The 72089-nt window shown below is 33.2% G+C and overlaps 2 protein-coding genes and 1 pseudogene across 2 annotated transcripts; 2 read left to right on the top strand and 1 right to left on the bottom strand.

Moving 5' to 3' along the window:
* Positions 1 to 15665: 15665 nt before the first annotated feature.
* On the bottom strand, positions 15666 to 59943 carry LOC140054100 (phosphatidylinositol-binding clathrin assembly protein-like). The gene is made up of 25 exons (XM_072098969.1): positions 59830 to 59943; positions 57358 to 57436; positions 57031 to 57113; positions 55948 to 56111; positions 54406 to 54508; positions 53431 to 53470; positions 52069 to 52125; positions 46916 to 47027; positions 46620 to 46726; positions 45986 to 46027; positions 42021 to 42068; positions 39797 to 39873; positions 38591 to 38708; positions 38006 to 38231; positions 37060 to 37212; positions 35219 to 35335; positions 34542 to 34751; positions 33019 to 33111; positions 31169 to 31237; positions 29790 to 29952; positions 27297 to 27411; positions 23830 to 23859; positions 19690 to 19758; positions 18943 to 19026; positions 15666 to 18185 (listed from the first exon to the last, which is right to left on the bottom strand). Exons 4-25 carry the CDS (start codon positions 55964 to 55966, stop codon positions 18174 to 18176), a joined length of 2064 nt encoding a protein of 687 aa, XP_071955070.1. The 5' UTR covers positions 55967 to 56111; positions 57031 to 57113; positions 57358 to 57436; positions 59830 to 59943; the 3' UTR covers positions 15666 to 18173.
* On the top strand, positions 56596 to 56713 carry LOC140055786 (5S ribosomal RNA; annotated as a pseudogene).
* Positions 59944 to 65339: 5396 nt separating the features above from the next.
* LOC140054947 (paraneoplastic antigen Ma3 homolog) lies at positions 65340 to 68340 on the top strand (the record flags this gene model as incomplete). Its single annotated transcript, XM_072100089.1, has 2 exons — positions 65340 to 65685; positions 66573 to 68340. A coding segment is annotated over exon 2 (684 nt), but the record flags the coding sequence as incomplete, so codon positions are not given.
* Between the last annotated feature and the right edge of the window lie 3749 nt (positions 68341 to 72089).

Genomic DNA, 72089 nt, shown 5'->3' with positions numbered 1-72089 from the left:
ACGCATACAAAATGGAAGTGATTTCCGGCGATTAAAACCAGTCAAATCTTATAAAGTGCTACGTAACAATCGTATGTATACTATGCTACGAAAATGGAAGCGATGACTGGCGATTAAAACCTACCTAATCTGATAAAGTGCTACGTAACAATCGTATGTGATACTATGCAACGAAAATGGAGGCGATGTCCGCCTATCAAAACCAGTCAAATCTTATAAAGTGTGACGTAACAATCGTATGTATACTATGCAACGAAAATGGAAGCGATGTCCGGCGATTAAAACCAGTCAAATCTTATAAAGTGCGACGTAGCAATCGTATGTGATAATACGCATACAAAATTGAAGTTATGTACGGCGATCAAAACCATTCAAATCTTATAAAGTGCGACGTAGCAATCGTATGTGATAATACGCATACAAAATGGAAGTGATGTCCGGCGATCAAAACCATTCAAATCTTATAAAGTGTGACGTAACAATCGTATGTGATAATACGCATACAAAATGGAAGCGATGTCTGGCGATTAAAACCAGTCAAATCTTATAAAGTGTGACGTAACAATCGTATGTGATAATACGCATACAAAATGGAAGTGATGTCCGGCGATCAAAACCAGCCAAATCTTATAAAGTGCGACGTAACAATCGTATGTGATAATACGCATACAAAATGGAAGTTGTTTAAAACGTATCTGAAAAATGCATTTTAAAACATAATGGTATGGTAATCTACGATCTACATCCAACTTTTAAAATGGCTAAATACTATGTAAAATGTGTGTTTTATCACTATTATTTTAAGGTAAATGAAATCCAAAAGATTTATTATGTATTACAGTTGAATCCCCATGAATTCTACACTTCGATAAGGGTTTCCGTTTACACGGGAAGTACCGGTATGGTGTACCCTAAATAGAGTTGTCAGATGAAGGGGATTCTGCTGTAATTTTGTTTCTTTTCAATTTCAATTTTTTTCGTTTCTGTTGTATTTATATGGTGTTGATTTTTTTTTGTTTTGTAATACAGTTTCACGAACTTGTGTAAAAACAATCAATATTGATTGAACGAGTTGTACTGCACATCAGTCTCGTGTCTAAATAAAGTTTATATATATAAGCGATGTCCGTCGATTAAAACCAGCCTAATCTTAGAAAGTGTGACGTAACAATCGTATGTGATAATACGCATACAAAATGGAAGTGACGTCTGGCGATTAAAATCAGCCTAATCTTATAAAGTGTGACGTAACAATCGTATGTGATAATACGCATACAAAATGGAAGTGACGTCTGGCGATTAAAACCAGCCTAATCTTATAAAGTGTGACGTAACAATTGTATGTGGTAATACGCATACAAAATGGAAGCGATGTCCGGCGATTAAAATCCGCCTAATCTTATAAAGTGTGACGTAACAATCGTATGTGATAATACGCATACAAAATGGAAGTGACGTCTGGCGATTAAAACCAGCCTAATCTTATAAAGTGTGACGTAACAATTGTATGTGGTAATACGCATACAAAATGGAAGCGATGTCCGGCGATTAAAACCAGCCTAATCTTATAAAGTGTGACGTAACAATCGTATGTGATATTACGCATACAAAATGGAAGCGATGTCCGGCGATCAAAACCAGTCAAATCTTATAAAGTGCGACGTAACAATCGTATGTGATAATACGCATACAGAATGGAAGTGATGTCCGGCGATCAAAACCAGTCAAATCTTATAAAGTGCGACGTAACAATCGTATGTAATAATACGCATACAAAATGGAAGTGATGTCCGGCGATCAAAACAATACGCATACAAAATGGAAGTTATGTCCGGCGATTAAAACCAGTCAAATCTTATAAAGTGTGACGTAATAATCGTATGTGATAATACGCATACAAAATGGAAGCGATGTCCGGCGATTAAAACCAGTCAAATCTTATAACGTGTGACGTAACAATCGTATGTGATAATACGCATACAAAATGGAAGTGATGTCCGGCGATCAAAACCAGTCAAATCTTATAAAGTGTGACCTAACAATCGTATGTGATAATACGCATACAAAATGGAAGTGATGTCCAGCGATTAAAACCAGTCAAATCTTATAAAGTGTAACCTAACAATCGTATGTGATAATACGCATACAAAATGGAAGCAATGTCCGGCGATTAAAACCAGTCAAATCTTATAAAGTGTGACCTAACAATCGTATGTGATAATACGAAGTTGAAATTTGGAAAGGAAAATGTTAATTGTATTACTCTAACGAAAAGAGAGTGTTATATTTTAATAATAGTATCGTCGTGAGGTGGTTTCCCGAATGATCGTAAAATCAAAACGGTACTGGGTATGACCAACTAGCGTTCTTCTCACCAACTAGTCATCCAGTCATAGAAGTACTGATGTAGTAGCCTATCTGTACGGTGACCATAGAATGTGACCCGAGACATGACTAACTACGACTTTTAGTTGATAGAAGATTGAAAAAAATGTTGTTAAGAAGAGTTGTACTGTATGTGGATGTTTAATGAAATTATGTCAAGGAAAGGAAAATGTTAATTGTATTACCTTAACTTTAATATTATGTAAATTAGCTTCATAATAGTAGCCATTGTCTCCGTTTCTCTTGTAATATTAAAAGTTCTGTCTTTGCGAGCGTATAGGGAGCTATACGACGACCGACGACGAAATGATGTTATTTTATTCATTGTACCCATGCGGGGAAATTGGGACGTGTTTCCCCGCTCTCCACCTCTACACACATTATAATGGTTTGTAGGTCCAGGCGGCGATCGATGACACATCGATTGACCTGACCTAATTGGGTCGTTGCAAATCAAAGCTCCATATTGCTACGTATTGTGCACGCACTGAACAATCTACACGCGAAGTGACACACGTAAAATTCCAAAAACAATATCATCAGAGGGAACATGAAATCGAATGTGACAAGCGTCAGTCGATTTTCAACTCCAAACGCGGAGAATGCGGAACTTGCGGAGCCTCTGCGCCTATAAATTCGCTTGTTACTAACATTCGAACCATATGTTGGTTTAATTTACTAAAACAAAATATTTTAGGTAATCAACAATTTGTATGTGAAATTAAAATTGAAGCCTTATCTTTTGATAAAACAAATATTATCGTCTTAAATGTGAAGTTCGTTCCAATACTATATATTAAAAAGTAATAAGATGCTACGTGAGTGAACAGACGTGGATAGTTTGCTCCGTCTAATATATAAATAACTAGCAATTATACCCGCCCCAGGGCGGGTTTCAAAATTAGTTTACAGCCTTCTCAGTACATAACACCCGACGCCAGTATCTGTCTATACTCGCCAACCTCCACCCCTCTTCAATAACACCCCATACTCTTTCTTAAAAACAAATTCTTCCCAGTGATGGACAAATTCAATTCAACCTAAGCTTCGAATTGAGAGGAGTATGCATAGCTACGATGGGTCTAATAATGGTTAAATGGTACGTTGTAAATTGTGTAAATGAATAGGTGTCATATTGGATGATAATTAAAATATGTAATTTAGATACTGCGGTCCCCCAGCCTTCTTTCTCCTTTCACCACCCCAGCCACCATCAACAAACCTTAACTCCTCCCCTGGACAGTTCAAATTTAGTAACTTTTCCTAGTACAATCCAATCATATAGGCTACTTCATTACGCTAGTATTTTCGCTCCTCCTCCCCCTACTACACTACACCCCAGTACAAATTATGTTATTATCACTCCCAACCCATAATCCCTCAGTGGCAGTTTTCAAATGTAGTTTAAAACATTCCAAATACAGTTTCGGTCATGGTGATAGGCCTACATCCCCACCCCAAACTCCCATCTGCTTCCAGGGATGATTAAATACTTTAACATTTTCCAACCACAATTCTGGTGTAAGCAAAATCCCCTGAACCCAAACCCTATCTCCCAACCCCACTCTCCCACAATTGACGTTTTTTTCTTGGAGGATTGGTGATGTAGTTGAACACAGTAACAGTAAACATCATGTGTATGTTCACACAGGTATGGATGTCTGTAATGAGACAATCCAAGAGACCGATACATAGCTGGATATGGTTAAAGTACTTTGCTAAATGTGTAATTGAATAGGTGTCATATTGGTTAATGAATAAAATATGTATATCTATATCTATATTTCCCCAAACGCCTTGCTGAGGATAATTCAAATACTGTAAAACTTTTGTAGTATATATTTTACAATTCGATAGCCTACAACCCCGAGCCCTAGCAAAAATGTGACATCACAAACCACCACACCACCCACCTCTCCCACAAAAACCCCAGGAGTCGGGGGGAATTTTTTTTTAATGTAGTTTAAAACCTTCCGGGTACAATTGCCATCATTTTGATACCCCATACGTATGGTTACGTGCAGAAACAGAAATTTGTATAACGAACAAACATCGAAAGTGGGGGTTTTGACCACATTTTGGTCCCTAACATGGATCCTAGGTGGCGGATGATGTTGAAATATAGCTTAGAACATTCCCGGTACAATTGCGGTCATTTTGATACCCCATATGTAAGATTACGTGCAGTAACAAAAATTTGTATAACGAACAAACAAACAAACAAACAAACAGACAGACAGACAAACTCTCTCACTTATAATATAGATACATGCTACACTAATACAACGTTGGACAAATAAACCGTAAAAAAAACTGTAAGTGCATTTAACAAATTGAATCTGACTTTAATAGAGAAATCAAGCACTCAAAATGGGAAAAAAAAAAGCCAACAGACGTAGGCGCAAAATCACAGGAGTCGCCCCCGGTGCTTGAAGCAGCCGAGGCGCCCAGCACGGAAGCACTGAGGCGCGAAATCCAAAAAACATCAGACGTAGGCCAACAATCACTGGAGTCGCCCCCTGTGCTTGAAGCAGCCGATGCGACCAGCAGGAGGCGCGAAATCCAAAAAACATCAGACGTAGGCCAACAATCACTGGAGTCGCCCCCTGTGCTTGAAGCAGCCGATGCGACCAGCACGGAAGCACTGAGGCGCGAAATTCAACAATAGCAAGAGAATTGTTTGGTATACGTAACCAGCTGGACACGGTCCTAACAAATCAGAATACCATACTTGGAAGGATAGACAAAATTGAAAACAAACAAACTCAACTTGAAACATCAATTGAATTTGTTAGCAGTACGATATCAGAAATGGAAATCAAAATGAAAAATGTAACTACAGAGCTTAAAGGCGTATCACCTACTGTTGAAGCTGAAAAATCAAAGTGCTTATCGGTACAAAATCAACTGAACAAGCTTGAACGCTATTCAAGGTCTTTTAATTTGCGATTTGGTGGCTTACCGGAAGAAATCAATGAAAATACAGTCCAGAAAATCACAGACCTGATTGAAAATGAGTTATGCATTCCTAATGTTAAAATAGAAAATGCGCACCGGTCCGGTAAGCCGCGAGGACCTAACGACAAGCCCAGGCATATCATCGCCAAGTTCATATATCGTCCCCAGCGACATCAAGTTCTCTCCAAGTCGAAGTCATCACTAAAAAGCAGTAACATATATGTCATCGATGATCTCTGTGAGGCGGACCTAATTAAAAAACGAAGCCTGAAAGACACAATGGCCATAGCTTATAGAGAGGGGAAAAGGCCGTCCTTCAGAAATGGCAACTTGTACATAAACGGAAGTTGCAGGACAGTCAAACCTAACGTTATTATTATTATTTTATAACTAACATTATTTATTTAGTAGCTTTTTCTCCACATAATAATTTAAAAGATATTTTCTTTTATCACATTCGGTTAAACGTAGACGAGAGTAGACTCTGATACCATTGTTTATTAAATAACTGTTTTTTTTTACTTTTCCTTGCAGATTACAAATGCAACACTTTTTAAAAATTTACTCCATTAGAAGTTTGGAATTTTTAAATTTACATATTAAAGGCATATTACCTTTTTTTTCTATTTTCGTCGTTTATTTTTATTATATATGTATATGTATTTATTATTACTTGTTGTGCATGGCAATATACTTTTATGAATATATTATGTCCCTTGAGACAAAACGAACACTATATTTTCTAAAAACAATTTCTTATTAATATGATTTGTATTGTATGCAGAAACGCTCTCATGAGTGGCGATATTAATCTAAACAGATGTGCATTATGTAATGGGTACGCACATGCCCAATGTTTTTCCATAGAACCAGAATGGTACTGATCTATAAGTGTTCGTCCCTTATATGATACCAGAATAAGATCGTTTGGCACCTGGATTGTATCTCAGAATTGGAATGATATTTATAGCTGCATGTCTACACAGAGTAAAGTTGATGCTTTCTATTACAAACTGATCACTGCTATTAATAAGTTTTTCCCGTTGAAAAATATTAAAACGCACAATACTGATAAACCTTGGCTAACACAAAATATCAGAAATTCTATTTCTGAACGCCAAAAAGCGTTTAAATCCAATAACTTAACCCATTGGAAAGCTTGCAGAAACAAAGTCAAGAGGGAAATCATTAAATCTAAAGTAAAATTTAATGTAGATAGAGTTAGACACCTGCAAAAAACTGACCCAGGTAAATGGCACCAACAGGTCAGAGTTATGACAAACACTAAGAAAATTGATCTCAATATACCAGTTCCTTAAATCTCTCCATTGGATCATAAATCCATTGCTAATGTCATCAATGACTTGTTTACTAACATTAGTGCTCACATCCCTTTTCTAAATAAAACCCAACTCCCTGCATTCCTTCCCTCTGACAAACCTGCACCTAAACTTTATCCTTGGGATATTTATAAAAAATTAAGATCTATTAAAGAAAACAAGGCCTGTTAAATTATTTGCCATGGAGTTTTGTGAACCACTTTGTGATATACTCAACTGTTCTTTTTCTGAAGGCATTGTCCCTTCTCAGTGGAAAAAGGCAGTTGTAGTCCCTGTGCCCAAGGTTCAGCCTCCTACTATTGACAAACTCAGACCTATCTCCATTACTTCTGTGTTTGCCAAAGTAGCTGAGGAGTTTATCACTGACTGGATCTTACAAGATATAAGTTCAAAAATCGATGTTAACCAGTTTGGAAATGTTAAGGGTTTGTCTACTGCTCATTACCTGACCCACTTGGTGCATTATCTCTGTCAAGGTGCTGAGAATAAGCACAATGTTGGTACCATGGTTCTTACTGATTTCTCCAAGGCCTTTGATCTTATCGACCATACCATCATTGTTAATAAGATCATTGATATTGGTGTCAGGGGGGCTTTGGTACCATGGTTGTGTGATTTTCTTTTTATGCGTATGCAGTGTGTTAAATATAATGGTACCTAATCTAATTACTCTTACTTAAAAGCTGGTGTCCCACAGGGAACCAAGTTAGGCCCTTTATGTTTCCAGATCATGATCAACGATGCTGGTACAAATGCTAAAACTAAGTATCTGAAATATGTAGATGATCTTACATTTTGTGAAAATCGTAAGCTCTCATTGCCTGTTTTTTTACAAGATGATCCTAATTCTTTTTTCCGCTGGTGTAACAACAACTGTTTAGTGCTTAACCCCAAAAAATGTCAAGCCCTTAAGGTGTGTTTCAGTTCTACCCAACCTTCACACGTTGACATACACTTGGGAACTGATAAGCTCCAATATGTTAATAAAGCCAAGATCCTGGGAGTTTTTTTTTCAAGACAACCTTAAATGGGACTGTCATATTGATTCCATCATCACTAAAGCTTCCAGGAAACTTTTCTTTTTACGATCTCTAAAACGATTTGGTTTTAACATTGAAGAGCTTAAATTGACCTTTTGTGGTTACATTAGACCAGTTGTTGAGTATGCTGATGTTGTTTGGCATTCTGGCCTGTCTAGTAGATTAAGCGATTGTATTGAAAATGTTCAAAAGAGGGCTTGCCGTATTATGTTAGGCAATGATTACTTTTCTTACTCTGGTGCCCTTGATTTTCTTAAATTAGAGACTTTGGCTCAAAGAAGGGTGGAGCATTGTCGCAAGTTCGCTGAGTATCTCCCCAAAATTAAACAAACAGCTGATTTAATCCCACCGACCAGACATAGCTGTCATGGTAGGAATTTAAGAAATAAAAACAAAATTACCCAGCTAGCGTCTAAAACATCCAGATTTACCAATAGCCCTATACCCTACTTCATCAAATTACTAAATTCTTAATTTTCTCCCCTGCTCGCTTGCGACTGCTCTCCCCTTCTTTGTTGTTTTTTTTTTTCATTTTTTTTATATATATTTATATTTTTGATATGACATGTATTTTACACGCAATTTGGCTCTTAGCCACGAGTTGTAATTTTGGTCAATTTTTTGATATTTGAAATAAAAGTGAATAATAATAATAATAATAATACTGTACGTCATGTAATATTTCTCTACTTCCGTTTAATCATATACTCAATGATGATGAGTTTTTACATGAAATAAAACAATTTCACGTAAACCAATTTGTTGATTTTGATCATCTAAATTCATTAAGTATTAACCCTTTTGACGTAAATACATCCATTCCTTCTACATGTAGATATCATCTCAGCGATAACTTTAATAGTTCAATTGAAAATATTAATAACAATTTTAGTTTTATTCATTTTAATTCACGTAGCCTGGTAAAAAACTTTACTGAAATAACTGAATATCTTGAAACTCTTAATCACAAATTTAATATATTATGTTTCACTGAGACCTGGTTTAGTTCAAATACTGTACATACTTTATATAACATTCCTGGTTATACATTAATTTATTGTGATAGAGTAGATAAGAAAGGTGGTGGCGTCTGTCTTTATATTATGGATGATATTAATTTTAGAATGAGAGATGATTTGAGTTCTTTAATTAATAATGAAGCTGAAAATATCTGCATTGAAATAGAATTAAAACCAAAAAATTATATTTTCTCAGTAATATACCGACCACCAGAAAAATCCATAAAAACTTTTAATGAAAACATATCACTATTATTTGAAGTAATCAACACAGAAAAAAAAGTTTTTATGCTTGTGGAGATTTTAATATTGATTTGCTTAAATTCAGTTCCCATACACTAACATCAGATTTTTTAAATTGTATATATTCAGCTAATTTATTTCCCGTAATAGACAGACCCACCCGTCTCACCCGTACATCTGCTACGTTAATTATCTGGAGGACCAAACTTAAAGCCTTGGCTTAATGCGTCCTCCTCACACAATTGTTTTTATTAATTTATGTTACTGTTCTATTGTATTGTATTGTGTGAAACAATAAACTTGAACTTGAACTTGAAAACTTGATATACCTTTAAATTATTAAGAAAATGGACCGAGGAAAATTATCTACATTATGGAAATGTGGTAACATAGAGGACATATCTCACTTTATATTCAGTTGAGATGCATTGTAATGTATAAGAGAAGAACAAATAAAAACACAAGATTTAATTTAGCATAATGAGTTAGATGTGTGGGAAATATTCTGCACCAATAACAATAACGATAAAATGTTATATATTCTGGGAAATACAATAATACTTTAATGTGTTTTGACAAATTTATGAAACTAGATGGTACGCTCGCTTCGCTCGCGTACCATCTAGGTCGTGCCCACAGATGGTTCTCGAATACATAATAATTTCAGCGTTAAAAAACTGGCGATTTCAAATGTACGTACCGCAGGACAATAATACATGTCGTTTACAGGAACGAATAAATAAACACTGTGATTTATGTACTGAACTAAAATTAGCACCCTTGGAATTACTTCCGAAAGAGAAACTTGTCACAAAATGAGACCAATTGTTTAAGTCAAATTTAAACAAACTTAATTTGTGTTTTGTATGTAACATTAGGGTTGAGGGATGGGAAAGAGGATGGGTGCAAAGAGGAACAATTTTTAAATATATTCTTTATCCATGTAGTAACGAAATATTAATTGTTTTCATGTTTTACAAATAATATACCACTAAACACAGTAAAACATTGCGATGTAATACTTTGTTGAAACTATCACCGTCCTAGTCGATTGAAATAGTATAGTACATGTAACGATACATCACTACTACGTGTATAATATGTTTATATAATGTAAAACAATTTGTGAAAACCACACCTATTCGTGGCAAATCATAAATTCGAGTAATAAATATTAAATTATCTAACTCAACTTAATTAGTAGGCCTAATGGGTTTCAATTGTTTCTTAGAGCCAATTCATACTTAAGTTGGTTCCTAACCCTACCCACCAAAGTTGTTCTGCGTTTAGGGCATGTGATGCACCGTAGGCCTATCCTCTACTGGCTTTACAACGCTACTCATGCCAGTGGGGGAAGGGTGATGCTGTCACGTGGGTGGTTTAACTGCAATAATAAAGATTTGTACATAATATACGGCGACTGAAAACGCTAGCTCATTATCCGTTAAAAAATATCTATATCCAACCTCTGCAGCACAGATTGAAAAAAAAAATGGATCGAATTTCTGTTATGAGTGTACAGTACTTGCCTTTACGACGCCTGAGGGAATAGACACTTGTGGAACAGAGATTGGAATGTTCCATTCATTTCAAATCAATACATTTGCATAAACGTATATTAATTCTATCAAAATAGTATTTTTTTGAGAAAATCGGCCTGTCTTCAACATTATGATACTGTACTCGAGCTGTTCAACCGGTTTTCAGCTATTAAAAACAATTATCGTAGGAGGAGATAGGAAAATGCGAAGCCTCCTCGCATTTTTGTGGCGGGTATTTTTCAAGATAGACATCCATTAGACAGTGTATACCACGATCGGAAAACACCCCTATTTGGGGCAAATTGTTGAACCTAAATTCGTTTTAATCGTCAATAACTAATTATCTAACTTAATTTAATTAGTAAACAGGGTTACATCAGGCTGTTAAAATCAGTACCGAAAGTACGAACCAACTTTATATACCATCGAGTAAAAATTCTAAAAGTAAGGCGCGATTTACCGAATTTTGCCCTTACGTAAATTTATATATAGATGAGCTCGCAGACAGCTTATATATGCGGTATATAGTGTATGTTATATTTTCAGTTGTTGCTCCCCAACATGGGCAACTTTTTCAAGTTTAGTCGCGAATCGTTTCGGTTTGACGCTTGACGCGCGTGTAAAATGCTCAGTGTGAACCGGTCTTAAGTGTGTGGATACATCAAAAGGTGAACAAATTAGTGCAAAATATTAATTTATGAACAAATGGAAAAAAAACTCATGAAATTAAAATTTTACTATTTGTTCATTAAAAGGTAAACTATTGACAACATTAACTAAAGAATTTGATCACAGTACCGTATATAATAAAGCTAAAATATTTAGTTCGAAAAAATATTTTCATTTCATTTTCAATAAAACATTATAGAATAATAAATATTGTAAAATAAGGATGGTTAGACCTAGCCTCAAATTCAGAAAAGGTCATGAATTATTATAATGCCCTACTATATTATAATATCTATTACAAATGATAAATATTAAAAGAACGAATCATACCAGAATTTGAACCAACATCAGCACAACTAGAAAACGATAACTCCACCAATATTATTACCACTTTAAAGACAAACATCTTCTTACGCAATTCAGTACCGTGATGTGCGTAGTAAACTTTATCTCCCAAAGTCATCTCAACGTTTGACATAATATTGTTTCTTTTAGTATTGTTGCAAAAGAGTTTTAAATAATTTAGATAAATCAGTTCACCAGGTGTATGACTTTGGTTAGTAGTTGATATTAATATTTAATTGTTTTGTTCGAATAAGCAATTACATATATAGATTTAAGATAAACAGTAATGAATGTGAATTGACTATTGTACTATTGATTATTATCTAAGGTTTTTTAGAACAAAGGCTAAATGCAATTCAAATCAATTCACTTTTATTTCAGAACAAAGTCCATATCATAACACATAACAATATTCTAATAATTGAAGGTAACGTAATTGTTTAAGAATGTTTGCAAGAATTGAACATTCTAAATGAGAAAATGAATATAATGGGAATATATCAGGAGTATTAGTTAGACACTGGTAGTGTACTAACCCTTATTTACTTATGTATATGTATATGAAGAGAGGCACACACCAAACCAAAGAGAGAAAAAAAAAATTTATTTGCAACAACTTATAGAGCCATAATACACACTTTTGTCGAAAACTAAAAGGGTTCGAAATTTTGCCATTTTCTGAAAAAATTCCTGTACTAGTACAGGCCAAAATATCGACTACTGTATTTAAAATTCAATTATTATGCCATACTATTGCCATATATGCATATATAGTCCAGTAAAAATATGGTTGAACCTAGAACAAATTGCAACAGAATTTTTTTTTATTTTATTTGGTTGATATGGTGAACATGAACATCATATCCAAAGTTTACCAAAATCGGACATCGGGAAGTGGGTTAATTAGCATAAATTCAAAATGGCCGCCATTTGCTATTTTAAAGCCCCATATCTCCTTAACGGTTGGATTTAGACCACCTATATGCATTACGAGTAGATATAAATGTGATATTAAACATTCTAACTGGCATATTTAAATTTCCATAGGACGTACCTATGACGTCATATGGTAGTTGTGACGTCATAAATTATGTTATAAATGCTTAAATGACATTATACTATGCGAACAATTTAGAAACTGCAGAAAAACAAGTTTCCTAACATTCTCCTTGTTGAAATGAACATAATTTCCAAAGTTGACCAAAATCGGACGTCAAGAAGTGTGTTAATTAGCATAAATTAAAAATGGCCGCTATTTACTATATCATTTTGAAGCCCTATATCTCCTTAATGGTGGTTTTAGACCACCAAAGTGCATTGCGAGTAGATATAAATGTGACATTAAACTTCCCAATTAGCACATTTAAATTACCATATGACGTAAATATGACGTCATAAGGTAGTTGTGACGTCATATATTATGTTATAACTGCTTAAATGGCATTATCCCATGCTAAAAAATGTAGAAACTGCAGGAAAACAATTTTCTAACAATTTCCTGTTGAAATGAACATGATATCCTAAGTTCACCAAAATCAGACTTCAAGAGGGTCAATAATAGCATAAATTCAAAATACCATTTTGAAGCCCTGTATCTACTTAGCGGTTGGGTTTAGACAGCCTATGTGCATTACGAGTAGATATATATGTAAAAACCATTGAAATTTATCATTAAGTTTCCATTTACAAAATCTTATGAAAATAGATATTCTACAGAACCGTATGAAAGGTGATCATCAACTGTATTTCCGAAACTGATTTGTACTCAAGCGCACATCTTGTTTTGTGTTTTCTAAAACTACATCTTTTAGAACTTTATCTCTTTAAATTGGTAAAGGAATAAAAAAAATATTGTAATGAGGCGATTGATTGTGGGTCAGGCTATTCAAACCCATCATTCCCACAAACTCATCTCAATTGAAATGAAAATGATAAATGTCATACTGTAGTTTTCTGTATAGTCAGCATCTCCATTCTGCTCTTTCAAATTTGCTATTTCATTGCATCTGTTTGGTGTCGATCATTTATGAGACAACAACTGTTTATGATGTTTTATATAATGTTTATCTTTTGAATGCTGTTTCCAAGATTCAATGAGCATATAACAAGGACACTTCATCCTAGTGTTAACTAGGATGAAGAACCATCAGTTAAAAGATACACATCAACGGAATCCAAAAAGGGGTTGTTAAGGTAATACAGTAATTTTCAAACTTGCCACTACTAATTACAGTATTTTATTTTTCGACAAGACAGTATTCAACTTCCTTGACAAAAAATGTCAGAAAAATGGAATAGAAACTTTGAATGCAGATGGGGATCTATTAAATATCTTACTTTGCCATAATTAAAAAAAGCGATTGCGTTTTAAGACAGAAGAAGCAAAAAATAGTGGAATAATTGGTACTTAAAGAAAACATCTTAAGGAGCAAATTTGCAACATCTTTGTAATGCTCTGCACTTGCAAAGAAACAGGGGGATGCATTCTATTCTAAGCAAGAACTGTTTGGTCCAAAATTTAAAAAGACATCAGAAAAGCCAATGAAGTAGACTTGCTGTGCCTACATGTATGGTGGAAGTATTTTGACGGCGCCAACATTACATTTTCTATGTATGTACTTTGGATTGGAAACTTACTGTGATCCAACTCCATATTTAGGATGGGGTCGAATTATTAAATCCCAGACTCATTACTTAATTAAGAATCCTATTTCTTTAAATATTATATATGAGATATATGAGATATATATGCAGTTATAAAAAGTTGCAGTTGCAGAAAATTAACTGGAATGTTCTATTGCATGTTGTGAAGGGTGGCCGAATAACTTCTGATACCCATGATCTTAACCTGGATGTGGTAAATGTTCTACTATTTTCATGAGATTAAAATCATTTTTTCCTTTCGGTTTCTATATTTTCCCCTTAGAATAATGCCAATTGAGCATTATTGTGACAAAATACATGACGTCATATGTCTTATGACATCATAGGTACGTTATATGGCAATTTAAATATGCTAATTATAAAGTTTAATATCACATTTATATCTACTCTCAATGCACTTAGGTGGTCTAAAACCAAGCGTTAAGGAGATATGGAGCTTCAAAATGGTATGATAAATAGCGGCCATTTTGAATGTATGCTAATTAACCCACTTCCTGACGTCCGATTTTGGTAAACTTTGGAAATAATGTTCATTTTAACAAGGAGAATGTCAAGAAACATGTTTTCTTGCAGTCCCTAAATTGTTCGAATAGTATAATGTCATTTAAACAGTTATAACATAATATATGACGTCACAACTACCATATGACGTCATAAGTACGTCATATGGAAATTTAAATATGCTAATTAGAATGTTTAATATCACATTTATATCTACTCGTAATGCACTTAGGTGGTCTAAATCCAACCGTTAGAGAGATATGAGGCTTCAAAATAGCAAATGGCGGCCATTTTGAATTTATGCTAATTAACCCACTTCCCGATGTCCGATTTTGGTAAACTTTGGATATGATATTCATTTGAACCATATTTACCAGACAAAACAAAAACAAATTCTGTTGCAATTTGTTCTAGGTTCACCCTATTTTTGACTTATCTTTACTGGACTAATATTGCGTTATCATCTTATAGAGTCATAGTAACTAGTTATGTCAACAAATAAAAGGGTCCAAATTTGGTAATTTTTCGAAAACAGGGCTTTTTTCAAAAATGGCCAAAACATCGATTATTTGAAATTAAATTATTATGCAATAATGTTGCCATATGCACATATTATATTGCGTTATCATCATCTTTATAGAGTCATACTAACTGTAGGTATGTCAACAAATAAAAGCGTCGAAATTTTGTCATTTTTCGAAAATTTCCGTGTACTATAGTACAGGGATTTTTTAAAAAATAGCCAAAATATCGACTCTTTAAAATTCAATAATTATGCAATAATATTACTATATATGCGCATATGTTGCGTTATCATCATCTTAGAGTCATAGTAACCAAAAAAATCACCCAAAACATTGCGTTTTTTAATTTCATTTAATATGCTCTAATATTTCTATAAATGCATGTAATTTCCATACTTTCCAGACTTTTTCTAAAAACAGAAAAAGGTCGAAATCGTATACGATTCTGCGCATGTCACGTCACTGCAATGTCAAAATGGGTCGACATTTATTGCATGTCAATTTTTCGAAAATTGCTATACTATAGTAGATGGAATTTTTTATATATAACAATATTATGGCATAATTTAATTTTTTAATTTAATTTTTTTTTGTTTGTTGACATAATTGCTTATATGACTCCATAAGACAATGATACCTTAATATTATGTGCATATAGTACTATTATATTATCGTTTTTTTCCTTCCAAAGAGGCCTACCTAAAATGTTTAATTGCCAAATTTCGTCAAACAAAATGTAATATTCGTTTAAAAAATTGGACAATAACAATATAAGGCCTATACAGTTGAACATTCCGTAAGCGACCACCCTCGGGACCGGAAAAACTGGCCGCGTACGGCAGGTGACCACTTACGGGATATCCGATTATAACTCCGATATAACTTTGCTAGGTCTCAGGGCGATATCTGATATAATGACAAGTCAATCTGTAAGATTGTATTTAACTCTGATTGAGAAAAGAGTGAGTGAATTATACAGTTTTCGCAATACATATTGCGCACTTTAATGTAAATTATGCTAAACATACTGTCAAGGCTCTGTTTACACCCGGTCACCAATCACAGGCATAAATCAAATCCCCTCTTCACACGCATAAAATTACTGAAGTCATTTTACCGGTAACCCTGATTTGCAATACATACTAGGGCTGATCAAAATCGGTTTCCAATAATAACAACCAGATTCTGATTAGTCGACTATTGGTTTACACTAGAGGCACACAGCAAGCGAGTTAACCAATCGACAGTTCGAATAATCCATCGCTTGTGATTGGTCAAATCACTTACGTTGCGTTACGTCCTTGTGTTGCGCCTCGAGTGGGAACCAAGCATGAAAATTGAGATCGCCCTATAAGATCGATAATTTCTTACACAGACTGACACGATTAGTTAGCTCCCGATAACAACTCTCTAGTGTGAATCATGACTCCATACAAATTTCTAGCGTGAACCAGGTCTATAAAAACACCTAGTCTGTTCAATTGTCTTATTCAGATAAATCAGTAGCCATATGTCTACAAAAAATGAAGGCATAACAACAATGTTTGAACATATAGTCTATTGTATAAGTGGTACACATACTTGTATATAAACACGGATAGAGTTCAACATAGCATGCAATACTATTATACTAAACATGTTTATAGTCTTAGTACAGTAATATTATACATTTATAATTATATATTATTATAATAAACAAAAACATATAATAACAAAAATAAAAATATAGGACCAAAGGAAAAATTGATAATTTTCTTTATATATAAGTTTCATAAACAAATAATTGTTTGTAACCCGTCTATTGCTCGTTACAAAAAACTGTTAATTATTCTGCAATTATGAATCAGTTACTGAATTTACTAATTAATATGGGGTCACTTGGGGTCATATTGAGCACATGTGGTCAGTATTGCAGGTGGCAAAGTATTTGGTTCATGTTTTAAAAACAATGGCAGCAATTAAACAAGAAATATGAAGAATCAGAAATAAATAAAATAAAGATTTTCGGAATTACTTTAAAAAAAATGAAAATTTAATTCCTAAAATGTGTTTATACTATGACCATAACAAAAAAATAACAACTGTATGAGAGACGTTGGCTATTCCTTATATGATTTAATGTATATACATAAAGTATGAACCCCTTCTTTGGGACACCCCTATTTAGGGGACACCCCAAATTAAAGGGACACTTTCTTGGATCCTAACGTTGTCCCTTTAATATTGTAATTATACTATATTTCATTTGTTATGAAATACAAATTTATCAAATGTATGTATCTCTTTAATTTTAATTTCATTTTAATATGAAAAACAAATTAATTAAATAAATGCATTTATGTTTTAGTTTTACTCTTTCATTTATTATGAAATACATATTTGTTACATGTATTCATATTTCCATTTCACAATGTATCGTGTTAGCATCATAGTATAAACACACGAATAATTTGTTGATCTATAAACCAACATTTTATATAACAAAATTATATAATATACAATGTAATTCACATCTCCAGATAAAAAATATAAACTCACTTTCTACAGAATTACTAGCATGATCGACAAAAGGAGGATTTCTCTCAGATATTTAAACAACTCAATTACAATTTTAATTGTTCACATTAAATTAATTGTAACTCTATCTTTATAAAATGATTTAATATATGTTGTTTCAAGATATATTTCCTCCCCTGAAAATGTGTCAGGAAAACAATGATTTTGGGTGACAATTACAATTTTTATAATTCATTGGTAACAAATATTATTAACTAAAAACCATTTTGCTACATCCTGTAAATTATGATATTTCTGATATTTTGAATGTCGCAATGATTAAATATCTTTATATTTTCTTCTTTTTCAGATGAATATGTCTAGTTCTTAAAAGAGCTAACTTGTGTATATATATATATATATATATCTTTATTTATCACAGTTAGCTTCACAGACTTCCCTGCAAATATAAAAAAAATTATAGTAGAAATAAATTTATTTCTCACTTCATCAAAATTGAATCAAAGATTTTATACAAATCTACAGCATATAATAATTAGTAAATAATTGCTTAAGAAAAAATAAAATTGTCAATTTTAATAAGCTTTGAATTTGTTGTGCCTTACTGGACTGCGGAGTTTACTAGACTGAGGAGCTTACTGGACGGTGGCACTTTGTGGACTGTGGCGCTTACTTGTGTGGTGCGTACTGGACTGTTGCGCTTTCTGAACTGTGGCGCTTATTGGACTGTTGCGATTACTGAACTGCGGCGCTTACTGAACTGAGGCGCTTACTGGACTGCGGCGCTTACTAGACTATGGCGTTTACAAGACTGCGGTGCTTACTGGCATGACTGCTTACTTGTGTGGTGCGTACTGCACTGTGGCGCTTACTGGACTGTTGTGCTTACTGAACTGTGGCGCTTACTGGACTGTTGCGATTACTGAACTGTGGTGCTTACTGGACTGCGTCGCTTACTGGACTGCGGCGCTTACTGAACTGAGGCGCTTACTGGACTGTGCCGCTTACTGGACTGTGGCGCTTACTAGACTGTGGCGCTTACTAGACTGCGGCGCTTACTAGACTGTGGCGTTTACTAGACTGCAGCGCTTACTGGACTGCAGAGCTTTCTGGACTGCAGAGCTTACTGGACTGCGGCGCTTACTGGACTGTGGCGCTTACTTATGTAGTGCTCTGTGGGTGACTTCCGTACTTACAAATGGATCTGTATTTTGCTGTGTTGGTGGTCTATGTATTTGCTGTGCTCCTGCTGCATTGTATGCCATACCTGTTCTCATTCCCTAAAATAATGAAGTAATCAACACTTGTTATAGTGATTAGTTAGGTCCTGATTCACTATCACACATTTTCGCCCACACTGTTTTACATTCAATGTTGTGCCATATAATGTTACATTGTCACAAATAGTACCCTATAGGTCACATGGTCATGGGCAACCTATTACCTAAAAAACCAGCGTAAAGTATGCACAAATTATTATACCACATGTCATGAACTAGTCGTGAAATGCGTGTCATTTCCCACAATAACATGCACGGCTGCAACCATGGTGCGTATTATTGCACAATTCAGGAATATAAATGCAGGCGTAAATATTGATGTTTGGGCATGTATTTCATGCAATGTCCCGCAACTTTCTACAAAATGGCACATCATTGTAATGCACTCAATGCGGGGCAGTGCAGGACAAATATTTGTGTCAACATAACTTTAAAATCATGAACACTATTTGTATAAATTTATCTATTTTGTTATGTTGAATTGATTGGTATTGTCAAACTTTATTCAATAACAAACGAAGGGAGGCTTTTGAATCATTTTAACTTTATTGTACAAATACGTTTACATAACAAAAGGAATATAGGAAATAAGATATATATTAATTATTATTATTTTGTTATATCTACAAAACTGTGAATTTAGAAATTATTTAGGAGACATACCATTTGTTGATTAGGTGCCACAAACTGTCCAGAAAAAGCTCCTGATCTCCAATCAGCTGGCTGACCTCCCTGCAACAACAATGGAACGTACCAAATACGAGTAAACTAATTTTGATTAAAAAACAAACTGAAAGTAATTGTAACAATAGAAGCACTAGTAGAATATAAAGTAGTTTTTGTGGTAGATGACTTGTAATTTTATTTTACATGATGTTAAATGGTTTAGTAAACATTAAAATATTAATTTAAAAATAATTTTTAGTAATATTATCATTATATCATATTGCCTTATCTTATTCAGTACTGGATTTTCATCTACAAAATGTAAAAAACAAGCAATTGAATATGCTTGAATATTTCACTAAAATCATCTTTGAACTAATATTAACATCAATTTATTTATATTCAATATTACAAAGGAAAGATTAAAAGTACAGTAAAAAAAAAGGATTATTTTCAAGGCTTAACAAATTATTATATTCGATATAAAATTAATATGATCACACACAATAACTGAAAAAATGATTATTATTATTTATACACAATATGTGCAGATATTGCTGAGGAATGAGAATAGGTCCATTCCTTCCATGCACTAGAGGTAATAATTAAAGTAGTTTGCACAGCTGCAAAGAATCCATTTCTCAACAAGAGAGGCACACAAATAATACTATTTTAGAATGTTTTCACCCACCCATCCCTGTCACATCAAAGAAATTTAAATATTTGACAACTAAACACTTATAAACATTCTTAAAAGACCATTAGAAAAGAAATTAAAAAAAAAAAGAAAAATAAATTATATTAAAAAAAAATCATAATTATAGCACAAAAATAAACACACAATTTAATATATGTGCAGTTGATACAATATACCATACAATGTACTAGAAGTTAAAAAACACAAGGAAAAAATAGAAATTGTTGCAAATACAAAAAGGTTTAAAAGTGATATGCTAAAATCCTAAAATAAAACCCTTAATGCAAAATTGAACAATAATTTTGAATTATTATTAATATTAATATCATACACTTGGTTCCTACTTGGATGGAACGCAGGGACGTGAGCACAACATATGTAATTTGACCAATCACGACGCGATGGATCATCCTAACTGTCGCTTGTGATTGGTCAACTCACTCACATTCTTGCGTTACATCCTAGTAGAAATAGCTTTTAGGCCTAAACCTATACTTTATGATTATTATTTAGGCTTTTTTTACTCTATTATGTTATTACATTCCTAACTAACTACAAGATTTCTGACACGTTATCATTTGTAATGAAACTTTCTAAAGTTGATTTAATAATGTTTGGAAGATTTGATTCAACAAAACCTTTTAATGATAATATCTTTAAAAATATAGTCTGTTTTTGTTTTGTTTTAAATGGAATTGAATAACTTCATTAAAACTGTAATTTGTAAAATGGCCTAAAAAAAGTCTGATATTTTAAATCGTTATTTTTCATATTTTTCAGGGACAACACATCTTTAAATACAGTACAAAAAAATTGTAGCCTAAATTGCATTTTACATTTACACAAGTCGGTTGGGTAAAAATAAGAATTTTAATAATATAAATATTGTTTAATTTAGTTTTGTTATTGGTATTGACAAACTTTTCTTAATCGTTAATTCTCAACAGAGTTTATTCAATAACGAACGAAGGCTTTTGAATTATTATAATTATTCCATTGTTTATCTTAACATATCATAATTCATAATTATTATCCTAACAGTATCTTCATTGCAGTACTTTGATTAATATGAATTAACAAACACTTTCCTGGTAGCTGCATAAATTATTTATAGTTGCTTTTAGCGATATGATACACATCCGTTGCTGTGATAGCAATCAAAGCAAGCCACATCAAGATCTGAACTTTAAATTTCAAACAAAGTCTAGTAGTTTATTTGATCAAAATAAAACAACGTAAATTTGAAAATTAGATTCTCCAGACTGTAATTAAAGACACTAGCCCTATGTCTCTTTGACCTAATTTAAGGTTACACACTACACACATATATTATATGGACCTATTGCGATATTTCTTCATCTTTAAACGGTTAAAAATGTGAAAATAAGTCGATTCTAATCATTTTAGCGGCCGGTTATAAATCCCAACATGCATTGCGCACGGATTGATATTTTCATATTGTGATGTATGTACCCACTTCAACCGATCGCGTGAAAAATAGCCAAATAAAAGAACCGTAAATTATCAGCAAAAATATCAGGTCTTCTCCAATTTATTTTATCGAATTCTCTGCCAAAAAAGGAAAGACAATTAATTTAGCAACTGGACGTCAGGCTAGGCCTATAGCTAGCGAGCAATGTTCGTACATTACCGCTCTTTACCAGCTAGGCCTACAAAACTAAGCCTAACTAAGCTAGGCCTACACGTCTACACAAGAGAACTTACGACCCGAGCTACTTATAGGTAGTGCATTGTTTTTCTCTTTCTATCACAATTAACCGTAGAACGCACATTTAAGAAAAGAAATGACCTGGTTTAATGTTTTTAAAAATAATAGTTATATATTATTTTTAGAAAACGTCAAAAATTGCAGGTCTAGTTTCTTTAATAGAAACATCAAGAACAAAGTACTGGAAATACAAATCTAGAACCATAAACAGTTGTATAGATATGGTATACAGATATATTGTTTGATTTTTAACATTTTGTTATTAAAACCAGTTTTTGTTTCTTCTTTATACTGTGTGAACTCTTCAATCAAGGACTGTTCTCCAAGAGGGCACACAGTAGCCTACTCACAGTGGCTGTGATGTACTAGTACACCGGGTAGCCTACTCACAGTGGCTGAGTGTGAACTAGTACACCGGGGTGACCCCCTACTCGTCTCGAAAGATGTACTAAGTTCTTTAAAGTGTACACAAGCATTTTTGTGTACATTTGACCTACAGTTTACAGTCCTTAACCGCACAAGACGACGGGAAGAAATATATATTTAGTAAATGTAATGAAGGTTTAAAATATTTTCTGCTATTAATTTGATATGTAAGCCAATAAAAAGCCTGCATTAAACTATAGAGAATAGAACACTATTCAGTAATAGAGGGGTTTTTTTGGATGGGGGCAGAGGTCACCATGATATCATCTCTGAATGAAGGGGTCACATACATATATAACATATACTAAATGTCTTTGTTGATTTAGTAGCACTGATCTCAATGGAAGCGTATTACAAATAAAACATATTAAAATAATTATAGGCTAAAATATTATGTATTTTTTATATGATATTAGAATATATTATAAGATGACTAAAACTAATGTTATCAATATGTTTTTTGTAAATTCATATTCAACACCATTATGAAACATGTTAATATTATTAATAATCATTGATCACACTGTTATAAAGTATATTAAATGTTCATACAGTACAACCTGTATTAATATGACAACTCCAGGACCAAACAAAAGTTTACCCTTAATACGGCCGTCATGTTAGCACACATATCGCTTCTAGTTCATTTTAATGGGAAATTATCTCCTAAATAGGTGATGTTACAAAGATTATTTTAAGCGGTTAATGTTACCCTTTATGAGATAGGAGTTCAGTATGTTACACTTTATGAGATAGGAGTTCAATATGTTATACTTTATGAGATAAGAGTTCAGTATGTTACCCCTAATATGAGATAGGAGTTCAGTATGTTACCCTTTATGAGATAGGAGTTCAGTATGTTACCCCTAATATGAGATAGGAGTTCAGTATGTCACCCTAATATGAGATAGGAGTTCAGTATGTTACCCATTATGAGATAGGAGTTCAGTATGTTACCCATTATGAGATAGGAGTTCAGTATGTTACCAGTATGTTATACTTTATTGGATAGAGTGCTATACCAAAGCCAGTATAGTGAATTAATTATAAACCAACTACAATACCCAACCAGTTGTCATGATTAAACTACAGTAAATACATTGATGATGATGTGATGTTTTCTATTCTATCTGATTCCATTAATATGAATTCTTCACCGTGACGTTATCAAAACTAATAAATCTCGTACATCATGCATGCCGAAAAACGAAACATTATAATTTTTCAAAACCCGAAGATGAGTAAGAGGTCCGTATGAATAGTGTGCATATGTGTGTCTACTTACCAGCTTGGGTGGCTGAGACTGGATTCCCTCCTTTAAGAATGTCAAAGGTAAATAAAACAGGTTTACTTGTAAGTGGAACTCATGCAGAATTTTACAAAAAATAACTAACATATGTTTATACATAGTGATGGATAACAGATGTAAGGTATACTAAATTACAAGAAGAACATAAAGAAAAATAATAATATTGAAACATGCAGTTGTAAAGAGTTTATAGTACTGTACATACAAATATATATAATTTGTTGCTAAGTGCTAAGTTTAATGTCATGGTTTATTTTATGTTTTTCTATTTTTGTGCCTGTGTGATAATTTGAATTAAAATAAAAATAAATAAATAAAAACAAATGGTGCAAGTTGTACATAAAATTTCTAGTATGTTGCTACAAATTAAGAAATAATATATAATTTATTTTTTTGTTTAGCAATCATGTATTTGACTACTGTAATTAGTTGCATCCAATAATGTTTTCAGCTTTCTTCTGTGGTGGGGCCTTGTGGGATATACTAAGTTTATTCAAATGGTATAGTGTTTTTATATAATTACGGCGATACGGGTTATCCAAAAAAGATAATATTAGCATTTGTAATTAGCCAAATATGGTAATAATGTTCATAATTAAATCCTACTTAGAATTTCACTGAACATTATTTTACATAATTTCTAATTTTTGTGTAATGTAAAAATTATAATATTTACACGTTTATTTTAGAACCATCAAATATAACATGCTTATTGAGACAAAATGGCTATGAACCATGCTGTTTACAATTGATACTGACAATATTGATCAAATACATTATTTTAAATATTTAGGGTCACATTTATATTTGTACTTATACATTCTTATTCAAAATACCTAATGGATTAAGAGATAATTAGCATATTTTAGAGGCCATACTGGAATGACCTTTGACCTTGACCCCAAAGACAAATCAAATATATTATTCTGAATCTTTGGGGTCATGTTTATATTTGTGTTCAATACATTCTTACACCAAATTCTTTATGGTTTAAGAGATAATTGGGATCAAAGTTGTAAAATGGCAGCCATTTTGATTTTATGCAAATTAGGTAATTTATAATGGGCAGATCAGGGTAGATTTTGGATATGATAATATCTACATATAGTTGAGCATATTTCAGCAAAAAAACAAACTGTTGCAATTTGTTTGACTGAAAAGTCTATTTCCACTCATCTAATATAGGTGATAATATTAATAAGATGATGGAAATATATTGGAGAACAATGACAATATTGGTGATAATATTAATAAGATGATGACAATGCAAAACAATGTCAATGATGATATTTGATGATAATGACAATGATGATGATGCTGAAGATGATGATAATGGTGATGATGATTAAGATGACAAAGGCGACGATAAAGACGATGGTGATGGTGATAAAGACGATGGTGATGGTGATGATAACGATGATGATCGTGATGTTGGTGATGACAATGATGGTGATGATGACGGCAACAATGATGGTAAGGATGATGACAATACTGATGATGATATAAATGACACTGTCATTATATTAATGACAATAAAAATGTCATTAACGATATGACATGACCAAAATGCTTGATGATGGACCTAATGATGCGGTTATATAATAAATGGACTCCCCTATCTTCATATTCTCCCAAATTATCTACAAACATTGTCACACACTAGATTAAAGAGTAAATTAGTTTTCAAACCATAATATTACTGTACCTCCTGTGATAAGCATTGAAAATAGGAAGAAAACAACATCTTGAAAAAACATATTAACAATTCAATAGTACATGATGTTTGTCGACTGTGTATAATTACAGCCAATCAACTTTCTTTGACTTGTTTCAATCAACCAGCCAATCAACTCTCTATCTTTCACTTGTTTCAAAATTAACTGCCTTGTCTATTTAGCCAATCAACTGTCTACAATGTTATCAACCAATCAACAGTCTATGATTTTGTGTTTCAATCGGCCAATCAACTGTCTTTAACTTTGTCACACAATTAGCTCTTCATACTTTTGTCAACCAATCAACTGTTTACGATTTTGTCGGACAACCAACCAACCAATAACAATTCAATACAGTATGTACAGATACAAAACATTAATCGCCAATCTTAGAACATTGACTTTCATAAATGCTGTAAAACGCTTAACAGTAGTACTAAAATATTCATTGTCGCTAGTTGTACGTTTTCTATCAAGTACTGAATCTGGCATGCTAGATAATCGAACATGTTAATAATTAAAATCTATCTGTATAACCGATTATATGATTCTACAGTAGAATTCAATTACCTTTGAAAACAATCATAGTTGATAGATTTGTAAAACTGACGTTCAATTCTAATATTCTAGTATATTACTTTTTTTTTTTTAATTAAATCTCACTTAGATAAAGAAGACCAAAAAATTCTGAATTATAAGTGAAAATAGCCAGATACATTTGTATACATTTAAAAGAAAAATAATTTTAACCCAAATCATTATTTTTCGATAATTTTAAAAGATTATTGGTGTAATTTTATTTTGTATTCCTAGGATAAATAATTAAGGTTTCAGTTTATTTTATTTTCTCTTTTGTTATTTTTACATTTAGTAATGTATTAAAGTAGATCAGGTCTTTGTACAAGAACACCTTTGTGGTGATACAAGCATTTGCGTGTTAAAATAAAGTATTTATTATTATTACTAGAACTACTGTAGACTTGTGATTTAATACACCTCGTCTGTATAGACTAAGTTTGGCCTGATATTAAGTTGAGTTTATTTATTTATTTTTAATTATATCAATTACTTAATTTGTGATTACATTTTGTTAGATAAATATTTATACAAGTTTAAAAGTTACAAATTTCTGTAAATTTATACCATAAAATTACATAAAAATATATAAATTGGAGTTTTCATTGAGGGTTCTGTTTCTTGACTCAGAACTTAAGTCCTGTCCACACTATCAAAATTGATGTCACAAAAAATCCATATATGGACATGATGATGTCATATCACTACCATATTTAAAGGACAACTTTACCGAGGACCATATTTTTACAACGTATTAGGGAAGTACATATGATTTCAGAAAAATCACGAGATTAAGGATATCGCCGCACACGCTCGCCGTACAGACTTTGCCTGAAAAATCATTACGTAAATTTTGCAATGCACCTGTGACGTCACAGCAATTTACGGCGACGGCTGTACGGCGAGCGCGTTCAGCAATATCCTTAATTCGCGATGGTTCTGAAATCATATGTACATCCCTAATACGTTGTTAAAATATGGTCCTCGGGAAAGTTGTCCTTTAAGCATCACTACCATATTTGAGCACATTACACTTTTTTTGTCAAACTAGTTTGATAGTGTAGACAGAGCTTAAGATGATATTTTACTAGATTTTTAGAGTGAATCGGGTATTAAATATGAAATGATGTTTTCTTTTTATTTATATCTTACCATATATTGTTGTCCTTGTGGCCATGTCGTTGTTGACGTTGTCTGTTGTGGGGCCCAATTAGCGCCACCTGTCTTCATATTCTTGGAAGGGTTTTTGGTCCATTGGTGATCGGCTCTGAAAATTATCAGTAAACATTTATTGTCCCCCAAAAGCATGAAAAATGAAGATTAATCAATTCAGACTTTGAATAGGTTATTTTGTAGTTTTAATTAAGTTAATCACTTCAATTGGGAAAAAGAACTCAAAAAATAATGTTTTCACTTATAAAATGACAAAACAAACAGTTAAATTCAACCAAAAACCATTTGACTATTTTTTGCATTAAATTAAATTTTTTCTGGTAAATACATTTTGTTTATGATCCAATTTTTGGTCAAAGTGAATAACTAATATGTGACATTAAAATAATAATAATATTCTACAAAATATGTTAAAAAATTATATTTTTAGGGGGACATTATATCTTTAAATAAATTAGGACATGATGTTTTATTTTTTTTTAAAACATAGATAGAAATGATTACAATGAACCAGCCAATGAAACATCTTTAATTTTGCCAACCAATCAAACATCATTAATTTTGTCAACCATGCGTCTATCTTTCATCTATAACTTTTTTGAACAACTAGCCAATAAACTCTCTTAAGTTTTGTCCTCTATTTGGCTCTTTACACCTTATTCAACCAATCAATTGTCTATTTAAATTTTGTCCATCTTTCAATCAACTATCTTTTACTTGTTTCAAGCTACCAGCCAATCAACTGCCTATTATTAAGCCAACCAATCAACTGTCTACCATTTTGTCCAGCAACCAAATAACCAATCAGATTTAAATCTGTATGTACAAACTTTAATTGTCAATCTCAATTCTCAATTTCTTATCAACGTTGAGAAACGATTACCACTAAAATATTCATTATTAGTAATTCTTTATGTTTTCCGTGAAATAAGTCATGCGTCATAATGAAACTAACATTGGATAGATAGAAAGAAATATAGCATAAGTCCTTGTAGACACAAAGTACAGTGAGATTGCTTGGATAGGATGAGGAGGGGGTGTGGGAGAAGATGGGGAAGGGAAGTTATAATATTAAGTCCTTATAGACACAAAGTACAGTGAGATTGCTTGGATAGGATGAGGAGGGGGTGTGGGAGAAGATGGGGAAGAGAAGTTATAATATTAAGTCCTTGTAGACACAAAGTACAGTGAGATTGCTTGGATAGGATGAGGAGGGGGTGTGGGAGAAGATGGGGAAGAGAAGTTATAATATTAAGTCCTTGTAGACACAAAGTACAGTGAGATTGCTTGGATAGGATGAGGAGGGGGTGTGGGAGAAGATGGGGAAGAGAAGTTATAATATTAAGTCCTTGTAGACACAAAGTACAGTGAGATTGCTTGGATAGGATGAGGAGGGGGTGTGGGAGAAGATGGGGAAGAGAAGTTATAATATTAAGTCCTTGTAGACACAAAGTACAGTGAGATTGCTTGGATAGGATGAGGAGGGGGTGTGGGAGAAGATGGGGAAGAGAAGTTATAATATTAAGTCCTTGTAGACACAAAGTACAGTGAGATTGCTTGGATAGGATGAGGAGGGGGTGTGGGAGAAGATGGGGAAGAGAAGTTATAATATTAAGTCCTTGTAGACACAAAGTACAGTGAGATTGCTTGGATAGGATGAGGAGGGGGTGTGGGAGAAGATGGGGAAGAGAAGTTATAATATTAAGTCCTTGTAGACACAAAGTACAGTGAGATTGCTTGGATAGGATGAGGAGGGGGTGTGGGAGAAGATGGGGAAGAGAAGTTATAATATTAAGTCCTTGTAGACACAAAGTACAGTGAGATTGCTTGGATAGGATGAGGAGGGGGTGTGGGAGAAGATGGGGAAGAGAAGTTATAATATTAAGTCCTTGTAGACACAAAGTACAGTGAGATTGCTTGGATAGGATGAGGAGGGGGTGTGGGAGAAGATGGGGAAGAGAAGTTATAATATTAAGTCCTTATAGACACAAAGTACAGTGAGATTGCTTGGATAGGATGAGGAGGGGGTGTGGGAGAAGATGGGGAAGAGAAGTTATAATATTAAGTCCTTGTAGACACAAAGTACAGTGAGATTGCTTGGATAGGATGAGGAGGGGGTGTGGGAGAAGATGGGGAAGAGAAGTTATAATATACATACATACAATACATATTTATTTTATTTTATTTCTAATTTTACATTTTTTTAAATTCAAATTTTTTTGTGCATTATTTGATTTTGTTTATCTTTATAAATTCTAATTTTAATTTAATTGTTTACAATCAGTGAGAATTGTTATATGTTTATTTCTTGTCATATTGTTTTTTGTGAGGGTCCCTAATGATCAGCTTTGGACCACCCTTGTAAAATATTGTTGAAATAAAACAAAAATAAGTGTAGAGTATACACACATTTCTAAGAGGTAAGTAAATATCTGAATTTGAAATTAAGAGTCAAAGGTCATATATAATTACTTTTTCGGTGTTCCTCCTTTCATATTTAGATTAGTGGCTAGATGTGCCAATGTGCTATCAATATCCTTGCTTGTTCCATTTGAAACAAGATTTTCTGCGGGGGGTGTTGGTTCTATTCTCTTGTTCATCGGCTGCATAACCTCTCCGAGTAATTCAGCTCCGCCTGAAATTTATCAATATGAAATCATTTTTTATTTTGTTAATTATTATATTAGTTTTCTGACAGCATTCTACTTATTAAAACAAAGTGTTCGTAATAATAGTAATAATATTCATATATTAAACTTTAAACTGCAAGCAAACAGGTTTATCTTGGAAACAATAACAAGAGAGGGCAGCACATACATAGTACATTAGATTGAGACAAGGAGGATTAAAGATAATCATATACTATTATCTCTAATACACAACGTAAATTGATTTTGCATGCCTGGGAAATTAAACACGAGACAAGATCTTGAAATGGTTAGAAGGTTTTGACAATTATACTGCCCTCACACAGGCTTAACTTGGGTAAATCAAACAAGAGAGGGCAGCACATACATAGTAAATTTGAGATAGAGGATTAAAGATAATCATAATGTAATGATTTTGCATGCCTGGGAAATTAAACATGAGACAAGATCTTGAAATGGTTAGAAGGTTTTGACAATTATACTGCCCTCACACAGGCTTACCTTGGATAAATCAAACAAGAGAGGGCAGCACATGCATAGTACATTATTGTAAATAATCTCTAATGTAAATTGATTATGCAGGCCTGGCAAATTAATAACGCATGACATTCTTAATAGAACATTCTGAACACAATAAACACTAAATGAATTAAAAATGTTATTAACAATTGTTAAAATTCAACAAAATATAAGACAACATGGCAGAAATTAAAATTTGTATTGGATTCAATGTAAGAAATGATACATTTGTGTAAATACTTTATTTGTCACTCATGTCACACATAAAATAAACAATAAAATGTGACAAAAAAGATCAAAATCAATCAGCTTTTGCAACTCGAGTTTTGGCCTTTAAAGTAAAATGCAATTGTTTGGCAATACAGTAACATCATTAGTTTAAGTAATAATTTTTTGTTTAGAATGACCCGTTCTTTGAATTGCTTTAAAAAAAAAAATATCTCATTTTAAAGTTGAACTTGAATTAAAAAAAAAAATGTTAGTGAATGAAAAATTTGTATTAATAAATAATATGAACTATTATGAAACAAAAGGGCAGGGCTTCGATCTGTTTCTAGAATTTCGGAATGACCTTTTCCCCTTTGCTATATCCGTTCTTCAAGTTAGTATCCTAATTCTAGATTGTACCACTACTTCTAGATTGCACCCCTTCTTTGGGTATTAATACCCATTGCATGAACCTACCTGACGTTTTGGTAGATGCCGTACCAAAGGCTTGATCAAAGTTAGCCCCTACTTGAGTTTGCATGACCCCTAACAATGAATGGCAAAATGAAGGAAAAAATGCACAGTGATACAAAACAATAACAAGCATACGACACTTACTTGGGGTCAAAGGTCATCTGAAAAATGTTGGATACTCATGCTGGTTTGTAGGTTAATTTCTTATCAATTATAATGAAATGATTACTGCAGTAATTTGGTGTTTACTTCAGTAGTTATTTCATTATAACTAATTGGAAGTTGACGTTTAGAAATGTTTTTTCTTGGAATTATTTTGTACATAAAAATATTATGTTAATATATACAGTTATTGACGTGAGGGTTTGGTTCTACAGATTCCTAAGCATTCTATATTATAACAAAAATAGTAGAAACACAAGATGCCAGGGGTGATGCCACGGGCATTCCAGGGTGCCTTGCACACTGTCATTCCAGGGGAAATTCCAAGGTACCAGGGTGTCACGCACACTATCATCCCAGGGGAAATTTCAAGGTACCAGGGTGTCACGCACACTGTCATTCCAGAGGAAATTCCAAGGTACCAGGGTGTCACGCACACTGTTATCCCAGGGTAAATTCCAAGGTACCAGGGTGTCACGCACACTGTCATCCCAGGGTAAATTCCAAGGTACCAGGGTGTCACGCACACTATCATCCCAGGGGAAATTCCAAGGTACCAGGGTGTCACGCACACTGTCATCCCAGGGGAAATTTCAAGGTACCAGGGTGTCACGCACACTGTCATTCCAGAGGAAATTCCAAGGTACCAGGGTGTCACGCACACTGTCATCCCAGAGGAAATTTCAAGGTACCAGGGTGTCACGCACACTATCATCCCAGGGTAAATTCCAAGGTACCAGGGTGTCACGCACACTGTCATCCCAGGGGAAATTCCAAGGTACCTGGGTGTCACGCACACTGTCATGCCAGGGGAAATTCCAGAGGGTACCAGAATTTAAACACTGTCCTTAACATTTCTGGGAGATAACAATACCTGCCGAAATGTATCAACGCATTCCCGTTCCTTGCCATCAGGCAAATGGTCATCATGTCATGCGTATTACGGTCGATTCATGTATTTTGTGTTTCTATTATTATTTGGTACAAACTATTACAAATTAAGAGCAATGAGACAATTCTGAACTAAGCAATGATTTGATAACTCAAATACCTACCTGTATTATTGTTATTAAATTTGATTTGAATTATTTGAGTTTAAATAGAAACTTAAGCCTGTTTTACTTAAAATCAATAAGTTCACTGGCACATGGCATTGGCAGGACTAAATTTTCCGTTAATTTGTCAATATCAATTTAAATTGTAATTTTTAAAATCCTGATGTTGGAGACAGACGAAATATGTTGGATCTTTAACAGAGACATTTTGAAGTTTGTTCGTTACACACATTTTTACTTATGCGTGCATTTATACACAGGGGGTTATCAAAATGAACCGAATTGTATAATGATCATCAATTGCTAGATGGATCAACCTCATTAAATATATTAAAAATCTCTTGGGATGAGATGAAGGGGGTGGGATGAGAAAAATAAGATGTGACCATTTTGTGGATTAAAAAAAACTCAATTTCCCGCTTAAGAAATCATGATACTGTTCTGCATACTATGTCGATATTAAATTCAACCAATTGGAACATTTTATCAGCAGCATATTGACTTTAAAGAAACTAGGCTTTATAAAACATTAGTATTGATTAGTACCAAATTGTTATGTTAGTCTAAATACAAAGTGATAAATTGTTAAAAAAGCTAGACTTTTAATAGTTATTTGCAGCGTGCAACCTTTATTACCTGTTTGAATTGGCCTAGAACTATAAGCTGTTAAGCCTGGATCGATGAGGCTATTGGTTGAAGGTGAAGGAGAGTTAGTTGGTGGCAGCATGCCTGAAAATTATAATGACAAAGTAATAATTCTTCTTATTAAATATTGTATAGCAGCCTGTGAAAAATTAGCACCTTTGTTAATTAGCATTAAGCTGTGTTTACACTATCAAACTATGTGACAAAAAAATATGACGTGCCCATATATGGACATGATGATGTCAATTGTCATATCACTACCATATTTGAGCATATCACTACCATATTTGGGCACATCACACTTTTTTTGTCAAACTAGTTTGATAGTATAGACAGAGCTTAAGAGGAATTAAATCATTATTTAAATATATAATAATAATCTAATAAATAAAATATAATATGTATATTTTCATGATTATACAGTGTGTACGGGATAAAAATATATTAAAGTATACAGTAATTCATTAAAAAAAAAAATATAATTAAACTTTCGATTAAAATTAGATACTGTATATTTATACAAACACATATTTACATAAATAACTGAAATTGTAGGGAAAATATGGTAAATAAATACAACAAAGTCTTAACATGCGTTATCATTTGAACAGTTGATAGACAATTACCACCATGCTACATATTCATATCTAAACTTTGTGTAAGGTGTAAAAAAAAAGATTTTTTTTAAATAGAGTTTGTATTTATTTCAGATCCCCTTGCATGATTGTGCTTCTATTAGACAAAATGGATGGATCACCCTCATAAAAAAAAAAACATGATCTGTGTGTCCCAGGCAGGTAGAGAATTGTAGGGGTTAGGTTGTCAATAAGTTAAAGCTAGGTTTGAAAAAAATTAAGTACGTTCAGATATCCAGAGGAATTCTGGAGTGCCTATGGTGAAATTAGGCTTTTCAGCTATCCAGTTTGGGTGGTTTGAGAAGTTAAAATTGGGCCGAGTAGAACTCACTAATATTGGTGTTCTCCATAAAGTTGTGCATAGAAATCGAAAAATATTTGCATGACATTTGTGTACAGAATATTGAAGATATCCAAACAATTATATTTAAATTTTATTTATCTTCAACCGCTGTCTTTTTAAATTAATATATTCTCTTTCAATCATTCTGTCCGACTCATTTTATAACTAAACAGTACATCCACTTGAAATAAAGTACTGTGGAGAAAATTCAAAACAATGAGAAAAAAATAAAAGATATATCAAGAATTTAGACATTGAAAAAAAACCCATGGAAAATGGTAGTGGTTAATAGCTTCCAGACACAGTACATTCTAAATGCATACATCATCCAAACACAAGAGGGAGAAGTCACGACAAACATCCAAGCACAAGAGGGAGAAGTCATGACAAACATCCAAACACAAGAGGGAGGAGTCATGACAAACATCCAAACACAAGAGGGAGGAGTCATGACAAACATTCAAACACAAGAGGGAGGAGTCACAACAACATCCAAACACAGGAGGAATGGGTCATGACAGATGTCAAAAAAGTACCAGATCTTGTTTGGCGAGTAGGTGTTCCGCTAGGGGACACGGAGGGTGAACTGAAGAAAGCTTCCAGATCAGCGACGGCATTACCGCCAGATTCTAAGCCACCCTCTGGTTCTAGGATGCTTGGAGTCCAGCTGTGGCGTTCATAGCCACGTGACGGCGATCCTATGCTGGGTTTTGCTGTGTTAGTAAACGGGTTGGTTGGTGCCAAGCCTAGAGAATAGAAGCCTCATATCTAACAGGGCCATTTAGCTTCATCTTTTAACAATTGAATTATTTTTAGTTATAAAAATAATCATACATATTTACATTGTGAGATCACTAAAGAAGTTATTTTTGGGGTGGGACACAAACCTAATATCTCAAATAACAGGTGTGGAATCATACCTTCAGATCATTAAGGATCTAGGTCAAGATTATTACCTATATACTTTGAAATTTGGTCAACATAATTATATATATATATGGCCTTATATAGCAAAACACTATATGCTGACAATGTAAGAAACAAAATAACTGCATTTCTTATAATTTTGATCACAACATTAACATATGAACATTTAATTCAATAAAGTAAAAAAAAAAAAAATTACAAGTGCTTTAAATACGTTTAATGTGCGAAACATTGAAAGATTGAAAATACAAAAGAAAGAGCAAAGTAATAAACAGGTATGCTATACTTTGTGTATTATCACCGCCAAGAAAGCTATCAACGATGCTGGCAGGAGCAGATGCGCTATTTCCCACGTTGTCATCGAATGGCGAACGAGGGCGTGGTACTTTCAAAGCACGACCGACTATCCACAGAATCAAAACAAGTGAAGCATGTAAAGACAAAGTGTAAGTGTAAAGCCAAACAAGTGTCCGAATAAAGAGAACGAGAAAAAGAAAACATTACTAATAACAATGTATAGCTATGAAAAACATTTTCAGTATTTTAAAAAATGAAATAGTATTCATACATTGCAGTAACAATAAAATAACAAAAATAAAATATACAGTAATAGTAAAACACAATAATGAGGAGTTGCATAAACGTTATATAATCAGTAGCCAATCACAATTGATTTGCTAATTATCAACTCCTTTCATCCAGTTAGCAATATTTTTGACAACTGACAATATTTGGTTCAATCTAGTTTAGGTTGGCTTAAACTGGTTCAATCTAGTTTAGGTTGGTTTAAGCTGGTTCAATCTACTTTAGGTTTGCTTAAGATGGTTCAATCTAGTTTAGGTTGGCTTAAGCTGGTTCAATCTAGTTTAGGTTGGCTTAAGATGGTTCAATCTAGTTTAGGTTGGCTTAAGCTGGTTCAATCTAATTTAGGTTGGTTTAAGCTGGTTCAATATAGTTTAGGTTTGCTTAAGATGGTTCAATCTAGTTTAGGTTGGCTTAAGATGGTTCAATCTAGTTTAGGTTGGTTTAAGCTGGGTTCAATCTAGTTTAGGTTGGCTTAAGATGGTTCAATCTAGTTTAGGTTGGTTTAAGCTGGGTTCAATCTAGTTTAGGTTGGCTTAAGATGGTTCAATCTAGTTTAGGTTGGCTTAAGCTGGTTTAATCTAGTTTAGGTTGGCTTAAGATGGTTCAATCTAGTTTAGGTTGGTTTAAGCTGGTTCAATCTAGTTTAGGTTTGCTTAAGATGGTTCAATCTAGTTTAGGTTGGCTTAAGCTGGTTCAATCTAGTTTAGGTTGGCTTAAGATGGTTCAATCTAGTTTAGGTTGGCTTAAGCTGGTTCAATCTAGTTTAGGTTTGCTTAAGATGGTTCAATCTAGTTTAGGTTGGTTTAAGCTGGTTCAATCTAGTTTAGGTTGGCTTAAGATGGTTCAATCTAGTTTAGGTTGGCTTAAGCTGGTTCAATCTAGTTTAGGTTGGCTTAAGATGGTTCAATCTAGTTTAGGTTGGCTTAAGCTGGTTCAATCTAGTTTAGGTTGTTCAAGCTGGCTCAATCTAGTATTATATCCGGCGAAAAAAACAAAACAAGGCCGTTCTGCACACAAACTATGGTTTTGTTTTATACGCACACAGGCATTTAGGCACAACAAACCAGTCATTAAACTTTCGATGCATGAACGTACTGGAAATTGGAATGAACTATACTCATTAGATTAGTTTTCGTTACTCACAGAATTCAGTTTGATAAAATTCTTTAGGAATATATAGACATTTTTAAATCTGTTTATATATGCTGTTAATATATGAATATTTATGGTTGATGAGTATTGGAAATGGATTTATTAACCTACAGTTTAGCGTGATGCGCTTGGCACAAACCCGTTTAATTTTCTGTAATAATATTATTAAAGCAAAGTAAATGATTAAAGCCAGTCTACACTATCAAACTTTATGTGCCCATACATGGACATGATGATGTCATATCTACCATAATCGAGCACATCACACTTTTTTTGTGATACAAGTTTAATAGTGTAGACAGAGCCTAAGAATAAATGCGAGTGTATGTAAAGCGAAGCATTATCATGCAAGTATCATGTGATTACAAGCGCTGATCTGATTTGTCTTACCGTTCGGTGAGCTCCAAGGGGAGCCGCTCGGCATGCCAGGGTGCATCATTTGTGACTGCGCCTGCAATGTAGCCTGGACGACAGCCATTGGATTCGGTGTTAAGCCCATGAGATCTTCTGACGGTTTACTCGTCGGCTGTGGTTGTGATGAATCTAAAACATGAATGGCTGATTTTATGGATGATATTCATGACGTATGTAAAGCATTTGAAAGAGCACATGAGATTTGACTTGATAATTGGCAGAAGATTGAGCAGAAAAATAAAACATAAGCACTAAAGATTGAGATGACAATTATTTTGGTACTGGACCTGTGCCAGGATTTGAACCCCAGATTCTGGTAAGCAAGCATGTTCACCACTAAAGCATGTCACTATGAGAATGGTTGGAGCATGAAATTGAAATGTAAACATATTTTATTTCTTTCTGTCTCCTTAAGTTTTGGAAAAGATTGTGGAAAAAAAATGTCAATAACAAAAGAAAGGGATTTTTTGTCCGAAAGTCAAAATCACATTGTAGTTTCCTAGAATAGAATAACACACTGTGGGTACTGAACATGGTACACGCATATGTTGTTTTCGTTTTGTTTTTGATAATTGAAGTCAAAAAACAACCATCTCCTGGCCCTTTATTTTAGAAAATAGCGCTTATTGCCAATAATTAATATATTATAAGTTGATATATTATCTAGTGGCAGATCCAGGATTATGGAATAGGGGGAAGGGAGACCCCAGGGCCTAAAGATGGCAAATTTTAGGTGCCGAACTAAAATTAGTATCCTATCTTTTTCATTACAATTAGCAAAATTTAGAGGGCCCCCTCCACCACCTTGGATCAGCATATGCTTATTCACTGAGACAAATTGCCTTCTAAACTTTCTGCCATTTTTATTTACACACATTCACTTTTCTGGACCAGAAAATGTTAATATATTTCAAAGACTTACTCGTTGTGGCAACACTAAATAAATCTTGACTAGGAGGAGCGGTGACTGGAGCGGTCACAGCCTGTGGTGGCGCTGATGTATTTGTAAACGGAGAGGTCACAGCCTGCGGTGCTGATGTGTTTGTAAACGGAGAGGTCACAGCCTGTGGTGGCGCTGTGTTTGTAAACGGATTGTTACTTGTTGGTGCTGCACTCAACTCAGATACTGGAGGAGATGTATGGGTTTGCTGTGGATAATAGTTAATATTATGTTAATTAAAATATATCATAATAATAATTATATGATTTTTGTTTTCATTTTTTGTTCATATAGACCATTCCGTCATTTAACTCTCATTATACTCTCCATTTCACGAATACAAACATTTATTATGTTAATAATAAATAATAATAATTTATATAGCGCACATATCCACTAAAAGTGCTCAAGGTGCTAAAGATTTAAAGATTGTCCCCTGAAAAAACATTTTTAAAAAATAACTTATACACAAGTTGTTTTTTTGGTAAATTAACACTCATGACCATAACTTAGAATTTTAAGTCCAGGATGGGGCTTATGACCGCATCTCATTTGTGATGTTCTTACCATCTTCATGGATGCAAGCCTTAATTGTTCTTCTTCTAACGCTTGCTTCTTTTCTTCAGGATCAATGTTTGCTAGATTTGATGTGAATGCACTCACTGCTGTAGCAATAGTGGCTGGCCTACGAGAAAACAAGACGGATTCATTGCGATGGAACTTTAAGCTCTACACTATCAAACTAGTTTGACAAAAAAAGTGTGACGTGCCCAAATATGGTAGTGACATGCCCAAATCTGGTAGTGATATTACATCATCAGGTCCATATATGGGCACATCACATTTTCCTGCCATATAAAGTTTGATAGTGTGGACAGAGCTTTAGTAAAACAAGGGCAACTATTCTAATAAGGTCTACACAGGTTCCAACTTGGAACAATAAAATATTGGGATACTTAATACAAAACACTAAATCATAATTGATGGCGTCACCAAAAAATTGTTTTGCCTTTAGTTAACCTCGTAAACGGTTTGTAGTCTTTAACATGAGACAGGAGAAAATTTTGTCTGGCGGTTATTGAGAGACTGGGAGGTCTGTTTTGCATTATGACAAAGGTGCTATTTTATCTTAGTGTGAGTTATTCTAATAGGTGCTTTACGCTTTATACAAACTTGTCACTATATTCAAATAGGGTCTACATCCCCCCACCCCCCTCTTCCAAAAAAAAAATCTTGTAACAATGACAGGATCTTAAATGAACCAGAACACTGAGGTACCCCTATTCTTTCCATCTTTAAGTGGAGAGCCAGATTTGTACACTGTATCCCAACCTAATGTTTAGTCCTTATTCAATTTCAATTTATAAAGCTCTGTCTACACTATCAAACTTTATGTGACAAAAACATGTGATGTGCCCATATAAGGACATGATGGTGTCGTATCACCACCATATTTGAGCATATCATTACCATATTTGGACACATCACACTTTTTTTGTCAAACTAGTTTGATAGTGTAGACAGAGCTTAAGACAATTAAGAGCCTCAAAACTGTGCCTGTGCCATAATCAGCTTGGCCTCCAGCATACAACCTTATTTACTGTATGTTTGCTATTCGCATCATGTGGATGCTAATGATGATATACCAATTTATGTCGTTTTACAAAGCTTACTGTTCATTTAAATTAATACTGTCAAAACAAATACTGAAAACTAATGGTTGATTTATATCATTAATTACAGAGTATGCTTAGAATAGAGAACATTACTTACTTTACCCATTGCGTTTTTTTTCTAGACTCCATAGACTGAACATGTTGTTTTAACGCATCGAGAAGACTGCTTGGAGCCTAAGAATACAAAATGTGAAAATCAATATTTTAATTACACACAGATTTTTACCCGCAATATAAAAAGCTTTTACGAATATAATTATAAAATCTGCATAATCATGTGTTTAGAATATTTTTCTTTAAATGCAATTGAAGCATTTTTGTTGAAATTTAATTTGAAAATTGAATGTTATTGTGATTTTCTTCGTAATGAATCATTATTTACTATTGTGAGGTATAACAATGTTATAAATACACACAGATTGTTCTAGTATTCGGAGTTAAAATGAATTGAAGTCAAACAATCCAAAAATGCTTAATAAATTATAATAATGTACAAGTTTTACTTTTGTTATAATATAATGATTATTGTAATTAAATACTACCATTATTATATTATTATTATTATTTATATTATTGTTATTACAATAATCATAAACGCAGTACCCGCTGCTTTCTTGGGGATTGAATCCAACCATAGCTCGGTGGTATTCTAGAGGTACAGTATGAACGCTAGTGATTTTAAAGTTGTGGGTTAAGTCCTGCCCGAGAATTACATTTTTTCGCAAGTGTTCTCAATGAACAGCTAAAAGGTAGACTACTGTATAGCCTCTAGTTATTGCCTTTTTATGATTTTGTCCTCCAGTCAAAGTAAAGGATTGATTTCTTTTAACAAATAAACTTTTAAACTTATAATATGTGAAGTTATGGTTGGTTTATCATCAATTATCAATCTATTACTGTATATAGCAATTAGTAATATTACTTTTCTAAAGTATAGAACTAAATACATGCAAAATTATATAAATATTAACTAATATCAAAAAACTGAAAATAAAATAATATTTTAAATTAAGAATGTAAATATTGTTAGAGAATGATTGGTTAACATGTTGGTGAATATGTGACAACATTGAAATGGCACTGGCAGATATCGGACTTGCTAATTAGTATGAAAAGCAACCCATCTGACGAGCCCATCTGACGAGCCCATCTGACGAGCCTTTGTAATTTTATAAAGACTTATAATTGATTTCTAAAAACAAATTAATAAAAAATACACAATATTAAAAAAACAGATTAATCTGGTTTAATTATTCACACTTAATTTATGTTTTTTCCACATCCACCTAAAAAAACCAACAAAAAACTCCAATCCTGAATCTTTACTATTATTATTCCTTAAGCTCTGTCTACACTATCAAACTTTAGGTGACAACAGAATGATGTCACATGCCCATATGGACATGATCATGTCGTATCACTATCATATCTGGGTACATCACATAGTGTAGACAGAGCTTTAAACTAATCTTCAGACAATTTACACTCACAAAAATGAAAAATGCACATATAAAATTAAAGAAATGTTATTAACAAATTCCAAAATATCCCAATAAACACACAATCAGATTTTGATAAAATCTCAAAATGTTAATCAGAAATTATATTGTGCATGCATACCCAATCTATTCTAAATTATAATTCAGAAATTCTTTGAAAAATAAGTTAATTCTTGTTGATTAAAGATGATGTTTTGTGGTGATGACCGATTTAAACAAACCAATGGAACTATTATAAACATGATGAATGCTAGTGGCAACAATGACGACAACAATGAAAAAAATACACAGCCCAACATTTTTCTTAAAAGTATTTTTCATTTGAAATGACCGTCATTTTTTCAAATTTCCACTTGATCAAATCATATTTTAATTTATAAGAGGGTAAGGACAAAAGGTTAAAAATCGTAAAACACAAAGTTAAAACATAATTATAATTACCGAATTAAATAAAAGGGTTAGTTAAAAATAGTTTATGAAACCATTTTAAAAGTTATGTTAATTGGTATATTAGTAGTATTTTACCATGGCAACCAGTTAAAAAGGTTATACTGTATAAAAATAAAGATTTGAATTATAGTTTTGTTTTGGTTGTACCAGATAGAGAAGCAATCTAAAAGCCAAAGATATTTAAATTAATTTAACTAAAACAACGCAAAGAAATTGCATGTATTAAAAAAAACGGAAATATGATACAACGCAACAAAAAAAAACTTTATTAAAACTAATATTTTGTGCCGTAAATATTGAGTATATTGCATGTAACTATTAACATAAATTATCTATGGTGCATTTACAGTTGTATGAGAAATTATTCTCTACCTGTAGAAGATCGGTCAGCCATTGCAAACCACTTTCTAAGCTGAGAGCCTATTGGAAAAAGGTCAAATTTTATCAATGGAATACGTCATAGGGGAAGAAGCTAATTAAATAGACCTGATTTGTTGATTACATTGCATCAATTAGTATGCATGAATGATTTTTGAAGTTAACCTGATTCTCCGAAAGAAATATTACTACTAATTGTAGTGTACTGTACGTCAATCTATTAATTTGTTGACGTACAGTATGCTAAAATGATAAATCAAAACTGCTGGTTGTATTGATTTGAATTGATAATAGGATTGATCATGATGATAATTATAATGATGATAATCAATATGAAGATGATAATAATCAATATAACTGATAATAACACGATGATCATCAATATGTTAATAACAAATATGATTATTTAATGAAGACAATAATCAATGATGATTTAATATTTAAAACATGATAATAACAATATGATGATAATGATTCAAGATGATGATCAATATGATGATGATGATGATCAATATGATGATGATGATGATCAATATGATGATGATGATGATGATCAATATGATTATGATCAATATGATGATGATCAATATGATGATTGTAATCAACATGATGATGATGATGAATATGATTATGAATATGATGATGATCAATGTGATGAATATGATGATAATTACAATATGATGGTAATCAATATGATGATGATCAATATGATTATAATCAATATGATGATTGTAATCAATATAATGATAATCAATATGATGATGATTGTAAGCAATATGATGATTTGAAAGCAATATGATGATTTTTAATCAATATGATGATCAATATGATGATGATCAATACGATTATAATCAATATGATGATGATGATTGTAATAAATATGACAATAAAGATGATAATGGTAATCATGCCATGATGATCCTGAAGAGTAAATGCTACAGCAATAATTATCTCTCTCAAAAATTGTAAATACTGATAGTAAATACTATTAAAACAATTTTTTTAAACAAATTTAAATAACTTAAGATTATAATTTATCTTTGAAGGGAGACGGAGGAAGAAATTCCTTTTAAACATTTCTAATTTCTTACAAAATTTTACTCTCTCATAGAAAAGAATGTTTAACCTATGGATAAAAAAAATCTTAATTTATACAAGAAAAATATTTTTGATGCCTTTCTACCTGGTACAACCTTACAAAAACATTGAAAAGTTTTGTTCAAAAACAAGGTAACTCCTGTTGCAAACTACTGACAACAAAATATAAAAATCATCAAAACCGTAGGGCACTAATCAGTATGGAATAATTACAAAAAGTACTTAATTTGACCATATAGGTCTGACCAAATAAGGGCATGACCATCAATAACAATTATATGCAATAATGTGAATAACATTTGGAAATATAAGATTGAAAAATTTAAACAGATTTTAATTTCTGTGCTAAATAAACTTTGTTTTTTAAACAAATTTTTCACAATTGCTATAAATAATAAATATTTTTTTCTAGCTGAAATATGCAAAAAAATGTATGCGAGAATTATACATCTTGGAAATATAAATATATTATTATTACAACTTTGATTTTTTTGGTCAAATACTTTGGTATTTAATGAATGAAAAAAAGGTTTTATATCCGATATGGTAATTATCCCTTGTTTTTGCTCAAAAGTCTTTCCTGGCCAGATTTCTATAGTGAGTTTATAGCAAGGAAGAGTATGATAATACAATATTTACTCTTCCCTGGTTCATGTAGTAACCACATATAAATAATAAGAAAGGCAGCCAATGCATTAGTCAAGTCTTGAGCATTGCAAGCTAGGAATAGAGAAACTCACATTTTCAAAACTGATGGGAAGTTGCCTAAACTGGAATAAAATTTAAACAAAATATAACAGATAATAGTTTAGTTGCGACTTATTTTGTAAATTAATCTATTTAATACAATAACAAACACTGACAACTTCTTTACTACAGGTATGATTGAAATATAAATTTCAACCATAAAAAAAAAACAAAAACATATAAGAAAGAGTCTTGATACAAATTTCTTAATTAACTAAATCTACCAATTAACTAAATCTACCAATTAACGAAGTACTGTTAAGGTGAGACAGGTGGTTACTTCCCAGAGGTCGCTATCTTGATGTATAAGCTAAACCTTGGCTCCAGCAAACAATAAAATCTTTTAATACATCCATAGTATTTTTTAAGATTTGATTAAAGGATCATGTCAAAATCATTGTACTGCAGTTACTGCAGCAACTAAAATGAGTGTACTGCAATAACATTTGATCATACTTTGTTGTAATGTACAGTAAAAGTTTATAACGTCAGTTAATACTACTATAAACAGTGTGTATAATATAAATAATATTGCTAAAAATAAGGTTTAAAAAGTAAACAAGATGTGGTTTACTGCAGCAACTACAGTAGAATAACTTTGACATGGTCCCCAATGTATTGTACAACAGTAGGTGTACAATATTCTACTATGACTAAAGTTCATGTTTATGAAGTGAAACATTATTTTTTCACCACATAATAATAGTATCCTGGATTTATATAGCGCCTAATGTTGTGAAACGCTGAACATTATTACCCCCAGTCATTTTTTTGTGGATCAAACACGTATGGAAACATACTCCCATAATGCAGTTAGTAATCAGTGCGAAGTTGTATCTTGATCTAACTAAACCGGGTACCCATCTATACACCTGGGTGGAGAGACGCAAACGTAAGTAAAGTATCTTGCCTACAAGCAATGCGGCGAGAGTTGGATTCGAACCTCGGTCTTACGATCAGTAGTCCAACACTCTGCGCCACACGCCCTAGGTTTTGCTAAAGTGCCTCCCATTGCATTTGCATTTTAAAACATAATATTCAAAATGTCAACACATTAACTTGTAGATAGATAATCTCTTTAAATTGGAATATAGAAAAACAGATTTAGTCAATGTTTACTATTCAAAATTAGACCATTCCATTAATTAATAGGGGTGAATTTATTATCATTATATTAAATCTATCTAGCCACGACAATCAATGTATGTGATCATATTATTGCAACATAGGGTTTTTTGTTTTGACATTTGTACGTTATGGGTTCGTATTTTACTAATTGTTATAGTTAAACAGTCCAATATGCAATAAATAATAGTGGAGTTGTGGTTTGGTGGTTATGATGATTGGCTACCACTCCTAGAGTCCTGGGTTCAAGTCCTGTCACGTCAGGATAAAATTACAACTCCACTCCCAAAGACTTGTGATAAGACTTTGTTTATGTAGAGCATCTTGTGTATATGTTTGTCTTGTGAACCTCTGAGGGTCCCTAATGAGATAAGCAATTGCTGGACGGATCACCCACATTAAATATAGTCACAAAAAAAACTACTACTTTAAAAAGATGTATATTCTAAAAACACAAGTCTAAAATATGGTCCTTATAGTCTAAGCAATATGGAAATTAATAGTGAAAAACATAAAATTCTTCCACTGGCTTAATATAATTTAACTGAAAGAACCCAAGACGATTAATTTTCCTATAATCACTGTAGTCTATATCTAATTATTACTGGTTACAAATGAAGGTAAATGATTGGTTGACACAACCGAAGGCTATTTAATTGGACCCTGGACAGGTCAAAGGTCACAATTTAAGACTTTTGAGTAATAACAAGGAAAGCAGAATGTAAACAAAGCACTCACAATTGTTTAATTTACAATTTTACTAGCTAGTATCAGAATATTTTGTTAAATGTTAGTTTGTTTAATTTAAATTTGTTCGACATTTTGTTTTAACAATTTATTAGTGATAATTCTAGCACGGAAAATGTTAAAAGAAAAATACAACCAAAAATGAGAAAACACTAAAATGACAGTTTAACAGAATGAAGACCAAAAATGCACAAAACACTTAAAACAAACTTGAAATTATAAACACCGTGAGAAGTACTTACTTTTGCTAAGTCTGGAATTTCTCCTTTATCTATTCCCACTTGCTACAAAAAAAAAAAATCTAAAAGTATTAAACATTGTTTAAAGATGTATTTATCCCCCAAAAACATAAAAAAATAAAGATTAATAAAATCATATTTTGAATAGGCCATTTTGTAGTTGTAACGAAATGAATCAATTCCGAAAAAAAAAAAAACGAAAAAAATTATGTTTTCACTTCATAAAATGATCAAATAAACCAAAAACCCATTGGCTGGTAGCCAATTTCACAATTTTTTGCTTTAAATTACAGTTTTTCTCAGGTAAATAATATTTGTTGTGATCCAATTTTTGGTCAAAGTGGATAACTAATATGTGACATTAAAATGGCATATTCAACAAAAACATTTTTTTAAATTAATTTTTTCAGGATAATACATCTTTAAGGTGAGGTCAACTAGAGAATGTTCCATTTTCAACTTACAAACTACCAAATAATTATTATAACTGAATTTCATTTACCATGCAATGTGAGCATTTACACAAAGTAAATTGTACCAAAAGCATAATATATCTAAATCTTTAGTGCATTCTTTATTATAATTTTAATTTTCTGGAAAAAAAAAAAATTAATTTAAAAACAAAAAAAATATTTACCTCTGCTACTTTTAGAAATTCGGAAACTTTGTCCATTCTGATGAGAAATTTCTGATATAGGTCCAATGCAACTTTACAATCCTTTTTACACATTTCAAAAAATTTCTCTGCAAAACAAATGTAAAAATATGTTAATTCTTTCTCGGATTTCAGACTAATGTTTTCTTTTATCAATCCAGGTAAGATTAATAGACCTATTTCACCGGAATAATAGTTATGTTCTTAAGTTTTACAGACAAAATGCGTTGACATTTAGGATTTAAATTCTGTTATTTTCATCTTTCGGTTTGTCTTACCTAGAAGATTAATGATGCCATCGTTATAACAAGCAAACAATCGAATACAGTCTTTAAAAAGTAGCATGAAACAACCGGTAATAACGCCATTCGAAAGTTGAGATGAGTTTACCTGCAACAAAAAAAATGATAAAAACGTTACATATATTATCCTGAAAAAATTATTCTTTGGTTGAATATGCTATTTTGATGTCACATAATAGTCAACCACTTTGACCAAAAATTGGATAAAAAAAAAAAAATTATTTACCTGAAAAAATGCAATTTAAAGCAAAAATATTCAAATTGGCTGCCACTGCCAGCCAATGGGTTTTTGGTTGAATTTAACCATTTATTTTGTCATTTTATAGGTGAAAACATTTTTTTTTTCTATGGAAGTGATTAAATGTATTAAAACTACAAAACAACTTATTTAAAGATGTATTGTCCCCCTGAAAAAAAATTTTTTTTCAATATTTTTGTTGAATAGGCCATTTTAATTGCACATAAAAGTTATTCACTTTGACCTCAATTTGGATTGAAAAAAATAATTTTTTACACGGGAAAATCGCAATTTAATGCAAAAATTAACCAACCGGAAGCTATTTGTCTGGAAGACAAATGTGTTCCGGTTTAATTTAACCCTTGACCTGAGTTAGCTCATAAATATTCATATTGTATGGATACATCGTGTGGATGATGACGCTTTCCAAATCAACACAGCCAACAACGATAGCAATGCCATGCGTGCGAGAGAGTCGAGTAGTGATGCGAGACGAATCTTGAAGAAAACACGAAAACTATAGCTAGCAGAATGCTAAGTTAGAATTACAGTTGGTAACTTTGATGTCGAATCTTATTCATTTAGGTGAGTTTTTGTTTCGCTAACAGGAGAGGCCTAGCTAGGCCTAGGCCCGAATTTGCTGCTACTGTACTACTAGTCTACTACTACTAGGCTAGGCCTAGTACTACTAGCACTGACAGTCTCGAGTAGCCTAACTGCTGCCTACTTCTGTCTCTAGAAGTAGAGTGTAGTAGGCCTAGGCAGTACACTGCTAGCTAGGGCTACAGTAGACCACCACCAGAAGGGATGTATTTTTGTTTTAATCATGATGAATTGGTTTAATTTTTAAAGATTTCAACTATCTATTCGGCAGTGAAAATTAAAAAAAAAAGAAAATCTAAATATTGTTTTGGATGTTTTACTGATGCAATATTTTAAAAATATTTTCTGTATCAAATGCAATAGGTTCAAATTAAAGCCCCATTCCCTACGTTTTTTAGATCTAATTTAAGATCACAAACTATATTTAATGTAAAAATAATACTATATGGTCCTATTGCGATAACTTTTTTCGTCTTTAAACGGTTAAAAATGTGAAAAATAAATCGATTCTAATAATTATAGCGGCCCGCTATAAATCCCAAAATGCATTGCGCGCGGATTGATATTTTTGTTTTTACCTGTAATTCGCCCACTTTTCGATCGATCGTGAAGCCAAAACAAATGGAAGACTCCTAACTTTTAAGCGAAAATACCGGATTTTCCCCAATTTGTATCAACGGAGTCTGGCAAAAATAGAAAGACAATTAATGCAGCAACTATACAACGTCAGGCTAGGTATATAGCTAGCGTACGATGTTCGTACGTTATCGATGTTTACCAGCTAGGCCTACAAAACTAAGCCTAGCGAGGCTAGGCCTAAGACCGTCCACGAGAGGTCGATCGCCGCGAGCTACTTAGGTAGTGCATTGTTTCTCACTTTTTATCATAATTTACCATAAAACGTACATTTAAGACAAGGAATGACATGGTTTAATGTTTTTAAAGTGATATATATGTATTATTTTCCAAAAAACGTCCAAAATTGCAGGGAAGGGGTCTTTAAGATTCCGCAAATAAACATTTTATGCAGATATTTTGACACAAATTTCTTTTTTTTTTTAGGTTGATTGATTGAACAATAAGAGCAAGTAGTGAGAAACATAAAATGTATCGTACAGTGGCAACATTCACAATTTATTGAAACGTTTCTTACTATTAAAATGACACTTTGTAATGGATGTGAGCGATCTTAGAAGACTATAGCTGTCGTAATTACTGCCACAATCAACACATTGATAATTAGTAGACAAATTGACACAAAAAACAATACAGGAATTCAATAAGATATACTGTATATATATATTTTATTAACTCCTTTTGCACTGTAATATTTACAGTAAAATTATGAAGTGTAAGTAAATTTGAAGAATTTATCCTGTGTACTGTTGTAGTAGTTTTTTTTTATTTATTGAATGTTATGTTTACAAAATAATATACTGTACATATAATACAAAAAAATTATACAATATTTTACAAGCTGGACAAGAACATATTGGCCGAATGCAGCAGGAGAGTCAGAAATATTTTTCCTGCAATATCCAATCATATTCCAATACCGAGTCTATCATTGTTGTCTTTGGGTGACCTCTGTCCAGTCTTCATCAGCTCAACGTCTTTAAAAAAAGTAAAAGCAAAGTATGAAAATCTGGAAAAAATAGATCATGCATATTTATTGCAAAATTGGGCTAGTGAAATTGCTTACTTTGACATAGTCAAATAAGTATACTACCTTCTATGGTAATTAAAACACAGTCTATGAAGAGTACAATGTATAGGGCCTAGCTGGGCATCTTCTGCAGGGACCCGATTGTCACAGTCTGCTTGCTACTAGCCTAGTTATGCAGCAGCATGTATTAATTATTCTAGGCCTAGCCCTGAACTGAAAAAATCCCAGGCTAAGTTAATTAATTTACCTTCCTGTTATTATTGCGTTATATATATTATTATATTTAAAATAACCGTCTAGGCCTACATACCGACAAATTAACAGCTCAGCTTTACATATTTATACGATCAGCCATCCCAGGGAAACCCACAGTCGAGTCGCGTCGATCTTCTCTGGTGGTGTTGTTGTACCATACAACGTGCATCGTCCATTGTTAGATCAGATCTCTGCTGTGTGGATGCTCATTAACATATCATGCATATGTATGAGTTAGCTCTACCGGCCTAATTTCTGAGCCGATGAGTTCGAAAAAATGGTAAACTTATTTTGATTTTTTTATAAGCGAAATCAATATTTTTTTCGGTGGAAGTGAATAACTTTATGTTAACTACAAAACGGTCTATTCAAAATTTGATTTTTTTCGTCTTTATTTTTCATTTTTTGGGGGACAATACATCTTTAAAGTCTGATTAAATTATTCTTTAATTTTCATGTTTTTGAGGGACAATACATCTTTAATTTTAAAATGTATCTAGATGCATTTAACCATTATATGTTTGTAATGTTCATACACAAAGAGTGTGAATTACTCAAACCACTTTTTTAAAGCGAACATTCAAGCAAAACCCTGACATAACAGAACACATGACTCTGTAAAAGCACTATGATCCAATAATTACAGTACACTCAGATGTACTTCTGCTTTTTGCATTCAAAATGCTTGGTGTAGATGTTCGCCTTTCAGCCTTATAGTACTGGGTTCAAATCTTCAATGATCATTATGAAAATGCACTGTAGAAGGATGTTCATGGATCATAGCTCTCCATTGAGAAGGGCATGGGCAATTTTCGGTTTATCCTGGTAAGCTAGGCACAATATAGATTGTTGTTTTTCTTTCAATTAATAATTACCCTTCGCTATAAGTCTATTCAATTTCAATCTGTTATTTACTTTTACGATTCCAATAAATAAAGTAAGTAAAGTAAGTGGTAAAATAATCAAAACGCTATACATATCATGGTTCTCCTTTGAGAAGGGCATGGGCAATTTTTGGTTTATCCAGGTAAGCTAGGCACAATATAGATTGTTGTTTTTCTTTCCATGAATTACCATTTGCTATAGGCCTATTCAATTTTAATATGTTATTTACTTTTACGATTCTAATAAATAAAGTAAGTAAAGTAAGTGGTAAAATAATCAAAACGCTATACATATCATAGCTCTCTTTTGAGAAGGGCATGGGCAATTTTTGGTTTATCCAGGTAAGCTAGGCACAATATAGATTGTTATATAGTACAAGCAATAAAATAATCAAAACGCTATACAGTTTCTCTATTTCGACATACAGCATTCATACAAATGTCAACAACATTCTGTGTAACCTTAATAAATTACTTATTATGAATAAACGAGCATTAGACACTTTTAGTACTGATAATGCATAAATATCCTGTTGCTAGGATACAACTTTAATGTAGTACGCAAGGCTTTGGAATTGTTAAGGTCTACAGTATTTCAGACTTAAAGTGAGTAACAAAAAAAGTGGCTACCACTGTAGCTACCATCATGTTGCATTAAACAGGCCATTATTACATAACACAATGCATATTTAAATATACTGTAATAATGACAAACACAAATAATTGTATTTTCGAACACCTGGGAACACCTGATAGCATTTATCCGTTATCTGTACATATTTTACAGTACTGTGTATTTTACTTTGTGTTTTAACATTTTAATACTGATTTTATCTATTTTTATATTAAGTTGCCATGAGAAAAACAATAAAGTTATCTTGTATCTTGTATAATTATCACATTATTATTTTACTTTGACACAAAATTGGATCAAAACTATTTCTGATAAAACCTTAATCTACAGAAATATCGCCTTGAAAGAAGGGTGTTTGCTTTAAATAAAAATACAGCATTTTCCCTTAAAACAACTATTTTAAAAATTAAAAAAATGTGATGAATATGCCATTTTAATGTCACTAACAGTTATTCACTTTGACAAAAAACTAGATCAGAAAAAAAAATTATTTACCTGAAACAAATGTAATTTAAAAGCAAAAAGTACTTAAATTGTCTGTCATACAATGGTTTTTGGTTAAAATTAATTTAGTGAAAAAAAAAAAAGTGAAATATTTTTTTTCTATGGAAGTGAATAACTTCATTAAAACAGCAAATGGCATATTAAAAGTTTGATTTTATAAATCTTTATTTTGTCATGATTTTGGAGGACAGTACATTTTTAAAGTGAATATCTTTATTAAAACTACAAAATGGCCTATTCATAGTTTGATTTTTTTCATCTTTATTTTTTCATGTTTAGGGAGATAATACATCTATAATGTAAAATTTAGAAAAGAAAATTACAATAAATTATATTTGAACAGACCTCAAACTCCAGTAGACAGTCCAGCTGGTCCTGTAGTATGGGTAGTGTTTTCAACAGCTAAAAAATCAAAAAAAAATCTGTTACTCTTTTTTTATCATCAATTCACTTAACCTATGACCCTGTAGTGACCAATCAGCATTTAAATGACAAAACCTATACTAAAACCATGTCTAAATTTAATGGACCTCTATATAAATGTCTACAATGGTTTTATTATACAGTAGTGTATTGCCGTAGCAAACATATAAATCTGTGAAATTAATCTTATTTTAGCAAGGCTTAAGGTTACGGATTACCATCCTAGTGAGAAAAATCTGAGTATCGTATTTAAGGCTAAGGTAAACCAGAATGAATTTCAATTACCGAGTAACTTTATTACGATTTATTTCATTTCAATTCTATTGAAAACATAATCATTTAAATATTACATTTTCTGATAGCCGATTATGCTATATCTACAATTTGACCAGTATCAAAGAAACTCCTGTGATACAACATCACATGTGTTTAACCTAACCTTCCACGATATAGGCAGCACATGTGATACTCATGGGACACTGTATTACAGAATTTTTCTATGATACTGGTCAAATGTCATATGGAGATACAGCACTGTGTTTTCCGATTAGTAATTTTGTAGCAGGCCGATGTTTAATTAGTAAATTCAATAACACTGTTTGCAAAAAAGTAACACCTGTCATTAGCATAATCCCAGGGGGTTTTAGGTCTGATTCTGCTGCATAGCGCTAAATAAACCGTTTATTTAAAATGTAATTTTTATATTGACTGCATTTCTGCTAAATTTTTACTGCAAAATAACCGTTTAAATCAGTGGGTGGTCGTTGACAAAAATCATTAGAATTACCCAAAATGCAATTGGTCCTGGCAGTTAATTCAAACGTTACTGCAGTATAGTTGACTCATGGTAAGCAGCTTTCAATCAAATAACTGTTATTTTGTGTTGCAGCTCAAAATTGCGCAGTGATAACCAGTTAAATGTATCCTAACACCGAATTGAATGGGTGTTTTTAACCGGTTATTTTGCGCTGCCATCTAACCGGCTACCAAAAAATTGTCCAAGAAATTTGGGTTAATTTATTCACACCGTTTTTAAACGGGTTATTTTTATGCAGCAGAAACAGAACCTTAATTTCAATAGGTTTAATTGCTTGCTATCAATTTACATCAATGACCAGAAAAGTTTTTTTATTTTTTAAAGACTGATTTTATTAGTGATATACAGTAAACAAATTTTGCCAGGGACTGCAGCGGAATACCTGTAGCTTTAGATTTAGCTTTCTCGCGTAGTAACATAATGTTGATATGATCCCTTATGGTATACTACAATATAAAGTCATGTACCTTTTCTGTATGCATGGACCTCAACAATCCATCTTCTTTTCTATAAAAACAAATATGATAAAAATTGAATACAACATTAAATTTAAAACTACACATAAACAAAAATGGTAAGTAGAAATCTTGAGAATTAAACAGAAATAAACCTGGCTGCAACAGTGGAATCTGAAGAGGATACTGTGCAGTACCGTAGTTATTCACAGCTTGAGATATCATACAAATAAGCATCGCATTGTGTCTAAAGATAGGAATACGTATGAAGTGTCTGCTCAGCTTGCTATTTGCTTTCATTACAATCCACTCATTGATTAACTATTCCATTTCATCACTCATTTTCTACACAAATTCACAGCATTTTATTTTTCCTTCAGAAGATATGATAGCACTAACAGAGCCATGTTAAAATGAAAATGGTAGTACAGTCAACTCTCCCAATACCGGACACCCTTAGGCTGACCAAATATGTATGGTTTTCAAGTTAATTTTGTCAGGTTTCCAAGGGCGTGTCACGCAGTGTGTTGGACATTCTCATACTGATCGCGAGATCGAAGTTTGAATCCAACTCTCGCCGCATTGCTTGTATCCTTAAGCAAGATACTTATGTTTGCCTCTCTCCACCAAGGTGTATAAATGGGAAACCGGTTGGATCAAAACACAACTTTGCGCTGATTACTAGCTGCATTATGGGAGTATGTTTCCATACACGTTTGATAAAAAAAAAATGACTGGGGTAATAACTTTCAGCGCTTAGAGGTTTCACAACATTAGGCGCTACTGTATAAATCCAGAATATTATTATTAGGCCTAATCTAAATTTGCTTTTAATGGTAACAAAGAAAATGGGTTCTTTCAACAAAAGTCTGGTTTTGGGAAAGTTTGCAGTTTTTGGACAGCCCAGTATTAAAAGAGTTGACTGCACTGAAAATTGAATGGTCACAATCACCACTTTTTTTTCCGTCTTATTATTTTTATACTTACCCTCTTTTCACTCTACAAAAATCAAACGCGACCTGTCTGTAGGAGACCGCTTTCTGATTCACGTATTTAGCATATCTTCTGATATATGTAGACATTTCATATCCTATATAAAGCACGTAAAAATAATAACACAAAGACATATTATTAAGATATATAATAAAATCAATAATTATAAATAAAATGTAGGTAGATATGATGGATTTTCAAAATTATTTATTTAATTAAAGTATCCACAATTAACATACTGTAGTTTTAACATTATAAAAAAAACAATGAATAAGTATTGTATACTGTACAATATAAATACAGTTGTCATAATCAGTGTATGTAGTATAACACAATTATTCCCTGCATTGGCAATATAAATGAAATTGTTACTACAGTATAATAACAACCTTTCTTTTTTTGTGACCACTAAGATGTTAAGATATTTTTTGAGTTTAATTAAAAAATAATCTGAATCATCGACCAAGGGTTTTACATGAATACATTATTATTATACATTAATTTGTATGTTAATGTGTGTGTCATTTTCATAATTTATTTATAGATTCTTTTTAAAGCTCTGTCTACACTATCAAACTTTATGTGAAAGAAAAAATGTGATGTGCCCATACAGTACTGTATATGGACATGATGATGTCGTATCACTAATTATATTTAGGCATATCACTACTGTACCATATTAGGGCACATCACACCTTTTTTTTATCAAAATAGTTTGATAGTGTAGACAAAGCTTAAGGTTTATTCCTAGATCAAAGCCTTGTATGTATTTGTATTTTGTATGAAAGATATGCGAGGTAAACAAACTATTTGTATATGACTCACTTAATATTACATGACTTGTTTCATTGTTGATATCAATTACAAGTTATGAAGGGACCATATCAAAATGTCATTTTTAATTTCAATATGGATCATGTTTTACAATTATTGTTTTGTTATCAAAACTTCCCTCTAAGTAACATTATTAAATAAAAATATTTATGTAGTTTGTTTTGAGTTTTTAATTTAATAAAAATTACCGTATATCCTATGATATAATCCCAATCCCCTAGAAAATGAAATTTGGCCCACTTTGGGGTGGGGACTATACCCAGGGAATCCCTAATTCAGGGAAAAACTGATTATGAAGCATTTCTTTTTGTAAAAACTCATCTGAACTGGCTAGAGAGAGGCCTACAGTACATCCAGACCAAACGTCAATACTGAGACTATACCTGAGGATATGCCTGTTTGTGATATTAGACATAAAGTGGAGTAAGGTGCAGGCCTGGTCTTACAGTATGAAAATTGTAGATGTGCTACAAATTGCACTCCTTAATACGTTCAGGGGTGCTGTAGGTGTGCTGTTTGTATTTTGGTGTCGTTTACTAAATTTAAATTTAAGTACTACTGTAGGTGAGTGATCACACCGCTCGACTGGTATTTTAATCATGTAGACAATTCGTTAAATATTCGAACCTCGATACAATTTCTTTAATTCTAAAGATTCAGAAAAAAAACAATACATTTTCATTTTGTTTTCTTATTACCTACCTCGACATCCAATCTCCATTCCAAATCGTGATAATGGGAAAAGTCCATCGACATTTCCGACATGATTTCCCGGATTTCTTTCCGATTTTCCATGTACATCTGAAGCAATTCTTTTTTCAGTTCTTCAGAACTAGAATAGAGTCTTGAAAGTCGATTTCTGATACCTGTTACGAATGGAACATTTTTATTCACAAATATAAACTTATTTGTAAAGCATGCATTCAACTGTAGCAACATAATTAGATGACAATTTAACATTAATTAAATGTTTTTTAAGGAAGCATTATTTCTTATCCTCAACGTGTGCATGCATGACATTAATTATGGCATAAATTACGTAAGTTTGATCATACATGAAATGGGTTATGCCAATGGTTTTCTGCAAGTCAGTGTTTGTTTAGCTTTCCATTTTTTAAGCTCTGTCTACACTATTAAACTTTATGTGACAAAAAAGTGTGATGTGCCCATATATGGACATGATGATGTCATATGACTTCCATATTTGGGCACATCACACTTTTTGGTCAAACTAGTTTGATAGCGTAGACAAATCTCATTGATGTTATTGCTTTTTTTTATAGTAAGAGATATTTTTTTTAAGGGCTTAAATGCAAGTTAATATGGTAATAGGCAAGTTATCTTATATAGATATACGGCCTTACCACGTTGAAACACCGGTTCTCGTCAGATCACCAAAGTTAAGCAACATTGGGCCCGGTTAGAGTTTGGATGGGAGACCATCTGGGAATACCGGGTGCTGTATATAGAGCTGGGGTACCATTACTCATTAGGCATTTGAAATCAGCACTGCCGACTCTTATGGCAGCCCCTGCATCTAGTATCTGCCTCAGACATATTGGCTTATGCCTCTCCTCTGGTTAAGGTGGGCACTGGACATTCAGATCAATGCAAGACTAGTTGACATTGTCGTTTACGACAGAAGTCGGCCATAAAAGTTAGCTTTCAATTCTTAACATAGAAAATGTTCAATTTACAGGTTCCTCTACGACAATGATAGATATAAGAGTTTAAAGTGGGGAGGGGCACCAAGGGGTACAATACTGTACCTCTTAACACACTTACCATTAATTTAGAACTTTCTGTCAGTAAATACATAAGTCCCTGAACTCCATTCTGAACTGTGAGAGCATCAACTGATAGTTTTTCTGTAGTAAAGATTATTTCATTTTTTTTATATCATCATTCAGGCAAACACATTAGATATTTGAAGTATAATACATAATAGGTACTGTAATAAAACAAAGTAATATTTTCACTTTTAATCAAATGCATGAATTTATATAAAGCTCTGTCTACACTGTCAAAGTGTGATGTGGACAAATATGGTAGTGATATAGTATGGGCACATTACATAAAATAAAGTTCGATAGTGTAGATAGGGCAACTTACGAGCAGCTGATTGGTACAGTTTTGAATTTGAACCATTCTTGATAAAAATCCAGAGCAATCTGGCAGAACTTTTGTACCACTGAAAAAGTAAATTCGTTTTAAAAAAGCATGGTATCTGGCTGGGATTGATGCTTACCTTTTATTTAGTACTCAAGTTACTTTTAGTGACATTAAAGAGGCAGTGATTTAAAACTTACAATTTCAGTGGGTAGTAACAAAGTGCGAGGCAGCGAGGCACGCGAGGCAGGGAAGGCATGCGAGGCAAGTCAGAAATTTATGCGAGGCAGGCATCGTTTTACCATCATCAAAAAATGCGAGGCATCATTTTATCATTTCTCAAAATTGCAAGGCAGGAAATCACCGAAATTGAAGTAGCCTAGGCCTAGGCCCGCTAGGCTAGGCTAGTTTCCTTTTGCACCTGCCTTGTATTTTAACCAAGGCTTTATCCTGAATACCACAGCTTAGAATTAGTAGGCCTACTTTAATGAAGAAAAATCACATAAAAGTAACAATAAATCCATTAAATTGGTGATTTTACAGACGTTGTTTTTCTCACATTTCGCACACTCAATGTTCAATATTTTGGTTTCTATGGAACGCCAAAAGAGCAAAATTAATTAGAGGGCTAAAAACTCTGTGGAATCCATTTATATTTAACGCATTATTTGGTGAAAATCAAGTACAATTTCAATAGATTTTGTCACTGTCAGTAAGGAAAAATGTTACTGTTGATAATGTACACGGTTTCGTTAACCTTTTAAAGAATAAAATAGAAAAATTCATCATAATATCCTTAGTAGGATGTCCAAGGTCTAGACTAGGTAGTGATGTTGATTTAGGATCGATTATTATTCTTTGAAAACAGAACAGTATCAGCAGTAACATATTACAACATTTTTATTGACAAATTAACAAATATATTGAAATAAAACGTGTTTTTCACCAATAAATGCATGAGAAATTGACGCATTCCACTAAGTTTTAGTCCTCTATTATCGTCGCTCTTTTGGCGCTCCATAGAAACAAAAATATTGAACATTGAATAAGTGAAATTCGCGAACAGTGTGCGAGAAACACGCCTGTCAAATCATTGATTTAAGGATTTATTTGTTACTTTTTATGTGATTCTTTCATTAAAGTACTCATGAGGTATACTTCTAAGGTGTGGTATTCACACGATAAAGTTAGTTATCAAATTTGGAGTAAAAATACAAGCGAAGGAAACTAGCGCCAGGTTTATTAGTACGTACATGGACAACAATAAATAAAAATCGTTCGTAATATACCTAGCTTACTAAAACAGGAATAGTGTATCATTATTAAATATTACACCAATTATTATTTTATCAAAATTGATTAAATTATTTTCTACATAGGCCTCTTATCTAGGTTAGGGCTAAGCATATTAGCTAAAGTTTAATTTTAGGCCTAGTATTACAATTGTCGGACGTAAGTCTTTTTTCACACGCGCTCCAGAATTCTGTCGCAATTTTTTTCTTTGCGGCATGCTGTTATTGGATCGGCATATCAGTTACCTTTTATTCACCGCCAGTTATTGAACATGTCCTGGCAATCGCTGTTCACCTTTGCGAGAGAGGTACACGTGTTGTTCCTAGAGAATGGAATGTCAAAAATGTCTTTGGCACGCCGCTCAGAGAGAAGTCTGTGCGTTGCTGCTGAAACCACGTGCTATAGGAGGGAAATGCACCACAATCCTCTGAGCTGAGAGCTGAATCATTCCGCTACCTGCTAAATAGTAAAGAGGGATTTTCCATCTCTCGAGTCTACCGGATCTAGGCGCAGGGGTGTGACAAAATATTATTTTCACTCTGCTATGTTCGAGAGACATGTGAGTGAACACGCTCGAAATGCCAACAAACATTGCAGTCATTTGATGAGTGTGTCGCTATAACAATTATTGTTTATCGAAAGTTCAGATTTTTTAACCGTAGTTTGGGCACTTTCGTAAAAGTAAAATTTGACACGATATGACTTGAATGAAAAAACAATCGTTACATAAAAATAAACAATATGATGAGTGTATACACGAATCTATTTAGATACGCTTGTATCGATTGATTATTAGGCCTATAATATAGCATAATAATAGCACGTTAAGATATGCCTCGCACCTTTTTGAAATTGTAAACTATATGCCTCGCCTGCCTCGCACTTTTGGAAATGATAAAATGATGCCTCGCACAAATATTTGGCTTGCCTCGCGTGCCTCGCTGCCTCGCACTTTGTCAACACTCAATTTCAGTACTAAGTCCTAAATATAGCTCTACCTAGCTAGGCCTATAATTTAGTCTCGTAAGCCCAGCTTAATAGAGTTTAGCCAATCAATGAATGAGACCCTGGCTGGCCGGCTGCAGTGCTATGTTTGTATCTTCCTTCTATTCTAGTTTTAATTAGGCTAGCTAGAGAGTTCAGTTTTTAATACTAATAGAAAACTGAAGACTATTAACACACCATCTATTTCAACTTGGGTTAGAAAGCTAAGATGGTCCTTATGCTCATCTTCTAGCATCAAAAGCATTTTTATATTTAATTCCCAAAAAAAAACAGATCGTGGATGAAATTTATTGTTGTTTGTGGAGTATATCACGTGATACGACAAGTGTTCTGATCACCTGATCAAGACTTCTCCTTTTGCGTGTGACACACGCGCAGTAGTGTGGCAGTTTATTCAAACTGTATACTTCCACCATCACCTTCCCACCACCAAAGAACCCTTTACACAAAGGAAATAAAAGTAGTAGAGTAAGTAAAGGCTTCTGACTTATAAAATATCATAAAGAAAAGTACATAAGTGTTTGCTTCCATATCAGCCTAGTAGGTAGGCCTGCAGCTTCCCTCTCTATACATTTCTGGTTTATATTTCCGATAGGAGAAAGTGACTGAATGTGTGTAGGTCATTCTTCAGTAAGTGTCTAATTTCAGGTTTATAAAAAATCGATTTTAAAATTTGCATTTTTTAAATTTTAAAAGTTTATTCAGATAAATGAACATGTATTACATGGCAAGCGTATGTTTGGCGCAATCTTTATTATATATTTCGTGTTTTATTCGTATTTATAAATACATGGTTCTATGTTACTGTCATTTCCGTCACATTTATGGGATATACAAAGATAGAAAAAATAACGGTTCAGGAATTATAAAATTATTTCCATTATTAATTCTTTGATACTATATATTATTTTTGTCTCTATTAATCACAAAATGATTGTTTTAACATTTATAAGTATGATGTTATACGTTCAAAACCATTTACTATTCCAAAAAATAATAATTTTCAGAAAATAGTATGACTGTCACTGATGTTTTACAAAATTCTGTTGAATTGAACTAATATTACTATCCATTGACATAGTAGAAGAATATTGTTTATATTTCAATATACCACATAATTGCGTTCATTATTTAAATATTTTAGGATTTAAAAGGATAAAATATCCATGTGACGGAGATGAAACCGTGACGGATATGACGAACCTAAAAAATCATGTGACGGAGATGACTTTAAGATATGATTTGATTATGTTTATTGACCAGAGTCACATAGATATACAATGTAATAACATAATAAAGATATACAAAACAAAATGTACAACAAAAAAAGGCCCTGGCAATAACAAAAAGTCATATCCGTCACGGGCCGTCACAACGAAACATTGGGAAATGTGACGGAGCTGACCGTGACGGAGATGATGTATTTAGCATTGGACAACCTAGGATCACATCGTAGGCATGTCTGACAGCGGAGACGGATTGCATACTTCTAGATACCGTGAATAACTTGTACTTCCAGTTGAAAAAAAACAGAAATTATAATTATTTAATGAGTTCTATACCGTTCGGATATGACATTCAATAAAGGTACGCAGCCAGCTGTAATTTTTCTAAAACCTCGTTTTTTTAGTTTTTTTCCTCTTTTATTGAAAATGATGTGCTGCTAGTTTAATTTCAATATCTTCGTATGTTTACAACGCACAGTCAATTTTTTTCACCGCCGTTCATTAAACTGTAGACGGTACATTTAAATGTGACGGAAATGACACAAAACTGCGGGACAAGCTTTTTCCAAACAAAAACTTTAAAGTTTGAGATTTAATGTATGTAGAGATGTATTTCGAAGAATATAATCGCATGAAATCATGATTAACTAACTTTTTACAATATTTTCGATAACAAAAGTCCTGTTATCAAATATATACGGCGATCATAAAATTGAAGATGTACGATCGGGACATAGGATTTTAGGGGGTTGCCTGAACCATTTTTATAAAAATTAACAATATCAATGTAATTATCTTTATTTTATGTAATTAATTATATTTACAATAATGTTGATTATGATTTAAGTCAAGAATTTTTATTTTTTAATGATGAATTTTCAGTCTCTATCCCACCAAAGTATCGGGACACGATTTTAGACACTTACTGAAGAATGACCCATGTATGACACGCAGAAAGAGTAATAATTTACTGAGTTTGGCATTAATACTTTTGCACCTACAGACCAGTTGAACCTCCTTGGAGGCTTTCAAAAGCTTGTTTATTCTTCGTATCTAATTAATTAGTGCATTTGATACCTCCTGTAATTAAGCGACTAGGCCTATACCCCCCTAAGCAGCCACGGCGTCGGCCACTTTTTTTTTTTTTTTACTACAAATTAGATTTTTGTATGGTAAATTACCTCCCGTAAGTGGCCATCAGAAAAATTGGTATTAATTTTGATACATTTGTGCTTTATATATTAATTATTATATTACAGTAGCTTTATTTCGAAGCGGTTTTAAATATATTTCTGTGAAGAACATTCCTGTGTTTTTTAGATGCGATGAGAAAACTACACAGCTTTTGACTGACCAATTTGTCTGAAAATCATAAATAATAATAAACGACCTGATCATAAACAATAAAATACAATTAGCTGGAGAATATTGGGAAGAGGCCTGTTGCGTTAAGAATGGCGAAAAATATTGTGCATAGCCATAATACGTGATTTTGGCCCAATATCTTCAGAACCTCCCATAAGCGGTCACCTCTCGTAACTTGAAATCGCTGCTGTAAGTATTAGACTTCACAGTCACTCAGCATTACCGCCGAGCAGGTGAATGTTTTTAAATTGGATTCTGCAGCAGAAGCAAAAAAGAAAAAAATATATCCCAAAATACAGTACCTGCAGTACTTCATGATTCACTTTTCATGACAAACATCATATAATATTAGATGACTTCCATTTGCGGTTTTGGTAGTTATCCTATATTCTTCCATACCGCATTGTCAAAATGAGGAAAATAAATATTTCATCAGCGGCACACTAATGATGAATTTGTGTATGGACTAAACGTCATCAATGTGCACCATTATTTGGACAGGACTGCTAATATTAGTAAAAATGTTAATGTAAGTATTTCTCTATCGCCTCCTGATTTTTACCTATTTCTGGTTGGTTTAAAGCAGCTACTGTAGGCCAGATTTTTATTAGTTTTCTTTTATAAAGATAAAAGATCCATCAAAATAAACCCATCATTCATCTAGTTATTAAATATTTTGCATTATTCTGTAAAATCAGGAGTTCGTTAGTTAGCAGGTAAGCGAAATAAATATTGTTTCAGTTTATCTTCCTGTAAGAGCATAGAGCGATGCTGTACAGTATAAAGTAAGGTATTAAAGAGTTTATGGAAATAACATAATGAAATTCAATGTCTAATGCTGTCATGCATTGTTAACATTTACAAACATTCTGATATCCTATATATAAAAAAGAAGTACAGTAGTACAGTAGCAGGAAAATGGAAGATGACAACTTCTGTATACGAGATGCAAGACCGGAGGATTGCGCTGCGATAATGAAGATGATTGTGGAATTGGCAGTGTTTGAAAATTCAGAAGATCAAGTAGAAAACACTATTGAAGGTATACTGCACACTACATATACAAAATAAGGAGTAGTGTAGGTGTAGGTAATAGGGTACACTATTGTAACATTACTAGAATAAAGCACAAATTACCCATACATGTCCAGTATGGATTAGTGAGGCTTTCAATTTTACCCAACTGCAAGCTCTCTCATGCCACTGAACTAAAATCTTGCACTTTTTAAAACCATAATCTCAATATTTTTTTTCAAATTACTTGATGCCTAGAATGAATCACCGATCCTTGGCCACAACAACTTAAAAATCAACTTTTTGTGGAGTATAGTAGTATGTTAATGAATTAGAAACATTTCATCCCAGGACCATTTTGGCTCTGGGCGTTTTGACCCAGGGGGTTGGAGATTGGGGTCATATTTAGGAAATTTCAAGCCAGCAGAAATCCCAAACTTAGAATGTATGCTTATTTACAGATTAAACATTATTACATGTACACAATTTAAAGATGTATTGTCCCTTGAAACACAAAAAAATAAAGGTCAAAATATTCTAAATTTAAATTAGCCATATCAAAGTAATATTAAAGTTATTCACTTTTAAGTCGAAAATTCAAGCCAAAAGCAACAAGTTAAAGTTATTTTTTTAACAAAAAATGTCTGTATTTCAGTTAAATGATTTTTTTTTTCGACAAATTTTTGGAATTAGTCAAATGGACAATACATCTTTAAGCTGGAGAGTTTTCTAATATTTTTTTCATGAAGGAATTTACCATAAAAATCAATATTCTACTGAGATTTACTTGTTCAATTTACTTGCACATTGATTTGACCACTGGAACTAACCCATGGACAATAATTTGACCACTAAGACTCAGTGCTCATCTATATATAAATTTACGTAAGGGCAAAATTCGCTAAATCGCGCGTTATTTCTAGAATGTTTACTCGATGGTATATAAAGTTGGTTAGAATCTCAGTACTGATTTTAACCACCTGATGTAACCCTGTTTACTAATTAAATTTAGTTAGATAATTAAATTTGCCCCAAATAGGGGTGTTTTCCAATCGTGGTATACACTGTCTAATACATGTCCATCGTGAAAAATACCCGCATACAATAATACGAGGATGCTTCGCATTTTCCTATCTCCTCCTACGATAACTGTTTTTAATGGCTGAAAAGCGATTGAACAGCTCGAGTACAGCATCATAATGTTGAAGACAGGCCGATTTTCTTTAAAAAATACTATTTTGATAGATTTAATATACGTTTATAGAAATGTATTGATTTGCAATGAATGGAACATTCCAAATTATTGCATACCTCCATGGTTTAACACAAGTAGGTACTGTAAATTTATAGACCCTTGGAGAATAAACAGAAATGGATTGTAATGCTATACAATACTGCAAATAGGTATTAACCACTTTTGATCGCCATTTGAATCAAAACAACACGTGTGTTGGTACTGTTAGATATAATATAAACAAATATACTAATAAACGTCATCACTGTGAGTGTGGGTAGCCCCTACTTTTAGACTATAAACACATAATAATATATACTGTATTACTGTCAGTTGTTTCTCAACGTTTGTATTAATTAATAATTACAAAAATGGTCTTTAAATGTACTTTACTATTTCAATCGACCATGAGGCAGTGACAGTTTTAATAAAGTATTAAATCGGAAATGTTTTACTCTATTTAGTGGTATATTATTTATAGGCTTATATAAAAAAAATATTTCGTTACTGATTGGATAATAAAGAAATATAAAGAATAATTTAACAAAATTGGGTTTGTTTAAATGAGTCCAAATAACCAATTTCGACTCATTTTGTGACAAGTTTCTAGGTGCTAATTTTGGTTGACTACATAAATCATTGTGTCTATTTATTTGTTTCTGTAAACGACAATGTATTATAGTCCTGCCGTACGTACATTTGAAATCGCCAGTCTTTTTACGCTGAAATTACTATGTATTCGAGAACCATCTCTGTGGGCGCGGCACGAACTAGATGGTACGCGTACCATCTAGTAACTTGTAATTTGATCACTGGATGAACTACCATTATATGTGTAACCCTATGATTTTTATGAATATATTTTTACCATTTATATCTTTCTTATATCTTTCTGTTTGATTTTTTTCATTTGAATGTATCTGTTTTTACAATGTACTGTATATAAATATAGTTTATAGGTCAGTAGAAAAGAATGCAGCTTAATTGCAACAAAGGTTACCCCAAGTGGGTCATAGTGACAAATGTTTGGGAAGTAAGGAATGTGTTTTGCCAAGTTGCTAGGCAACTAAGGTGATTATCTTCATTTCTGATGATTATACCTCACTTCCACTTGTGCCTGCTCACAAGAAACATCTATACATTTTTAACAACTTTAAAGGAAGTCACTTTTTCATATTTTGGCTCTTTTCTTAGGTAAGAACTATCAATTGTATTATTTTATGTTTAACAAATTTGTTAATATAACTTAATTTGAGATTTAAGCTTATGAAGATTAGGTTTATGCATTATGTTTGCATTGGCTCAATGCTTTAGATTAGTTATGTGATACTTAACTTTTTGATTATATTTTATAACTTTTGTGATACCATTTGCAATTGCGCTTGGTAATTTATGTTACTGTAAAGTAAGGTTCTGCAATCACACATTGTTCTCTCCCGTTTTAAGTTAAAGGGTCTTGAAGTGATTAACTTGCTTTTGCTAATACTTTTAATTGTATGAGTGTATCAGGACGATTCTGGTAAATGTGGGTCATTTACTAGATGGCAGTACACTCTTGGTATTGATTGACCTAGAGACAATTGGAGTGTGATTGTAGAATTGAGACTATTGTATTATACACTTATTTTTGATTTCCGCTTTATGCGACATTTATTTTTATACCTTTAATTACCTTTTAGTTTATAATTTAGTTTATTGAATGGATGCGCTGCATTAACCATCCTGAGTTTATAATAGTCAGGTTAATATGTTGATAGACACACGTTTGAATAGCTATTGCTATTATCCATTGAGTTGCAATGTAGTTATATTGGTATCAAGTATTAGCATACTTACCAAACGAAGTACCTCTAACTATATAATGTAACTAATGTTTTAATGAGTAGTGTGAATAATCATATACCAATCAGTGTTAATCGAACCTGGCGGTATTGACGGATTATGTTTTATTTTGTTTAATTGTCTATCATAGCCTAGGTTATTTTGCAAACATTGTGGTATTTTAATTATGTACCAAATGATATTTGATTTAAATTGTTTTATAGTTATATAGTATATGTATATATTTTCTCTTTTCTTAGATGAGAAAACACTACTTTTGAAATTTACGAATCATTATTGCAATTATTACACCATTGGTCGGAACATTTCGTTGATAACATTTACTCTACTGTGGAACCTTTCAAGTCGGAATTGTTTCAACTGAAGACTCAATTTTAATATAAACTTTTAGTTTTGTGGACACTTTAATGTTTTATCTTGTGAATAAATAATATTGGTTATGTAAATTCTGACAAGTTGATGTCAAAGGAATAAATCTACATTTTAATTTATAAGGCGTTTTCCTTGATTTGATTATTTAATACTTCTTGGAAATTTTAGTTTCTTGCTAGAAACTCGGGTTACAAATTGGGGGCTCGTCCGGGAAACGTAATATATATTTTATTACTATTGTGTGTGTGGTTAATCACCATTATTTACGTCTTGTAATTACAGTATTCTGATAAGTAGGTTTTATTTATTTCTAAGTAGTTAAAAAGAGCCAAGATGTCGAAATTAATAGAGTATGCCTTAGAATGGGCTAATCTTGTAGGTTACCCAATTTTACTGTCTGCGCCTAGAACAACAGTGGCTACTCACAGGCTATATAGAAAGTTGTGTGGTGCTCTGCCAGTCGAAGAGATAAAACGAAGAGATGAAATCGACAAACATGACTTCAAGAAAACTTTCATATTAGCTAGACTGTCATTGAAAACAGCAGATATGAACATTCCAGAAGAATTTGAAATCTCTGAAGAAGATGACACGATTAATTTTACGATTATAGTCAAACGGGTAGAAGAGTTTTCATCATTACTTCCCTCCACGTCACCCGAACCAAGTCATTCAACTCATCACAGTGAATTGCTAAATGTGGCTAGACTGTCAGTAAACTACCGAAAACTTAGAGTATTCTCTGGCCGAACTGACAAAGGGAAAGACGAAGACCCATATCATGTATGGAGGACACAGGCAAAGGCCCTTATTGAAGAATCGGAGACAGAGGTTTCACAAGCTTAAAAGAAAAGGCGACTACGTGAAGCACTCCGTTCTCCAGCGTTGGATGTTATTGATGACCTCCGGCGAGAAAACCCATCAGCTTCAGCAAAAGATTATCTCCAAGCTATGGAGGTAGTGTATGGCTCAACGCTTACAGGTGAAGAATTGTTCCACCAATTCTTTTCGATTGAGCAAAAGACAGGGGAAACGCCATCACATTACCTCACACGACTGCAGGATTCTTTACGACATGTTCTGCAAAAGGGAGGTATATCAGAAGACAGGATGAATGCCGCAATTCTGAAGCAGTTCATAAGGGGCAACATCTTCGAACCATTGCTGTTAGTGGACTTGCGTTTAAGAGAATTACAAGAAGCACCACCAACATATCTTACCCTACTAGGAAAAGTGAGACGATGGGAGGAAGAAACATCAAATAGACAGATGAAGGCTAAAGGGCAAAGCCGCAACGCAGTGGCTGCATCTCATTCAGTCCAAAATAACGATTTGATTGAGCGAATGAGCAGAATTGAGAAAATGTTAAAACAATCGACTCTAGGCAGTACTCATACCCAGCAACAAAGTCAACAATCTCAACCAGAATCAAAACCACATCAACAAAAGACCCAATGGCAAGGTAGGGGACGACGACAACCATCTGACTTCCCTAAATTCTGCTACAACTGCGGCGAAAATGGCCATATTAAACGTAATTGTGCCAAAGAAGTAAATGCTGCATTAGTTAACGAGAAATTGATTAGCCATCTGCACAACCAGGGAAACTCCAACGGACATTTGAAGGGGGCAGTCAGATGTCAAAGAAGAACGATTAGCTCCAAATTTTACCGATATTCCCAATGGACTGGTGGGGGAGAGTGTGACTGAAGAATGTTTCATTGATGGGTTAAAACATAATTGCCTTTTGGATAGTGGTTCACAAGTCACTACAATTAATAATTCAGTCTTTATGAAGCTTACAAAGACATTGCATCCTTTGTCAGATTTAGTCTTATGGCATGGTGGTGGTGGCAAAATACCATATCTCGGATGGACCAAGGTTAGAATTGCTTTCCCTCAAACTTTTGCTGGCACCAATAAGAATTTTGAAGTTCTAGTTTTAGTCGTTCCAGACACTGAAAATTCACATGAAGTAATTATTGGTACCAACACAGGATTGTTCAATCAACTCCGTCAGGAATGTAAGAAAAGGGCTGGTTCCCAATACCTGAGAAGACTCTTCATTAATACACGTTGTGCAGCTATATATCGCAATGCTGATAACCAAGAGAAAACCATGATTATACGGTCAGCTGGTAGTGAGCTTATTGCTGCTGGTACCACCAAGAGCGTTAAAGCGGTAGTCAGAAAGCCAACCAATGAAGTCACAGTATTGATTGATACAAATAACAAAGTCAATGCACATTTAAATTCAACCATTTGCCTTAAGAAATTACCCAGAGGAAAACGTGTCACTGTAAATATAGATGTTAAAAACAGCAGTTCAAAAGATATTTATGTACATAAAAATAATATACTAGCAGAAGCCACTATCCCTAGCAGCATTACTAACCCTTGTTCAACTAATTCTTCTCAAATCCCAGAGCAATTAAATGACATCAGTAAGTTACCGTTTGAATGGGGATCTGAAGTGCCCGTAGATGTTAAAAGCCGAATGCTTAGCAGGTTCCAGGAAAAGGCTGATGTTTTTGCCAAACATGAATGGGACCTTGGATTGACCTCTAATGCTGAGCATGAAGTCAACTTGAACGACACTACTCCTTTTCGAGAGAGGACACGAAGGGTATCCCCAGGCGACTTAGTTGACTTACAAACACATATTCACGAACTTTTAAGTAATGGAATTATCAAACCATCAAAGAGCAGATATGCCTCACCAATTGTTTTGGTCAGAAAGAAAAATGGCTCCTTACGAATGTGCGTCGATTACAGAAAGTTGAATGCAAGGACTGTGCCAGACCAGTATGTAGTACCCCTGATACAAGATGCTGTCGACTGTCTCAGTGGTTCCAAATGGTTCTCTGTAATTGATCTTAAGTCCGGTTTCTATCAAATTCCTATGCGCGAGAGTGACAAGGAGAAAACCGCCTTCACTTGCCCAATTGGTTTTTATGAATTCGAAAGGATGCCTCAAGGTATTAAAGGTGCACCGTCTACTTTTCAAAGATTAATGGAATCTTGTATGTCCGGCATGAATTTTATTGAAGCATTGGTATACATGGATGACATTATCGTATTTTCTAAGACAGTAGAGGAGATGGAAAATCGTCTCACCAAAGTATTTGATCGCTTAAAAGAGTTTGGCCTCAAGGTTTCTCCAGAGAAGTGCAAGTTCTTTTGCAAATCTGTAACATACCTTGGGCATATAGTAAGCGAAGAGGGAATTCAGACTGATCCTGAAAAGGTTTCAAGCGTTAAAGAGTGGCCTACACCAAAGAATGCTAAGGACTTACGAAGTTTCCTTGGCCTAACAGGTTATTATAGACGATTTGTTGAAGGATACTCGAAAATTGCAGCTCCGCTTCACTCATTAGCCAGTAAATATGCCTTCTCACCTAAGCGTGGTCGAACGTCAAAGAAAGTACGTCATGACGGGTTACAGAAGTCTTCTGAACCATTCTCAAATCAATGGACTGATCTATGTAACCAGGCTTTTAACCAACTTAAGACTAGATTATCATCTGCACCTGTTTTAGCATATGCTGATCTCACCAAGCCATTCCAACTTCATGTCGATGCATGCCGTGATGGTCTTGGAGCAGTTTTATTACAGGAAGTTGACAACAAATTTAAACCTGTAGCATATGCTAGTCGGACAGTGAGCCAGAGTGAGAGAAATTACCCAGCACATAAACTTGAATTCCTGGCATTAAAATGGGCCGTAACTGATAAATTTAAGGATCTTTTGTACCATGCAAAAGGTACCAAGGTAATGACTGACAGTAATCCATTAACATATGTTCTTACTTCAGCTAAATTGGATGCTACAGGTCACCGATGGTTGGCCGCGTTAGCTAACTTTGACTTCTCCATTCAATATAAACCTGGTAGAACTAATCAAGATGCGGATGCATTGTCCCGCAGACCTCTCGCTTCTGATGCTAATGCGGCAGATGAAGTTGATCAGATGAGAATTAAAGAGAATCTACAAACGCGAGTGAGTGAAATCTCACCTAAAGAAGTCATAAATGCGGTATATGGGATACGTTCAGCTGTTACCAATTCAAGTGACACACTACCTTATGCATATTGTCTTGGTGGTAGTAGTCAGTGTATTCCAGAGATGTATAGTAATGAAACATCCCTCACTGATGTTATTAACTGGAATGAAGCACAGGATGCTGATTATGTGTTAAAGGAACTGAAAGAAATGGTAAAATCAGGTCAGAAGCCAAAGATAACAAACAACGCGTCGAAGGAACTTACTCGTTATTGCAGAGAATATGCCAAATTAACATTGAAAGATAATGTACTGTACCGTATTATTACCAGACCTCAAGACGGTAGTAAAATTGAACAACTCCTTTTACCAAAGGCTTACCGAGTGAAGGCTTTGACAATGCTCCATAATGACTTAGGACATCATGGCACTGAACGCACAGTAGCGTTAGTTAGAGAGAGATTCTATTGGCCGAAGATGTCAACAGAGGTGGTAGAGTGGGTCAAGCATTGTGGTCGTTGCCTAGCACGTAAATCTTTGCCTTCAAAAAGTGCACCGCTACACAATATTAAAACAAATGGACCTATGGAGTTGGTCTGTATGGACTTTCTGTCTCTTGAGCCAGATAGCAGTGGTAAGAAGTCGATACTGGTAGTGACCGATCATTTCACCAGGTATGCCCAAGCTTTTCCGACAAAGGACCAAACAGCACTTACAGTTGCGAAGGTATTATGGCAACAATACTTTCAACACTATGGGCTACCAAAAAGGCTCCACTCTGATCAAGGACCAGAATTTGAAAGTAAAGTGATCAAAGAACTCACTGGTCTATTAGGAATTCACAAATCACATACCACTCCTTATCACCCACAAGGAGATCCACAACCTGAGAGATTTAACCGAACACTATTAAACATGCTGGGAACATTAGAAAATGAAAAGAAAGTAAATTGGAGTAAGCATGTCAGCTCGTTAGTGCATGCATATAATTGCACGAAGCATGACAGTACCGGATTTTCACCCTACTTTCTTATGTTTGGAAGGGAAGCTCGCTTGCCCGTTGATATTTGTTTCGACTTGCACCCTGATGGAAACCAAAATCGTAGTCATAGCAAATATGTGGAAGATCTTCGTCAAGGTCTTGAGAAAGCTTATGATATGGCACGAAATGAGTCAGAAAAGGCTGGGCATGCTAACAAAAGGAGGTACGATAAGAAAGTCCGTATAGCTAATGCAGTTCTGCAACCAGGAGACTGAGTTCTAGTCAGAAACTTAGGACTTAAAGGAAAGAATAAGCTTGCAGACCGTTGGAAACCTGAACCATTTATTATTATAGAGAAATTTGCAGACCTTCCAGTTTACAGACTTAAACCAGAAAAAG

This window comes from Antedon mediterranea, chromosome 7 (assembly GCF_964355755.1).
Source record: "Antedon mediterranea chromosome 7, ecAntMedi1.1, whole genome shotgun sequence".
Lineage (NCBI taxonomy): Eukaryota > Metazoa > Echinodermata > Crinoidea > Comatulida > Antedonidae > Antedon > Antedon mediterranea.
This window is presented reverse-complemented; position numbering and strand designations above follow the sequence as displayed.

What these genes read in the sequence shown, in the direction of transcription:
- LOC140054100 (XM_072098969.1), bottom strand. An exon ending in TACTCGCCAAACAAGATCTG is followed by an intron (nt 33,112 to 34,541) that starts GTACTTTTTTGA and finishes TATAATTTTCAG; the next exon opens with GCATGCTGCCACCAACTAAC. An exon ending in AGTCTCAGCCACCCAAGCTG is followed by an intron (nt 19,759 to 23,829) that starts GTAAGTAGACAC and finishes TTGTTGTTGCAG; the next exon opens with GGAGGTCAGCCAGCTGATTG.